Raw genomic sequence first — 72,089 nt, 5'->3', positions numbered from 1 at the left:
TAAATTGTAACGAATTCCCGTTCGAAGGATTAGAAGCTGGTCTAGAAACAATCTAAGTGGAGCCATCATGCTTTTTGTTTGCTAGAAATCAATAGGTTTGATTTGGTTGAGTCGGCCTTGATTTGTGTTTGCTTACCCTTCCAATTTATAAAATTCTATTGTATGCCTGAACGTAAAAGAGATGCACTAGTAGATTTGTTAAAGAGAAACCTAGTAGTTCGAAGCGTCTCGATTACCTTAATCTAGAAAGTACGATTTTGAAGAGTCTGTTTTTGAACGTCCTTCGACTGAGGAGAGAATCCATGTTGCTCCGATAGTGCCAGAAATGGCAACTTTGAAAGCTTTGTTGAATCCAACTAGGACTACCCGTCCTTCGTGTATTAAGTTAGCTGAAACGGAGGCACCCTATGAACTGAAACCTGGGACCTTACAGATGCTCCCAATATTTTTAGGGAAAGAAAATGAAAACCCTTATTACCATGTTAGGGATTTGAGGAAATTTGTAGTACTCTAAGAATTAGAGGCTTAGATGATGATGCTTTGAAACTTAGGTTATTCCCATTTTCCCTGAAAGATAAGGCCAAGTCGTGGCTGTATAGTTTGGACTCCGAGTCAATTGAGACATATGAACAACTTACATTTTTTCAATAAGTTTTTCCCTAGGCACAAAACATCGTCTATTAGGACGCAAATATGCACATTTTCACAACAAGAGGGAGAATCTTTATATAGGTATTTGGAAAGGTTCAATGATTTATTATCCCAGTGTCCTCATCATGGTTTAGAAAAGGTTAGGCTAGTTCAGATCCTTTATGAGGGTTTAGATTATTCCACAACGACCATGGTTGAGTCTCTATGCACTGGTGGATTTGAAAACCAAACTGTTGATGCGGCGATGGAATTTTTTAATGAAATCGCCGAAAAAACCCAGCAATGGGAAAATAGTAGGGCACCCCAGAAAACAATTCTTTTAAGTAGAGGAAACGTTAATAGGGTAGAAGGAGGCTATGAATCAGATGCCAAAATTGCTGCTATAGCAAAAAGGTTAGAAGCCTTAGAAGTGGGCCAGACTAGTGGTAGAGTGGAGCCTTTTTGGGAAGGCCAGAATATTGAAGAGCAGGCCAATGCTCTTTATAATAACACTAGATTTGATAACCGTCAAAAGATTGACCCATATTCAGAAACCTATAATCCTGGTTGGAGAAACCATCCGAACCTTTCGTGGTCTAAGGGCCAAAGTCAAGGTCAGTTTAGTAATTCTAATGCTCCCCCAGGTTTTGGCTATACTAAGAATCCTTCAGGACTAGCTCAGTTTCAGAATCAGTCAGATAAGAAAATCCTAAGTTTAGAGGAATCTCTCGCCTTGTTAACTCAGCAAACTGCAAAATTCCAGTTATCCGTAGAACAGAGTCTACAAGCTAGTAACAGGATAGGACAAGAAAATAGTCAGGCTATTTCCGAGTTAAAAACCCAGGTTGGTCTGATAAGTGATTCTTTGAGAGAAAAAGGTAAGTTTCCTAGTCAAACACAACCCAACCCTAGAGGAGTTCATGAATTAGGTGCAAAACCATCGAATCAATTGAATGTTGTTAGAACCCTTAGAAGTGGTAGAGTTGTAGACAATAAGGTAACCATGCCCGATAGTGAACATACTGTAGTTCACCCCTCAGGATCTCACCTCTCAGGACCAGTAGCTGAAGAGACTGATAAAGTTTCTGATGATGTGAATTCGGTTCCTGAAAGGTCTGATTTTAGGCCTAGAGCCCCATTTCCTCAGCTATTAGTACCAACAAAGAAGGAATCGAACTTTAATGACATAGTGGAGGTTTTTAAGCAAGTTACCATAAACCTTCCCTTATTAGATGCAATTAGGCAAATTCCTGCTTATGCCAAGTTCCTTAAGGATATGTGTACGAAAGCGAAAACTTAGCGTCCATAAGAAAGCCTTTTTAGCTAGTCACGTAAGTTCAATCATTCAGAACACCACAACTCCAAAGTACAAAGACCCAGGTTCTCCTACCATTGCTTGCACAATAGGTAACTTCCGGGTAGAAAAGCTTTACTTGACTTAGGAGCCAGTGTGAACTTACTGCCATTCCATGTATACTTACAGCTAGGACTTGGTGAAATGAAACCTACTCAGATGACACTGCAGTTAGCTGATAGGTCTGTTAAAATCCCTCGAGGTGTTATCGAGGATGTTCTTATTGAGGTCGACAAGTTTATTTATCCAGTGGATTTCGTGGTCCTAGATACCCAACCTGTCCCTGACCCAGAGAACCAGATACCTGTGATTTTAGGTCGCCCATTTTTAGCTACGTCTAATGCGATCATTAACTGTCGAAATGGTGTGATGAGTTTATCTTTTGGCAATATGACTATGGAGATGAACATTTTTAATGTCAGTAAGCAACCTCATGAGCTAGATGACACATGTGTTGAGGAGGTGAACATGATAGAAGCCTTAGTTCAGGAGTCATTACCAAACATCTTGTCTGAAGACCCATTAGAAAGTTGTCTATCCCATTTTGGTTTAGATTTTGACGACGATAGCACTATTGAACAGGTGAATGCTCTATTAGATTCTACCCCTGTGTTAGACACTGATAGATGGAAAGCTAGGTTCGAACCGTTACCAGTTTCTGAGACTACCCTAATTCCTTCTTTAGAAGAGCCCCCAAAGTTGGACCTTAAACCACTACCCGATACTCTAAAGTATGTGTTTTTAGGCCCATCTGAGACTTTACCTGTGATTGTAGCTTCCAATTTGGATAGTGATCAGGAAAGTAGGCTAGTAAATGTACTTCAAGACAATAAGGAAGCTTTAGGGTGGACTATAGCAGACATTAAGGGTATAAGTCCTACTGTGTGTATGCATCAGATTCATTTAGAGGAAGACTCCAAACCTTCTAGGGAGATGCAACGTCGACTGAACCCTAACATGAAAGAGGTAGTTCGAAAAGAGGTGCTTAAGTTGTTAGATGCGGGTATTATTTACCCAATTTCAGACAGTAAGTGGGTCAGCCCTGTTCAGGTTGTCCCCAAGAAATCAGGTATCACTGTAGTCCAGAATGATAATAATGAATTAATCCCAACCCGAGTGACCACGGGATGGCGTGTGTGTATTGACTATAGGAAATTGAACAAGGTCACAAGGAAGGATCACTTTCCCCTTCCTTTTATCGACCAAATGCTAGAGCGATTAGCTGGACATAGTCACTATTGCTTCTTAGATGGCTACTCCGGTTATAATCAGATCGTTATTGCCCCAGAAGACCAAGAGAAAACCACTTTTACCTGTCCCTTTGGTACCTTTGCGTATAGACGCATGCCTTTCGGGCTATGTAATGCCCCTGCAACTTTTCAGCGTTGTATGATGAGCATATTTTCTGATATGGTAGAACGGTTCTTAGAGGTCTTTATGGATGATTTTTCAGTGTTTGGTTCATCTTTCGATGAGTGCTTGCATCATTTGACATTAGTGTTGACTAGGTGTAAGGAAAAAAATTTAGTGCTTAATTGGGAAAAATGCCATTTCATGGTTAAATCAGGAATTGTATTAGGGCACATCGTCTCTTCGAAGGGTATAGAGGTAGACAAAGCCAAATTTGACCTTATTAAGACTTTACAGGTCCCAAAAACCGTAAAAGATATTAGGTCATTCCTAGGGCATGCAGGTTTTTACCGTCGATTCATTAAGGATTTTAGCTTGATTTCTAGACCTCTTTGCAATTTGCTTGCAAAAGATGTTAAGTTTTTCTTTGATGATGCTTGTTTAGAGGCTTTTGAGAAGCTTAAAATTTTACTCACTACTGCCCCGATAGTCCAGGCACCTAACTGGAACCTACCCTTTGAGATTATGTGTGATTCTTCAGATTATGCTATAGGCGTCGTTTTAGGACAACGAGAAAACAAATTACTTCATGTGATTTATTATGCTAGCAAAACTCTGAATGATGCCCAATTGCATTACACAACTACTGAGAAGGAACTTTTAGCCATCGTGTTTGCCTTGGATAAGTTTAGGTCCTACCTATTAGGTTCTAAGATCATAATCTATACAGATCATGCTGCTTTGAAATACCTTTTATCTACCAAACCTAGATTGATTAGATGGATCCTATTGTTACAGGAATTTTCCCCAGACATTAGAGACAAAAAGGGTGCAGAAAATGTAGTAGCAGATCACTTGTATAGGCTAGTTGTTAGTTCCCCTAGTGATTCCCTTCCTATAAGGGATAGCTTTCCTGATGACAATTGTTCTCTGTTTCCCAATCACCTTGGTATGCAAATATATTGAATTATCTTGTTACTGGTTGAACCCCTAAACATTGGGGTAAGCAAGATCGTTCTAGGTTTTTAACCGAGGTTAAGCATTTCTTTTGGGACGATCCTTATCTGTTTAAGTATTGTCCGGACCAGATTATTAAGAGATGTGTATCTGAGAGTGACCAGTCTAGTATTATCTCCTTTTTCCATGAACATGCATGTGGGGGTCATTTTAGTGCTAAGAAGACTGCTGCTAAGATTTTGCAGTGTGGATTTTACTGGCCTTCGTTGTTTAAAGATTCCCATATTCATTGTGTTTCTTGTGAGCGTTTCCAGAAGTTAGGAACCATTTCCCGTAGAAATATGATGCCTTTGAACCCTATTTTAGTGATTGAGGTCTTTGATGTGTGGGGCATTGATTTTATGGGTCCATTTCCTATTTCGTTTGGTTATCTTTACATACTTGTCGCTGTAGACTATGTGTCTAAGTGGGTTGAGGCGGTTCCGTGTAGAACGAATGACCACAGGGTCGTAGTCCAGTTTTTGAAAGAGAATATACTTACACGTTTTGGTACGCCGCGAGCTATAATTAGTGATGGAGGTTCACACTTTTGTAATAGACCGTTTCTCTTTTAATGAAACAATACGGTATTACCCATAAAGTAGCAACCCCATATCACCCTCAGACTAGTGGTCAGGTAGAGGTTTCCAATAGGGAAATTAAACGTATTCTAGAGAAAACAGTTAATCCAAATAGGAAAGACTGGTCGTCGAGGCTTACTGATGCCTTATGGGCTTACCGTACTGCGTTTAAGACACCCATTGGAATGTCACCTTATCGTTTAGTGTTTGGCAAGGCATGTCACCTGCCTGTTGAGTTAGAGCATCGAGCCTATTGGGCTATTAAGAACTTAAACTTTTCACTTGACAAGGCAGGAGCTCAAAGAAAGCTCCAGCTCAATGAGTTGGACGAGATTCGTAGAGATGCATACGATAGTGCTAAGGAGTATAAGAACAAAATGAAACTTGTGCATGATAGGAATATTTTACGAAAGTCATTTTCTCCAGGTCAAAAAGTTCTTCTGTATGACACTCGTTTGCATCTATTCCCCGGGAAGTTGCGCTCTCGGTGGACCGGTCCTTTTGTGGTCCGTACTGTTTTTCCTCATGCGCTGTTGAGATTGAGACACCAGATGGTAGTAGTTCTTCGAAGGTTAACGGTCAGCGATTGAAGCCCTTTTTAGAGCCTTTTCCTACAGGTGATGTTGAGGAGGTCCCTCTGGAGGACCCTGTTTACCTTGATTGACCATCGAGGCGATTTTGTATGTTGTATAATATTTTTGTAGGTTTTTGGTTACACTTCACCCAGGTACTATCTTTCCGACTTCTCTCTTTACTATTTCCTCATGTTACTTATATTTTTGGTACTGTTCTTTGATTAGAAACATTGAGGACAATGTTAGATTTAAGTTTGGGGGTGGGGTAGAACTTTTTGTTACCTTTTCGTTGCAATAAATAAACTCCAGAGCCTAGAAATTTATCCCTATTAAGGATGGCACTAACCAATCTAAGTGGATGGAAGCATTTTGGTTGTAGGAGTTGAGGAACCAATCTGACTAGATGGCAACATCTAAAGAGTCTATTCATAAAAGCACAGAGCTCAGGTGTTAGAAATAACATGATAGTTTCACCATATCTCGTTGAGTCCTTTTCACTTCTGTTTTTATTTTGTTTTGTTTTTAAACTATGTTTCTCTAAGTGATTAGGTGGGGCTCACGATTCAAGTTGTTACCAATGCTAGGGTGAATTAGAGTGATTGAGATACAAAAAAAAAAAAAAAAAAAAAAAAGACCAGACCATCAGACCAACTGGAATAAATTCAATAAAGTCGACCACTGGAACCCTTGTATATGCCAGTTGTGTTGACCTAGAGTTAGGATTATCACACTGGTTCCCTTGTATATGCCAGTGTGTTGATATTAGTCAGACTAGTATCTCAGTCCATTAGGATAGGTTCATTTTGGCGGAGGCCTTCAGACAGATATGAGAAACACCGTTCACCTAGTAAACATCAAAACCATCTATGTTTTTCTATATCCATCTTCTTGATCTATCCATGTGATTAGTTTTGACTCCGGATATTGATGTCCATAGTGCGACTATCTGAGTAGAGCTCTGTCACTTCATATGAATTTTAGTATGCTTGAGTGCAAACTCGTGTACAACAATTGGAATTTCGCATCAGGGTACTTCCTCCTGTAGTCAATAAGTATGCCAACCAAGGAGATTCTTTAGTGCCTTCCAAGGTTCTGTGTAGATAGCTAGGGTCTGGAGTAAAAGGTTTTGTGGGTATACCTCTGGTAAGCCCTCCGGAGACAACACTCCGCCACTAGGGACACCTAGGGGTTTAAAGGCTTATTGCATACGCTAAATGCAATCGACGATGCCTGCGACAGTGAGTTAGGATTTTATTTCTATTTTATTTTTGCTCGAGGACTAGCAAATAATAGGTTTGGGGGTATTTGATAGACACATTTTTGTGTCCGATTTGTCTCGATTCTATATATTTTAGGGCTCATTTTTGTACTTATTATGGTGTTTTATTTATTTGTAGGTATTTTTGGCTAATAAACATTTTTGGAAAAAATTGGCTCGAAAAGTTGTCGGAAAGCACCCGGAGGACATTTGCTATTCGGACTCTCACTTTGGATAAGGGGTAACCTAATTACTAAGGGGCATCCCATTTCCAGGCAGTTGCTAATCGCACCCCTACTCTGGATAAGGGGCAACCATCTTCAACATTCAAAAACAGGTTTTGGCGGGAAAAAAGTGCAGTTAAAGAATTTTGGCAATCGTGATTTGGAGGAGTTTGAGGTCGATTAAACCTCTGATTTTCATAGGATAGACTCCTTATGGGTCTAGGAATCTGATATGGGTGTTTAAATCGATTAGACTGGGCTCAATCGACGGATTTTTCTCACAACAGAAAATATGGAAAGTCACGTGTGTGACCTGTTTTAGGGAATTTTAGAGAGATTAAAACGCTGTAAACCTTCCCAAAGATTTGTATCTATCTAAGGAAGAGTTTAGAATAAAAAGGAAAGCTCAGAAACGCGTAGAAATCCTAAAACAAAAATTGTCGCAACTTGGCCGTGAAGAGAAGGAAAGAGATTTTGGGAGAGATTTAATCGGTATTTTTGATATAAATAGATGTCTTGGGTCATATAGAAGAGGTGTCGAGAGTTTGGGAACCTAAGGAGAGCCAGAGAAGAAGAAATCAGAGCTTTACCAAACTCTGTTTCTGCTGCTGCTGAAGAAGAAGAACGCGAAGAACATTGACGCTCGGTAACAGTCGCAGAACAGTGTCGTTGTTTAACAGCTGAAGAACATTAAGCTGTTCAGGGCAGTCTTATTAGGGTCTTAAAATCAGCGACAAAGCAACAGTTTTTTGTAACAGTTCCATTGTAACAGCTGTTTTGCAACACCAATACACTGTTGCAAACAGTCTGTTATTACTTTTCACTCTTTTAATCATCTTTTGAGCAACAAACACATATTTTGAGATCATGATTAATATGAGGAGCTAAACCCCATTGCTGAGGCGATAGAGGAAGCTATTTTTCCAAAAAAAGTGGTATATTCTTTTATCTTTTTATTTGCAATAATTATATGATTATTTGCCTTGAACTATTATTGAATATGATTTTTATTTGAGTGATTGTGATCTATTTTGATGGAGTATGCTTAGTTTTAATACTTTTGATGCTTCATACTTGGTATTTACAATTATTACTTTTGAAAATCTACTTGTTGCAATATTTTAGAATCAAATTAAACAAGAAAATTGCACAAATATAAGTATTGATTTAATCACTTTGAATTTGGAAAATAGTGGAATCTTAGCCTCGGTGTTTCTTTTAGTATTTATATCATCTTTGATTGAGTTTGCTATAATTTTTAGTGAGTTTTCTATTTTAGTATTAGAATTTAAGTCTAATTAATATCCTTCACAAGTCTGAGAATTCGAACCACTTTTACCACTATCTACAAATCACATCAACCAGCTAACTTCCACTTTTAATTAAAAGTATAGGTTGCGGTTTTGGAGCAATTTGATTGACCAGTGGGAAAGAGGGGACAGCAGATAACAACATTGGGTATGGCCGGACGGTGATTGGCGGCGCAAGCTAGGATAAACCGGCCGGCCAAGTGGCGTGGCTGTGCCTCTTTGGCTGCTGCCTTCACTTGTCGCAGTTTCCCATTTATTTATGGTTTTCCAACTTTTAGTAGGATTCTGCTACTACTAGTTCTATGATGGATCAATTTCCTAGTTTGCCTAGGTTTAGTCTCGACCAATAGGAATTGAGATATTGTGCGGACCGCAAAAAAACCTAATTTTATTAAATTGATAAAATTAGGTTAGAAAAAATTGAATTTTGCGAGCTGACACAAAATTAATCAATTTTTCGTGAATTTTGTCCGTTGATACAAAATCACTAACTTTTATCTCGGAGAGCAGCGCAGCTTGCGTGCCTCTGGTTGGGTACTTTCATGCACATCTTAATCCTGACACTTTGGGAAACTCATGCTGCTCAGCTGAGAACGAACATTAGTTGTCATATCATGTCAATATTAAGAGTTCGGTTGGGAACATAGCATAGTGAAAATACGCAGCAAACCATGCATTAGTAATAATGCAGATGGGAGATTAACAAAATTTATAGAATACTGGATTCTTGTAACCAACACTATTCTAAATAAATTTCATATATATAAGTATATTGAGTTGCTCAATACATATGTAAGTAAAGAGGCGTAAGCGCTCGTCAGATTTAAACACTTCTTATTTCTTTGCAGAACAAGAATACATAAATTTAAGGTTTTACGATTTTAACCCTGAAATAAAAACGACCATCAACATTAAATTCCTTGCTTAACACATAACAGTGACATTGTTGCGGGGTAAGCACTAGATGGTGACAGATAGAAAATAAAATTAATGAGTACAGATAATAGATGTTACCTGGGAGATTTTAGTTGACTTCAGAAGCAAGGCCGTTTAGCTAGCTACTAACATGTTTCCAACCGAGTGATAGGATACAAACATGGCAGTCGTGGGCCCGTTTATCTAGATAGCTCTCCCGTACACGGACCAAGGAGAGTTCCTTCTCCCACTCGGATTTGAAAAAATCTCGTCGTGTATAAAAGGGACGTTAGCCTTTTTTTTTTTCTTTTCTTTTTTTCTTTTTTTTTTCTTTTGCGATCGCTCCTCCTCCCTTCGTCCACAGCGTGCGTCCTTGGTCGCCAACAACTCCATCACCAAAAGCTTCGACCGTCGGCTTCGAGGTAAGTGTTTTTTTTTTTACGCCAGTTTGATGAGAGTGTTGACAACGAGCTTGATTGGCAGCTTGGGAGACTTCTTCCCATTGATACCCGTGGTGCTTCATCCAGCAGCATCAAGAGAGGCGTTAGCAGCAAGAGGAGTTCGAGGTAATCTTTGCTTCCCGTTTTCTTTTCTTGCGGGCGTAAACCCAAGTTGTAGGCGTAACTTCCATGCGCTTGAAAACTTATACCAATATGAATGATCTTCCCTCGTTGGTAGGATTAGGGTAAGCACTGGCAGCAACATTGGTGACAAACCAATCACTAGCAATTAGGATCAGCAGCAACACGAACAAGGAGAACTCGAGGTAGGAGTTTTTTTTTTTTTTTTTTTTTGTGAAACCTAGTTTTAGGTTTTGGCCGCGGGTGTCATACCCGTGGAAAAAATATATATATTTTTTTAAGAGCGGGTGTAAGCCCTTGCTCGACCCGGTTGTGGGTGTATACCCCGCAGCCGGATATATATATATATTTTTTTTGCGTGAATCTGTCTCCATTCACCGTTCTTGCCGGCATGTAAGCTCCATATTTCTTTATCCACGTAACTTCGACCATTAGTGACTATATTGAATTTTGATAAGAACTTGCATGCATGGATCCTCTCTTTTTAAAGTATGAAGTAGTGACTCTTTTCCTATCTTGTTCATGTAGTTTCCCAGGAGTAAATAGTAACGTAAGAAACTTTTGGTTGAATAAGATGTCACCTGGAGATATTTCCACTGCCAAGCCAAAAAGTATCAATGACTCTAAAGATATGCCGCACATAGATGATGAATTCTTCACAGTGCCTTATACAACTACCAGGACCCATCCCATCCATGTAATAACTCTCCTTACTGATTCAGAGAATGAAGAAGTTGTTCCGTCAATTTCTCCAGAACGTGTAATAAGGTTCTGTCTCCAGAAGAATGAGTATTCAACTTCTCCTATTGATTTTAAAATTTTCCATAATCCATTGAAATCTTATGATGGGTGGATGAGATATATGTTCGACAATGATCATGTTAGGGACAATCTGAACAAAGCACAAATCGCTGAAGCTGTCAAGGCGTCTGCAACTCTTCATATTAGAAAAGATGTGCCAGACTTGATTACTTTCATTTCTCGATGGTGCACCCCTACTCATACAACCATATGCAGATGAGGCGAAATAACTATTACTTTAGAGAGTGTTACTGTTCTGCTCAACCTCTCAGTTGTAGGAAATCTTGACTTCGGCTTATCCGACGAAGAAGAGATATTGTACGATGTTTTAATCAAAAATATAGGAGAATATGACCCGAAGGAAAATCTTGAAAAATGCTTCTACACCTGGTGGGAGTCTGAATGGTATCATATGGCACTGAAACCCGGTCAGGTATTGAACGACTCACTTAGTGTTGCTGCATTTTTGTGTTTGTGGCTGTCTAAAGATGTTTTCGATGACGGTTCTAGTACAAAGGTGTAGATGGTGGATTTTCAACAAAGGTCAAAACCGTAAAATCATGATACTGCATATTTCTGACACGGCTTCAGAGATCCATGTGACGATTCGTTTTTTACGAAGTATGATGCATATGTCGCTCGAAAGGACTCTCCAGAGCGTTCGACACCGGGCATTTCATCATAGCCTCTATGTAGAATAACGTAATTGGGCTGTTCTCCGTAAGATTGAGAGCTTAACGCCTTCAGGATACCGATGACACTCACTGTTCCCTGACTACATAGAGGAATTTTCCTCTACATAGAAGAACAATTGGGCGGTTCTCTGTAAGATTGAGAGCAATAACGTCTTCAGGATGGTGATACTCACTGTTCCTGACTATGTAGAGAGACCCGTGTATAGACTTAGGCGGTCCTCCATACATGAAATTTTGAGAGGGCAAAACGTCTTCGGGATATTAGCAACACTCACTGATTTACTGACTATACGCAAGAGATTAAATTCTAGGTCATATTGACCACTGAATTCCTAGAAGATAATCCATCTTATCTCATTACTCTTATTTCATGATCGAAATGATAATAGATAAATGTGTTACTCCGATTTCATGATCGAATCCACGGCTGATCTCATGAAATGGTAATAGATGTTACTCCGATTTCATGGTCGAATCCACGGCTGATCTCATGAAATGGTAATATCACCACTTATTTCATTACTCCGATTTTATGGTCAAATCTGCGATTCCATGAGATGGTGATGAAATTATAGTTTTATTATTTTGAATCCATAGTCCAATCCGCTGCTGATTTTATGGATTGATAATAAAATAACTACTCATCTTATTACTCAGTTTCATGAATTAATCTCCCATGAATTTCATAAATCAGTAATAAATACCCAACAACCGGGCATCTGGACCATCACTGAGTAAGCCCCACAAAAATGGTGCGAGTGTACTCGATAATGATGCACGACTGAGCACCTGGATGCACGAACGAGTGTCAAAAAAATATGAAATAATGAGGAATCCTTCGCAAAACAAGAGAAAACAATGAATATTAATAAAATAATAAGAGGCGCCCAAGGCCGGGCCCACCAGCCGGCCGGCCGGCCGTGCCCTAGCCATGGTCGGCCCGTGCCTCTCCCATTATTTTCCTTATTTTTTGTTATTTCGTGAACTCACGAAAACTCCTTGGTTTTAACAACTTTCCTTGTTTTTGCAAAACTCGTGAATTCTCCATAACTTGGTGGATTCACGAAATAATATTATTATAAAATAAGGAGAGGTGTGCGGGACCAGGCAACCTAACCGGCCGGCCATGCCTAAGCCGTGGCCGGTCCCAAACCTCACAATCCTTAGCCTTTTATAATTATTATTCCCTAATCTCACGAAACTCCTCCGTTTCAACAAAAACTCGTGGATTCTCCATAACTTCAAGGATTTTCCATAACTTCAAGGATTTATGAAAAATAATAAAATAGGGAAAGGTGTGCGGGACCGGGCAACCTAGCCGGCCGGCCGGCCATGCCCTAGTCATGGTCAGTCCCACACCTTGAAATCCCTAATCTTACATAATTATTATTTTCCTCAATTCATGAAACTCCTGGGTTTGAGCAAAGTTCATGATTTCTCCATATTTTCTCAAATATAGCTCAAATCACGAAAAACCAAAGCCAACATAGTCGCACGAATGGCTAGCCTCTCACAGCAATTTTAAATATTAAAACACTTTTATTTTAATATTTTCAAAATATTGATGAATTGAGCAAACATGCTCATTCCAACAAAATTCGAGAATTCTCAGTCAAGATGAAACTCTTCTGAAAACTCACTATGTTGCTCGAACGCGCATCAGAAAATACTGAAACTCTCAGTATGGAAACACGGACACCACGGAAACACGTGCATTCCTCCATGACCGACCAGAGTCATTCCTAGGGCTTGCACAAAGTCGGTCCCACATGTTTTCATAATTCTGACCTAATTTGTTCAATTGCTCATACTGGGCCCGAACTCTCTCCAACCAACTGGAGAACCCTTCAAATGACCAACAACTGGTCCGGTGACCACCAAGAGCCGATTCCATGCTCTCTTGGTCGGTCCTCATATCTCATACCTAGGTTTGTCACCTAACGCTGAATCCAACAATATTTCAATAGATGATGAAACCTGCATTTGATCATCGTTCTTTCACCAACTCTCAAACTGAGAACCCTGGTGCGTGCTCACTCGAGCACTGGGCATCACATGGACGCTCATCATCCCATGTGGTCGGTCCCTCTTCACTCATGACCAATTTTCAGCAATTCACCAATTGTTGAAGGATTGATCAAAAAATTAGGTTTTCGAACAGACGCTCCACGAATCACCATTCTGAGCAAATTCAAACACAAAATTATGTTGATTCAGCAATCAACATCCAAATTAATAAAATTCGGTAATTCACCAATATTTTTGATTAATATTTTATTGGGTCACGGCACCAGTAAATAATTCTTTGAATTGAGCAATACTTGCTCAGTTGCTCGAATATTGATCCAACCATCAATATTCGGTAATTCATCAGTAGTTTGTCGAATTGAGCAACACTTGCTCAATTGCACGTCAAATTATCAATATTCAGTGTTTTGGTGAATTGAGCAACACTTTCTCAGTTGCACACCAAAATTATCAAATTCGTCGAATTGAGCAATACTTGCTCAGTTGCTCGACAAACTCTCAATATTCGGCAATTTGTCGAGTTGAGCAATACTTATTCAGTCTCTAGTCAGTAATTCATTGACATCTTAGAGAACTACATGTTCAATCCATGAATCTCCGAGCATTCACCACTTATGCTCGATTCAATAAAATTATACTCACAGTCTAAATCAATCAACAACTGGCCAGCTAATACATGTCTGCCTTGCAGACTCCACAATTCGTGAAATCTCAATCACGTCACAAATGGGGGATATCACTCAGGGTTTTGGTCTGGCGGTCTACGGCACGTGGATTCATCCACAATGATAAATGTTCGTAAGTCGTGTAAACGATGGAAGGAGTTAGCAAAGTAGTGGGTGCACGATCAGTCAAGTCTCCGCACGACATGGAACTGACTTTACCACGATCTCCCACTTTCCCACTCTTTCACTCAAGAAACCGTCACACTTACATGGATCAGTGGTACATCATTCTTGCAATATAAATAAGTCTAAATCGAGGACATCAGAAAGGATCAATCGAATATCATCAATCATCGATTATCATCATTATCCGTCAACAACTCGATATAAACTTATTCACAGAACTCAACTTCAGCAGTTCAGCGATATTGCAGAAACCTTCAACACACCCACAATCTTTGATCATCACTGATCCTACACAACTCTCAGCTTCCCTCATACAGAGCAACCCATCTCCCCCTTTGCGACCAAATATGGCCATTGTCTTGGTTTAGGCCGGAGTCATACAAATTGATTTCCCGAATCTAAGCACCCGCTTTGCAGTGGTGCATCTGTGTGAGGATTAACATTTTGCCCGGCTGAGGAGTCTTGATAGACGCATTTATGTGTCTATTTTGTTCTCAATATTTTGTATTGTTATACTCGATTAAGTACTTATTGTGTTATTTTGTGTTCTTGTAGGAAATTTTAGAGAAATAAGCCCTTGCGGCGAAATGGGCTCAAAAAGTGGTGTTTTACACCCCCAAGATAAAGTATTAAAGGAACCCCAGAAATGCACTGGAAACGCCACAGAAATGTCCCGGAGGAACCAAGAAAAATTACTATTTCCACCCAAAAATTACTATTTCAGCCCCAATTGCTAAAGGGACACCAGAACTGGATTAGGGGGAGGCCAGTTTTCTTCCCAAATTCAAATTCCAAAATTGGCGGGAAAATTTGGTTATTTACTGGCATATTTGCCAATCGATTTTTGAAGGAGTTTCAGGCCGATTCAATGGCTGAAACTCATTGGGTATCTTCTGCTGGGCTATACAGGAAGGATATGGGTGTTGGATGCGATCAAATTTGGCTGGAAAATCCATCAGATGAAATCAGAGCAGACGCGTGCATGGAAAATATTTCACGGGGTTTTGATGAGTTGGAAGTGTGCTGCTCGTGTTTGGATGGGGCTTGGCTATATTCTGAAGTGTGTTTGAGATAAACAAAGAAAATCTACTCACCATTTACAGCTCCAGACGCGTATAGAGATAATTCAGGGAAGAAAATATTCCGAAATATTTTTCTTCAATGGCCGAGTAAATGAAGATTATTTGGAGTTAATGGAGGAGATTCAATGGTTCAATTACGTATAAGTATGTTCCTAATGTGCTACAGAGAGGTTGTCGAGAGTTTGGAGAAGAGAGGAGAGCCACATAAGCAGAAATCAAGAGTTGATCAAACTCTGTTTCTGCTGCTGATGAAGATGAAGAACACGAAGAATAGACTAGCAAGAACCGTCGTTTATGAACAGTCATAGTTACAACGTCTGTGGGTCTTAAAACGCGACTACAACACTCCAGTTTTATCGTTCTTTGTAACGGTGTTTGCAACAATTATAAACGTTGCAAACACCCGATTTTCATTATTTTTTCCATTTCATCATTTGTACACCTTTTTTGAGCCATAATTAAATACTTTGAGAGCATTTTTACTATGATGAGCTAAAACTCATCACTGGGACGACGGAGGAGGCCGAGCTTCATACATGGGTAATTTTGTTAATTCTTTTTAAGATTTGTATTAAAAATTAATTGAAATATGATTTAATTAAATTGTTTGTTATTTAATTAGATGGGTCATGCTTAGCTTAGGTGATTTGATGTTCCATGCTTAACATTTACAATCAATGTTTTGAGAATCTACTTTGGCAAAATAAGAGTCCATATAATTTATGTTTTGAGCGATTATTGTTGAGAATAAATCATTGAGCCCTATGTTATGAAGATTGGCCGAATCATTAGTCCCAGTACCTCTCTACCAATTTGTCAATATTTTTGTATATAATTTTTATAAATCTAAAAATCCTTCACCTTCACAAGTCTGAGAGTTTGAACCTCATTACTACAACCCCACGAAAAAGCTTTAATCATTTTGGCGCCGCCGACGCGGATTTGTGTTTAGGTAGAATTTTTAGGTTTTATTATTTTTTTTACTATTATTTGTTCCTTTTTACGTTTCTTTTTGTGTCTTTGATTTACAGGTTCGAAGTGGAATACTAAGGACTTTGGAACAAAAAGCTTAAAGCTAAAAGCTAAAAGAGAAGAAAAAAAAAGACATAATTTTTTTTTTAGGATTTGTAAATAGGCTTTATCTTTCATAATTTTTGTAATTTTTGGACTTTTTATTTGGACTTTATTCTGTACAATTGGACTTTATTCTTTTTTAACCCTACGGAAGGGTATTATTATTAAAAAAAATAAAAAATTATATAAACTGTGTGCAGGGAAGGAAGACGATTACTATATCGTCTCGGCCCCTCGGGTTCGTACACGGCATAGGAGTTGTGGCCCGAGTCGACGACAACGGTTTATCCCCCGTCTGGTACGGGAGGTAAGTCCAATCGAAACACTCGCGAATCCCTTGCAAGCGAGTTACTGTATGCCTTAAGGTGATAATTGTTTGAGGACGAACCAGACTGTCTTTATTTTCCTAGTAAAGGGCAAGGCCTGGCCTAAACAAGATAAGGGTTCGGATTTCATCACCGTTCCCTTCTTGCCCGTTTTAGGAAAACAAAACCTAACGCGAACCCAAGATTTAAAATCTGATTAGAAAGAGACCTATAAGATATCGAGCTTGTTAGGAAAATTTTTCGAAGGATATTGGTTACTTTTTAAGCAACTTCAAAGTTCATGGTGACTTCTGGGAGTTGAAACAAGCCGCCTTGTAACGCCGGTGAGGCCTTGGGTATCAAAGATCCATTGAGCTCCCCTCGCCTCAGTTTCATCTCACATTAGCTCGTATTGATCCAGAGGGGTTGCTTAAACTGTAACGAATTCCCCTTCGAGAGATAGAAGCTGGTCTAGAAACAATCTAAGTGGAGCCATCATGCTTTTTGTTTGCTAGAAATCTTTAGGTTTGCTTTGGTGGAGTCGAGTCGTCCTTGTTTGTGATTGTATAGAATCCCTCTGTAGTTTATATTTCTTCGGTGATGAATCCTTTTGAGGAGACGCCACCTGCGATGACGTTGCGAGAATATATGTCTATAAATTCTCGTTATCAAGAGACGTATTCGGAAATGACTCTTGGTGAATATATGTGTGGGCAGCGATATATGGATACTCCAACTTTTATTGAGGAATCACCTCTAACGATCTATGAGAAATATTATAAACATAGACCATGTAGTTGGGAACAAAGCTTGAAAATTCTTGAATATCAAAAATTACATTGTGATGATGATGAGGAGGAGGATGGTGATGATGATTATAATGATATTTCTAGTTCAAATCCAAATAATTTTAATAATTATTTACCTATTCAAAAGGACGAGGATTTGACTAGAAATACCCCCGTTTTAGACGATGATTACGAAACCGATGATGGTTTAGAGGAACCAGTTTATCTTGAGAGTACTGTTTTCGAGTAAAACAATTTAGAAAAAATAGTCTTAGAAGAACTCGTAGAGATTAGCGGGGATGAACCTGACTTAGAAAAATCAATCGCCCACTTTCAGGAATCTGATGACCTAGAAATTAGGGAGATTATGACCAGTCTACCTAGAGACGCCGAAAACTCTAAGTTTTGTGGTGATTATAATTCTCCATGTTCTTTAACTCTTAAAAATATCCCTCACTTGGGACTTGACATCAATGCCTCACCCATCTTACGAGACTATCTTCGTACTCGTTTTCCCGAACTTAATAATATTCAACACGAGTCTCAACTGTTAGAAACCCATCCTATGGTTGATGTGGTTAACCCAGGCAATAATACCAAGATTGACTTTGTTTTCCCACCAAAAACGTTTCTACCAATTGTGGGAAATTTTGATTTTAAGATGTGTCGGTTATTAAGTTTTGAGACTAAACCTAATCACTTTAGGATATTAGGGTCGACACGTTTTCTTAAGGAAGACCACCTCTTTCATTGTGGTCAGCTGTGTGAGTCAAATCTGATTGACTTAGAGGATCCCCATTTATTCAGGTTGTTGTTATGTGCTTATAAGTTCTTACTTGAGTTTTTCTAGACTTTAATACCTGAACCGGATCTTAGCTTTGAGGAAATCCAACCGATGAAAACCTTTTATTTAGACCCTTTTATAGAGCCTGAACCTGAACCACAACTAGATGTAGTTGTCTTAAGCAAGGGTATGTTCGGTATCTTCTTGGTCTGTTGCAGTTTCCTCTTCTTGTGGGTAACACTTTTTGATCCAGATGACCCACAGTTATTCCGGCTACTACTATATGATTCTACGTGGTGACTAATCCTTGCTTAGTCTGGCTGAAGACTTTAAACTTAGCACTTCTTGGGAGGTAACCCAATATTCATGCGACATGGTAATATCTTTCCTTATCTCTTTTGCTTCATTGGTAACAGTTTCTCCTTGTTCATGCTTTTAATTTTATCTTTAGAACATCGAGGACAATGTTAGATTTAAATTTGGGGGTATGGGAGAAACATTTTAGTCGCATTTTTGAAAATTCTAGCGTCACATAGTACCCGGTTAGCTAAGTTTACATACTGTTTCTCACCGAAAAGATAGAAATTGGAATGCTAGAGATAACAACCTATTGAGACATTAGAGAAAAAGACATTGAGATCCTTGAAATTCAGGAGAGAACTTGTTCCTTTTAGAGGGTAACCGTGATGGACCTAACCATCTATTTGATAAACAAATTTTTGTGTCTAATTTGTCCTCAATGTCCGTATTGTTGGAACTCTATTTTTGTACTAATATTGTGTTTTTATGTATTTTTAGGAAATAAACATTTTTGGAAAATTCGGCTCGAAAAGTTGATTTTGGCACCCGGAGGACAAGTGTTATTCGGACTCTCGCTTTTGGATAAGGGGTAACCTAATTACTAAGGGGACACCACTGTTTGCTAAGGGCACACCTTCTTCACGATTTGAAAAAATAAAATTGGCGGGAAAATTGGTTCATCAACTGGCAGAATTTCAATCGACAAAATGAAGGTGTTGTGGTGCGATTCAATGGCTCAAACTTGGTAGGAAGATGTGATATAGCTTAAGGAACACAGTATGGGTGTCAGAATCGATCAATTTAGGCTGGAATTCTCGGCTCGATTCACCAAACTCAAAACAGAGCAACACACACTGAACACGATATCAAGTGTGTTTGTGTTGTGCATAGAGTGATGTGGAGGTGCGGGAAAGCTTCTGAGGCATGAAGAAACTAATTTGGAGCGTTTTGGGAGCGAGTTAACGTGTGCAAATTCTATAAATGGTAAATATTCTCATTTTTGGGCAGCAAAGAATAATCGAATTAAAGAGAAAATATACGCAATCAATGGTCGGATTTCTTGCTCCAAAACACTATAAATACAAGTATCGGTCATTGGTAAGGGTGGTCGAGAGTTGGGAGAAGATAGGAGAGCGCAGGAAGCAGAAATCACGAGTTGAGTTTCTGCTGCTGCTGCCACTGATGAAGGCCAAGAACACGAAGAACGGACTTGCATAGACAGTCTTTCTCCAACAGTGTTTACGACGCACAGCAGTGGGTCGTAGTGTGGGTCTTTGGGTATTGCAACAGCATAACACTTGTATCGTTCTTCTTGTAACAGTTGAACAGCGCCTTTGCAACAGTATTTCTGTTGCAATTTTTCTGTTCAATTGTTTTACTCCCTTTAATCAACTTTTGAGCTTTATACATGTATTTTGAGATTATGATTAATATGAGGAGCTAAACCCCAACACTGGGGCGACGGAGGAAGCCTTAATTCATCCATGTGGTAATTTTATTTAATTCTTTATTTACTTTTTGCACCAATTTTAATTGAATTAAGATTTTAATTAATTATTTGTGATTTCATTTGATGGTTTATGCTTAGTCCTAGGGATTTTTGATATGCCATGCTTAAGAAATACAAGTAATATTTTATAAAATCTACTTTGGCAAAGAATAGAGTTAATATTCATTTTGTTTTGAATTATAATTGCCTAGAATTAATTTCTGAACCATTTAAGAAATGAATTTGGCCGAATCCTAAGCCCCAGTTTCTCGCACCAGTGTTAATATTTTTTGTATATATTTTTATTTTTAAATCTTTACAAGTCCGAGCAACGAACTTTTACTACCACTTTCAACATTATAACAAGTCTCAACAGCACGCTCGACTCTCCCCTTTCCCAAAAAACCGGCGGCTCGTTTTTCCCCATCTAAAAAGGGTAATGAGACCGAAGCTTGCTCCACTTGACATTAAGCTGGAACAGGATGTGGTACTTCCTATAGGTGGGTTGTTTCTTGGTTCCTTGTATTCCCATCTGGATTATCTAGCAGCAGACATGTATGCTTCCAATGGATATATGAAGATAGAATCACACATTCACATTGAATTTTTCCAAGCATGTTTATGGGAGCACTTTGAGAGTTAGGCTTCTAATCCTTCAGCTTCATTCTCTAGCATATATGGAGGTGCCAGAATACTTCGTTGGTTGAATAGGCGTCCAAAACCTGGCCTAAGACTTATTGATTTATTTGATAATGCGCATGCAATGAACTTTCATCCTTGGGCACCGGTTCACCCATCTATAGTTCAGCCGAATACATTTGCTTCCGTTTCGGGTATAACATTGCACTCGGATGGAGAAGACATGAGTATTGGAGAAACCGTATTCATGCGAAGCTGCATGCCTGGATATGTTCCGTCTTTCCTCATGGTATATTTTGATGTGACTCTTTATAACATCGATAGAGCCGCTCGTCAAATGGGTTTTTACTAGGGAGTTCCATTTTTCCATCCGTCAACACCCTCAGAAGACCTCTTGAAGTCTATTTTGGATTTGAGTGTTCATGTAACAAATAAAAGATGTCGTTCTTTCTTCCAGAAAGGAAACCAGTAGTAACTCCCAAATATAAGGAATTCTGGCAGAAAGAGCTTCTTGATCTTCATAAGTTTGTACATGAAATTGTGACAGTTCCGCGTGGCAAGCCTACTCCTGAGATCCTAGAAAAACACAAATTGCTGAAACTGCTCTCTTCGAGTAAACGGAAGCCCTCTGATGAATTGGTTCAGGTAAGAGCTCGTGTTTCTAAGCAAGGTGTGAGCAGTCCCCAGCAGAAATAAATTAGGTCGAAGAGGCTGGCAGGTAGCACCCGATCAACTCCGTCATCCCGGTGGTCTTTAATTCTTCGAACATGAAGGTATGTACACGTTTCCATTTGACCGGCTGAATTATCTAAACATCCCGTCGAATTTTTCCAAAATTTTAGTGCCTTGGGAAAATGAATGCCTTCACGAGACTTGATCATAGCCAAAACAAGGCATCTCCATAATAAAATGAGGGTTCCGGTAATATTGAGTCTCTTGATGACGAAGATGAAAGCCTAATATATTCTGGATCTGTCAGCAATGAAGGAAGCACTTTTGAGTGTAGTAGCGAGTCTAGATTCCCAAGTGAGCCGGCAGATGAGCTGGTAAATCTTCTATACGTTTTCTGACAATCATTTTCTTTTTAATATAAAATAGGTATTAACCAGTGATGTTGCAGGACGAGACTGTAACATGAGATAATCCCGAGATGGAGATGATTAATGATGTTGGGGATGCCACTGTACATTCCCAGGAGAATGAGGATGTTACTTCCATGGATGTAGACGCAAATGTATCTAAAGAACCTCCTGAAACCGAAATGGCGTTAGGTGTGCATTCCACTGCAGAAGCTTCCTTTGACCCTCTATTTGATACCCCTTTTACCGACCACGTGTTGATCGGAGGATTTAGTGTGCCAACTAAGTATGCGGAGTTGTATACCCAAATATGAAAGAAGCACGGACACATCGCCACGACCAAGAAACTTAAAAGTCGTGTTTCATTGGTTAAACGCGTGGAGGAAGCTCTACCTTCGATCCGTGATATGTGTAGCGTGGGTGGACACACCGTTTCTGAAGAAGTAGTCTCAAACTGGGAGTACCATCGGGATATGTATGTGAACTTTGAGTTTAACACCTCCTGGTTCTGTGAAAGGTTTTCCAAAATCCAAAAGATGCAAACTGAAATGAATGAATTTCCCTCCATGGATCTCATTAATCAACAGGAGGTAGAGATCTAGAGTTATCCCAGGAGTTGAAGTTGAAGCAGGCTGCTCTCCAGAACATGAAAGATGCTTTCTCTAAGAAAAATGAGATGTTGTTGGACGATTTTCCTTGAATGCTTTTATTTTCTGAACTTTCTCCTCTTAGGTTCTTTTTGAAAGGTAAGAGACGCCTCTTTTATGGTTTGATTTTCTGGTTTTGAGCTATTAGGTAATTGTTTTGTGAGGATTTTGAGTTTATTTGAGATTTTGTTTTGAAATGATTCAAGAGTACTTTTCTAAAAATAAATAAGGCTTCGATTAACTGATAAATTGAAATCCTAATTATGAATGCAAGCCAGTGCAATCATTTTGGAGGAATTACAAGTATTGCATGAAAAGGGAAATGCTAGAGGAAATTCTAGGGAAAAGACGACACGATATCTTAGGTATTGAAAGGTTTGAGCCAACTGGAGTGTATTACCACGCATGAGCGTCCCAAAATAAGGTCGTAGTCCAGACCCCCTTTGATAACTTGGAAACTCGTACAGGCAGTAGCGAGAAATCCCCAGCCGGGTTTCTCATTATTTTTGTTGACTGTAACATCTGGAATCGGCTCAGACAGAGTTGTTATTCTCTCAGTAAATAAGAAGCTCCCATTGGAGACGACATGATTGAGGGCCGTGAAAACATCTTTGTGTTGATCTGCGGAAAAGTGGAGAATCTTTGATTCCTAGATGCAATTCTCCCGAGTCGATCTTTTCCTTGACAATGCGTTTCAGACCATTGCATTCACTGGTAGGATTATGGATGAATCTGTGATAGTGACAATATCTTGAATCTAACATCTCTTGGTCAGTTGGCGGGCGCCATGCAAGAGGAAGTAGAACAACCTCGTCTCGTACCCAAACTTCCAACAACTCTTAGAACTTTCCTTATTGGGAGTGGAAAGCGCGGGTACCTCGAGTCTGGTTTATCTCATGTTATCAGTTGTTCTCGTGGAAACTCTTGTAGGCTTTGACATGAAGCTCGTTTCGAAGGTGGAGTAGAGACTTGAGAGGGCGTTGATGTAGGAGCGGATCGTTTATCTTGGCAATTCAGTTGAAGTGTAACTTTTCTTGAAGGACCTGCATCAGTGACAGCGATATGAGGTGGCTGAACCGAGTACTGTTCGTTGACGCAGTTCTCATCTTCATGAATGCCTTGGTAGATTTCTCCTTCTTCAGATGTTTCTCTTTTTAGCAAGGTTAGAGCGGTTGTAGCTTCGGGCCATTGGACAACTCTCTGAACTTTTGCGAGGGTCTGAAGATACAGGTTTTCCAACAAAGTTTCATAACACACCTGGAGTATCTCTTCCCTTAGCTTTGGAAAACTGTTCCAGATCCTTATCGTTGGCTAGATTCAGTTGGTCGTTCCCTTTCCATTCTTGTTCGATACAGCTACGTGTTTTTTCTGCATTGTCGTTGGCGGAGGCACAACTTCAGACAAGGATTCAATATTTTTTGTGTTATCCTTAAAGTTGGTGGCATTCCCCGAGCAAATGTTTGTTGGTTCTTGCCATAACTGGTTTGCAATACTCTTTAGGAAACAAATGATCTCATTTTGGAACTTGATGATATTAGCTTGATTTGCGACGATATCTTCTAGCATTTTTACTACGCCTTCCATGGTGGTTGGACTTCGAGAATTCGTGGATTTGGAAGAGTTTGACTGGCCGAGGTACATCTGGAGCAGTAAGCTGGGATCGGTGGTTAAAATGAATTCTGGTTAATGACTAAATTTAGACTTAAGATCCACCATTTTGGAATTGATAAAATTGAAATAAAAATTGGGAAATTGATTTTGCAATCGAGAGATTAATCTCCCACTGTAGTCGCCAATTTGTAGCAGGGTAAAAACTGAATCTGCTGAAAATGTTAAATTGGGTATGCAGCCGAGAAACGAATCTAAACCCAAAACAAATGTGCTGCACATGAGTACTTTAGATTCGAGAGATCAATCTGTACAATTCTTTCCTAAACCTAAAAATGGTTGTTCCAGTCTTGCTTCGGTCACAAAATGAAGGAGAGAGGGTTGATCTTAGGGAGGGAAGTAAAGAAGGTGTTGAGATCAGAATGATGAAGTATGAAAGTGTGGTTGTTTTATGACTTGTATCAGAATGTAGAACCCGCTTGCAGAATATAAGTTATAAGATTCTTGGTGTTTTCTGGGTAATTGTGTTAATCAACTCTTGTTTTCTAAAATAGATTGAAAATCTATTTATACAATATGGTTGTTTTATGATTTGTATCAGAATGTAGAACCCGCTTGCAGAATGCAAGTTATAAGGTCTTGGTGTTTTCTGGATAATTGTGTTAATGAACTTTTGTTTTTTGAAATAGATTGAAAATCTATTTATACAAGTCACAATCGAACACTCTGATATCATAGGAAGTGGAAGCAGTTAAGTAGTGGAGATCGTGCAAAATGGTGAAAACCACGTCCCTATTATGAAGGGAAGACTGGTCGATTTTACTCCCATTAGTTCTTACTACTAACTGTCCGCCTTTCCTGACACTTTCTCATAATGAGCGTGTTGCACGCCGCACGCTGTAAACCGCAATACCAATACCCTGATGAACATCCCCCAGTTTGTGACATGTTTGATGTCTCGAGTGTTTTGTAGAAAATATGTAGCAAGTTACAAGAGGAATGGAACAAATCCTACATGGTAGTTGCTGAGAGAGTCTTGTTTGCAAGACCTAAATATTTCGATCAATCACGCGCAGGCTAGGCGGCGGGGAGTCATATGTAACAAGTCAAGTCGTGAGACTTGCCGCAAAAAATAACATGCAATGCTCTTAAACAATTAAGTTATTTGTGAAATTCATATTCATAAAATATCGCTTGTATTCGATGCTCATAAAGCATCGCTTTTAAGCAAGCAACTCAAAATAATCGATGATAATGAAGCATCGTTTTTCAGAGCCTGTTTTGGTTCGTCGCGGAATTCACAGTCTTAAGAGGAGCGCGACCGACCATCTTTGAGCAGCTGCGGGGAGCCATTCGAGTAAGTTGAGGGAGATTCGATCAGTCCTCATGGAAGAATGGATGTCGGTGATCACAATGGCATCTTACTGGTCGCCCAAAACCAGATGTAGGCCAGTCAAATCAGCTATCCAAGTTGGATGGTTGGGATGATTTACGGCAATTATTGATTGCCGCTAAATTTATTTAAGACATTTGTAAGCTGCGTGACTAGCCTACTTTGTCCAATGATTTGTAGCGCAGTGGGGTAGGCTATAAGCGATGGGAATGGTCAAAGCTAAAGACGAGCCGCCAGTGAATATAACGACACCTCGTTGGTTGACCTAAATTAGATCTAAGACGATCAATTCGGATGGCCAAGTTGGATGGTCGTGACTGATTTAAGACTGCCATGAGTGGTCTTGACCTAATTAAGACCCTTTTCATGCCGCTCGACTAGCCTGCTTTGGCTAGAAATTATGGATGCTGGCTGCGGGCTAGGAGAGTTCTGATTGGTTGAAATAACAGACGGCCGGTTAGTGAGCATCACAGAGCTTGTTTGGACGTGTCAAGAGGAGGCCAAGCTTGCTAAATTGGACGGCTAAGTCGTGCGGCCGTGATTAGTTTGCGACTGATCTGGGTGGCCAAGATCTATTTCCTTAAGGAAATTAAGTGCGTCGACCAGCTAACTTCCACCTTTACTTAAAAGTATAGGCTTCGGATTTGGAGCAATTTTATTGGCCAGTGGGAAAGAGGGGCCGGAAGACAGCAACATGGGGTATGGACGGCCGGTGATAGGTGGCGCAAGCTAGGGCAAACCGGCCGGCCAAGTGGCACGGCTGCGCCCCTTTGGTTTCCGCCTTCACTTGTCGCAGTTTCCCCTTTATTTCTGGTTTTCTAACTTTTAGTAGGATTATGCTACTACTAGTTCCATGATGGATCAATTTCGTAATTTTCTTAGGTTTAGTCTCGACCAATAGGGATCGAGATATTGCGCGGACGAAAAAAACCTAATTTTTGTAACTAAATTGATAAAATTAGGTTAGAAACAATTAAATTTTAAGAGCTGACACAAAATTAATCAATTTTTCGTGAATTTTGTGCGTTGATACAAAAACACAAATTTTTATCTCGGAGAGCTGCTCAGCTTGCGTACCTCTGATTGGGTACTTTCATGCACATATTAATCTTGACACTTTGGGAAACTCATGCTGCTTAGTTGAGTATGAACATTAGTTGTCATATCGTGTCAATATTAAGAGTTCGGCTGGGAACATAGCATAGTGAAAATACTCATCAAGCCATGCATTAGTAATTACAAGACGAGGGTACCCAAATATACCTCAATCTAAAGCTTTTCCACCTATAAGTCCTTTCTCGGAAAGTGATTGTCTATGGACGGAGTCGAGACAATACAACTAATCAGTTCACACTTCGTGTGATCGTCTATGGATACGAGATCGAGAGAATACGACAACAAGATAAATTATGTGATTGACTATGGATACAAGACCGAGACAATACAACAAAGAAGTATGATTACTTGATAATAGGTTCGGACTTAACCAAACACAATAGCATTGCTATCAAGTAATTAGAAATTTAACGTTTATGTATTTTACTTCTAATTATAACAACAATAATTATAATTGCGGAAATAGAAAAGTAAAAGATACAACAAGATTTTGTCAACGAGAAAACCGCAAATGCAGAAAAACCCCGAGAGCTTGTCCAGAATTGAATACTCTCAGGATTAAGCCGCTATACAAAATCTAAACTAACTTCGTATAGTTGAGACCAAGAAACTAAACCTATAGTTCACCTAGTTCCGTCTGTATCCATACGCCTCCAACTTGTAATAGGTCACGCACTTGGAACAATTCCTTTGGTTTGTATTCCAAACAATAAAGGAACAACAAATCTGTTCGGTAACAACTCTTTTCAAACAAGTGATATGAGTTTGACAAAAGGCTCTTCCGTTTATCCCAATAAACTCCTTTGTCAGGTTCTTAGATCTATCTATTAATACAACTACCAAAGTAGTTGGGTATGGATTTTGCAATCAATACTCTTAGTCACAAAGACAATATATTGATGCCGATCTACTCAACTAATCAATCAAGATTATCACAAAGATAAACAGATTATAGTTGGATCCCCAGCCGATCAAGTTTTGTGCACACCAAAGATTATGAACTCAAACAAGCAATCTTCTTTGTCTTCTAATCTTCTTAGATCTTCAATAAACACCTGCACACAATCAACTTGAATCTCTTTGATCAATCACACATAGAACGGAGTCTATTAACAATGGATAATCACAAGACGTCTTTAGATCTACAAACAGTCTAAAGATCCTTGTCGAAACATTGATCTAGTTTGAGTGAACCTTATATCAGAAGAGAATATTCTCAAGCATAAACAAACTAGGTGCAATCAAAGTTCAACCACTGTTAGTCAATCAAATCAATCGCAAACTAATAATAAACGACAATTATATAGTTTCCCACCAACGGTACTCGTAGAGCTTCCCAATCCCAAAGAAGTCTTTAAAACGAGCGGCCTTAAGAGATTTCACCTAATTAGGGTACTTTCCTCCCCGAATAGACGGCTCCACCAGTAACAACACAACTAGGTACTTTTGTTTGCTCTGGGGATTAGTTTGCTTGAAATGCAAACTTAAATATTTATAGACCAAGGAATTTTGGATACCAAGGAATTTCCAAAACCGAAAATATTCTCAAGATATGCAATATATTTCCAAATTCCGTTTTCATAATTCCTGGAATTGCTCTGTCCAAATATTGACCGAAATCTTAGTAGAAAATCTCCAATTAGTAAATGCACATTACCAATTTTTATTTTCTAAAGATATGCATTTTAATTGGTGGAAATTAAAAGCATATAAAACTAAAAACCTTAATTAAAAGATTCTCAATTTATTTGGATCCGGGATTCTCCTTTAGTTATTAAGAAATATCTTTGAACAATAAAAAATAAGAGTTATTGGACATGTTCAAAGTATGTCGACATCTTTACTTTGTAAATACTTTTTCATATTTACAATCTTGGAACCGATTTTCCACACTTCCAAACGAGTTTATATTTGGTTCATCTGATTTCCAAGAACTATGTGAATGATCAAAAACATTCAATCACCATTCATGTGTTTAACAGTTCTACCAAAACAAGTTTCAGTTCTACCTCCAAGTGGCTACTAGGATCGGTCACATTAGTTTCCAAAATATTGTTAACTAAGTACAAGGATCGGCTACCACTTATTTACTGTACTTACTTGTGATCGGTTGCACAAGTTATAGGATCGGTCACACCAATTACTAAAACTTGTTAACCCACTATAAGGATCGATTACACATCTTGTGATTAGTCCCAACCTAGTTCTAGGATCGGTCAACCAATGACTAGGAATGGTCACACCAATTATGAATATCGATCATACCATCTCAGATGATTACTTAGGATCGGTTTCACTAATAAAAGTCATACCAATACAAAAGTCAGACATTGTGAATAGTTTTACCAAGATACATAAACAAGTTATGAGTGGTTATACTAAACACACATATTGGTAATCCAAAGATTTGCAAAGAATAACAATACCAATAAGCCTAGTGATTTCCCTTTCGATTCATAAAACAAGTTTATGAATTGTAATTCCATTAAATGAATGTAAAACATTGTTTCCTAGGATGAAATCTTCAACCATACCTATACACATAATCATCATAGCATTCATACGATTATGTCGATGTATTATATACGAAGTTCAAAGATAGACGTTATGCTTCATATTGTAATTCCTTAATACTATGTCTAACTAGAGTATAATCATTCACAGCTTCGCAGATATGTTTTCAATATACATGAATTGAAAGATACGTTAGGAATGAAACAATTCAAGTCAAATATTACTAACCTCAAGTGTAAGTATGATGTCGTCGTTGTAGCTCTTTACTTCTTCACATTCTTCAAGTCTTCACGTAATACAAGTAAGTCTCATATCCTAGTAACTTTCTAGCTAACCTATACGAAGTTTACTCTAGTAAATAATCAAGTGACTCTTTAAATGAGTTTTGATTCACTAAAATATGACAACAAACTTGAAATACCAACGCTTGGTGGGTTCAACCGAGCAATGCTCTAACAATCCCCCCTTTGTAAATTTTAGTGACAAAACTCTTACATCATATGGATAAACAAATTACAAGAATTCATTACACATACGCTTGATTCCAAGTTTCAACAACACAATAACCTATATACATTCAATCCATAAATGTCGTTGTTGACATTATAATAACAAAGCTAATACTCCCCCTAAAGGTAAGATAGGTATATTCTCAATCCGCACATCTTTGTTATTCCCTTAATATCAATATGATATGTTACTCCCCCTTAGTCTATGCTTTACTCTTTTGTTAGATATAACGTTTAAGCACTATTGTCCTTTCCTTAGTGATACCAAATCACTTGTTTACTCCATATATTTGTCCCCCTTTTTTTCACAAAATGACAAAGGTACGAGCAAATAATGGATAAACCGAAAGGATCTTACAAATATCAAAAGACTTGCAACCTATAAGAGTTAAGCACGAGGGTTCCACACACCATTTTAGACAACCAATATCAAAACCGAAACTACAAAGTAATTTTGTTTTGATATGTTACCAAGGAAACAATTGCCCGAAGCAATTTTCCCTAATAGTTTAGCAAATCAATAATTGACTAAGCACCTTAGTTCTTTTGCTAAACCGATTACACAAATACAATCGCTTGTTCGATAAGACCAAAATAATGATCAAAATTAGCTCTATTTTTTCATCAAGTTATAATTATTCAAATAATAACTTAGACCTTTCACTTTTAAACAAGACAAGTACTAGGTTAGTTAACTAGCATTTCTTGTTAAGGCATTCGATTAGACTTGAACAACCGAAACCTCCACTTTGATAAGTCTAACTAAGATCAGAAATAACTTAGTTTATCTTATCCGGAATCGAATTGACTAAACAATTCATCCCGAAAACCTTTTTGTTAAGTCATAAACAATCCATACAAACCAAATAAATCAACTTGCATAATTATTTACCTCAACCGGAAGCAATTGAAACAAACATAATAATTGCACTATAATTTTGTAAGCCTAAAAAATTGATACCAAACAATAAAGCAAGATAGAAATAGTTTTTCTTAACCGGAAACAATTGAATCACACAATGTAATAAACATCAATTGTACCGAAATTTTGTTAAGCAAAAGCAATAAATATATGCAATAAAATCAGGCTTTTCTTAAACAGGAAAACGATTAACTAACATATTCATTACCTCGAGTTCCGCATCCTTCTCTCCCCAAAAAGATATATCATTAATCGCAAGTTCACATAGTGCTCTCCCCCGTTATGTTGTCATCCTCTCGCCAAAACAAAAGAAAAACAACAAAGACCAACCTTTACCAGAGAAAGGTTGAAAACTGGTTTTAACTAATGCGATCCAAAAGTTGAAACCCCGAAACTCATATGCTTTTATGCTAAACCAAAAACGATTCAACATATTGTGACTGTTTCACATATTAGTTTCAATCGGAACCCCTTATGATCCTTTTATAAAGCCTACCAACATGGTATAGAACTTAATCCTGCTAAACCAAAAAGTCACCCAAACCATAAGGGTTCAGACAATATGAGATCGAATATCAAGGTTATGGAAACCGAAATCAAACATCCTATAAACATACATAGCAATAATATAAAGCATTCAAGCACAGGCTATGTAAACGAAAAACTATCACAAGAAAAATTATAAACTAATAATTTTATTCATAAATCATAATAGTTTTATTCATAATAGACCTTATACAATTATTGAAAGAAATCAAAAACTGATGTCTATCTTCTTTCTCAATTCTTATGAAGATTGCTTTCAAAAACTGAATTCAAATTCTTATGAGCACTTCCTTTCCCAGTAGATGATTTGTTCATTTCAAACAGTTGAGAATGAAGATCAGCTAGTACTTCTTTTGAATCCTTTATCATCAACTCATGATGTCTAATGCAACTTCGAACAGTAAGAATCTGTTTTCTTAGAGAATATTGAGGATTATCAAGCTGAGATACATCAAGAGTTTCAGTCAAAACTGATGCACGGAGTGCTAAATCATCAAGAGACGATCTTTCTTTTGCCGTATTCTCCATTAAAGTAATATAGTCTACTTTTGGACAAGAAGAAAATAAATATACAATGGGAAAAAATCAAGGAATAATTTGGTTTATGGAAACCGAATATATTTTTCCAAAAAGTAAGAGATATCGATTAAGAATATTTTTACTTAAGGAACAAATATGTACATCCTGCCCAGATTTATGCTTCCTCACAATCAGAATTTTGGGCAACAAGTGAGGATGCATTTTTTCAAACACAATCAGTGTGTGTTGAGATGAGAATTATTCTCACCATAGGTAACAAAGACATCCTTAGGATGACTTATAAACACAATAAACTGTGTTTCCTTATGTTCTTTCTTCCTCTTGTAATTGCAAGAGTTTGCAATTTCCTTTTGAGATCTAATAAACTTACCAACCTTCAAAATCTTTATCCCTTCGAGAAGAGCCTTGGTAAATTTATTTCCATGGAAGATTTCAGTGTGGTTATTTCCTCCACATGAAGAACTTGGTATATTATCAAAAAACTATTTTCTGACCCTTTTGGTTTTTCAACCAATTTTTTCTTACTCGGACTTCACCTTTCGGGTTTTATCTGACAGGAATTTCAAAAGGTTTTCAAGATCTAGGCTTAACCTTTTATTTCCGTTAATTCCTGGCTCAAGTTTTTTTAAACAGTCTTTTAGGAGTTGATTAGACTCATAGGATTCTTCACTGTCATATTTGGCAAGAAGTGCATTACAGTTAGATATTCCTTCATAGGGTTCTTCCCCCGGAATATCATCTAGATTAGAGACATAAGCCTTGTTGCACTTCTAAGCTCTTCTGCTGGAACAATGTTTAGCCACATGTCCGAAACTTCGGGACTTGAAACATTGGATTTCTTCACTATCCATTTTAAAACAAAAAGATAATGTATTAAGAACATATTTACCATTAGATAAGATTCCTTAATTCGTTATGCTAGAAGCACAATTATTGAGTCAAGCTCCGTTTCAACAAGTACCTTGTCTCCTTGACAACGTTTCTCAAATTGATTCTTCAGAAGAATTTCTCTATCAAAGATCTTTAACTTTCCTACAAGAGAGCTTCGAGAAAGTATAGAAAGATCATTCGCTTCTATTATGGCATGTTTCTTAGACTCGTATCTGGATGGTAACGATCTAGGAGTTTTGCATATTATTTCCTTTTCAGGTATAGCCTTTCCAAGTAAAAAAGAATCATTGATAATCTCAGAAAGTTTAGAGTTAAACTCCTCAAAGGTATCAGTATCATCCATTTTAAGATATTCCCATTCAGAAGAAAGGGACAGAACTCGTGCTTCTTTCTCGGAATCACTTCCTTCAAATACGGTCTCAAGAGTATCTCATGCCTCCGTAGAAGTTTTACATGACAGAATATGATGAAGAATATCATCACAAACTGCATGTTTGATGGAATTAAGACCATCAGAGTTCTGCTGTGCAAGAGGTCTTTCTTCATAACTGTAGAATGCTAAGCGTTTAAATTCTGCTTCTGGATATTCTACTCTTGGTCTTTGATATCCGTCTTCGATTAATAGCCAAGTATTAAAATCTCGGGATTGAAGAAAGGTTCCCATAGCATCTTTCCAAAATGGGTAATTCATCCCATTAAATCTTGGTGGTACGTTAACTAAATCATTCATAAGATTCATTTTCTTATAGGTTGGATCGCACCAAACACAAATTGTTAGATTTTTTCGTGTTTGCCTGCTCTGATACCAATTGAAAAAACGAGGGTACCTAAATATACCTCAATCTAAGACTTTTCCACCTATAAGTCCTTTCTCCGAAAGTGATTTTCTATTGACCGAGTCGAAACAATACAACTAACCGGTTCACACTTCGTGTGATCTTCTATGGATACGAGATCGAGACAATATGACAACAAGATAAATTGTGTGATTGACTATGGATACAAGATCAAGACAATACAACAACGAAATATGATTACTTGATAATAGGTTCGGACTTAACCAAACACAATAGGATTTCTATCAAGTAATTAGGAATTAACGTTTTGTGTATTTTACTTCTAATTATAATAAAAACAATTATAATTGCGGAAATAGAAAAGTAAAAGACACAACAAGATTTTGTTAACGAGGAAACCGCAAATGCAGAAAAACCCCGGGACCTTGTCCAGAATTGAATACTCTCGGGATTAAGCCGCTATACAAAATCTAAACCAACTTCATACAGTCGAGACCAAGCAACTAAACCTATAGTTCACCTAGTTTCATATGTATCCCTGCACCTCCAACTTGTAATAAGTCACGCACTTGGAACAATTCATTTGGTTTGTATTCCAAACAGTAAAGGAACAACAAATCTTTTCGGTAACAACTCATTTCAAACAAGTGATATGAGTTTGACAAAAGGCTCTTCCGTTTATCCCAATAAACTCCTTTATCGGGTTCTTTGATCTATCTATTACTACAACTACCAAAGTAGTTGGGTCTAGATTTTGCAATCAATACTCTTAATCATAAAGACAATATAGTGATGTCGATTTACTCAACTAATCAATCAAGATTATTACAAAGATAAACTGATTATAGTTGGATCCCCAACTGATCAAGTTTTGTGCACACCAATGATTATGAACTCAAAAAAGCAATCTTCTTTGTCTTCAAATCTTCTTATATCTTCAATAAACACCTGCACACAATCAACTTGAATCTCTTGTGATCAATCACACAAAACGGAGTCTGTTAATAATGGATTATCACAAGACGTCTTTATATCTACAAATAGTTTAAAGATCCCCGTTGAAACTTCGATCTAGTTTGAGTGAACCTTATATCAGAAGAGAAGATTCTCAAGCATAAACAAACTAGGTGCAATCAAAGTTCAACCACCGTTAGTCAATAAAATCAATCGAAAACTAATAATAAACTGCAATTATATAGTTTCCCACCAATGGTACTCGTCGAGCTTCCCAATCCCAAAGAAGTCTTTAAAACGAGCGGTCGTAAGAGATTTATCCTACTCCGAATAGACGGCTCCACCAGTAACAACACAACTAGGTAGTTTTGTTGACTCTGGGGATTAGTTTGCTTGAAATGCAAACTTCAATATTTATAGACCAAGGAAGTTTGGATACCAAGGAATTTCCAAAACCGCAAATATTCTCAAGATATGCAATATATTTCCAAATTCGGTTTTCATAATTCCTGGAAATGCTCTGTCCAAATATTGACCGAAATCTCAGTAGAAAATTTCCAATTAGTAAATCCAAATTACCAATTTTTATTTTCCAAAGATATGCATTATAATTGCTGGAAATTAAAAGCATATAAAACTAAAAACCTAAATTAAAAGATTCTCAATTTATTTCGATCCGAGATTCTCCTTTAGTTATTAAGGATTATCTTTGAACAATAAAAGATAAGAGTTGCTGCACATGCTCAAAGTATGTCGACATCTTTACCTTGTAAATCCTTTTTCATATTTAAAATCTTGGAACCGATTTGCCACACTTCCAAACGATTTTAGAATTGGTTCATCTGATTTTCAAGAACTATGTGATTGATCAAAAACATTCAATCAACATTCATGGGTTAACGGTTCCACCAAAACAAGTTTCGGTTTTACCTCCAAGTGGCTACTAGGATCGGTCACATTAGCTTCCAAAGTATTGTTAACTAAGTACCAGGATCGGTTACCACTAACTTATGGTACTTACTTGTGATCAGTTACACAAGTTATAGGATCAGTCACACCAATTACTAACTTGTTAACCTACTACAAGGATCGGTTACACATCTTGTGATTAGTCCCAACCAAGTTCTAAGATCGGTCACCCAATGACTAGGAATGGTCACACCAATTATAAATATCGATCATACCATCCAAGGTGATTACTTAGGATCGGTTTCACTAATAAAAGTTATACCAATACAAAAGTCAGGCATTGTGAATAGTTTTACCAAGATACATAAACAAGTTATGAGCGGTTATACTAAACACACATATTGGTAATCCAAATTTTTGCAATGAATAACAATACCAATAAGCCTAGCGATTTCCCTTTCGATTCATAAAACAAGTTTATGAATTGTACTTCCTTTAAACGAATGTAAAACATTGTTTCCTAGGACGAAATCTTCACCCATACCCATACCCATACCCATAATCACAATAGCATTCATACAATTATGTCGACGTCTTATATACGAAGTTCAAAAGATAGACGTTATACTTCGTATTGTAATTCCTTGATACTATGTCTAACTAGAGTATAATCACTCACAGCTTCGCGGTTATGTTTTCAATATGCACGACTTGAAAGATATGTTAGGAATGAGACAGTTCAAGTCAAATATTACTAACATCAAGTGGAATGATGATATCTTCGTTATAGCTCTTTACTTCTTCACATTCTTCAAGTCTTCACGTAATACTTATAAGTCTCATATCCTAGTACTTTCTAGATAACCTATACGAAGTTGACTCTAGTAAATAATCAAGCGACTCTTTAGATGAGTTTTGATTCACTAAAATATGACAACCAAACTTGACATACCAACGCTTGGTGGGTTCAACCGAGCAATGCTCTAACAAGTAATAATGCAGATGAGAGATTAATAAAATTTATAGAATACTGGATTTTTGCAACCAACACTATTCTAAATAAATTTCATATATACAAGTATACTAAGTTGCTCAATACATATGTAAGTAAAGAGGCGTAAGCACTCGTCAGCTTTAAACACTTCTTATTTCTTTGCAGAACAAGAGTACATAAATTTAGGGTTTTACGGTTTTAGCCCTGAAATAAAAACCACCATCAACAACGAGGAAAACGCAAATGCAGAAAAACCCCAGGACCTAGTCCAGATTTGAAAACCACACTGTATTAAGTCGCTACAGACACTAGCCTATTACAAGTTAACTTTGGACTGTTATGTAGTTGAGCCCTAACTAAGTCTCACACCGATTAAGGTACAGTCGTGTTCCTTACGCCTCTAGAACCACGCCGTATTATGCATACTTGATTCCCTTAGCTGATCTCACCCACAATTAAGAGCTGTTACGACCCAAAGTCGAAGACTTATAAACAAATCTGTCTCCCACAGGTATGTCTATCCTTTATTCTGTTTGTTCCGTCTTTTGATACAAAGATCAAGGTGAACAGGAACCAACTAATAATCCGATCTTATACTCCCGAAGAGCATAAGACCGGATTATCACCTGATTAACATAAGAATTTATTACGGAATCACAATGATTATTTTTTATATCTTACCTATCGGAGATAAATATCGAGTAAATCTTTGAGAAGATAAAACTCAATACGATAGAACAAGTAAGATCAGTATACGCAACTACAGAGAAAATAGTTGGATCCGGCTTCACGAATCCCAAATGAAGTCTTCAAGTCGTTAACCTAATAACAATTTTGTAAAACCCAGGTTAAAGGAGAATTGACTCTAGTTTGCAACTAGGACACAAGGAAGTGTCGGGATTAGGTTTTCCAGTTTCTAGAGTTCTCCCTTATATATCCTTTCAAATCAGGGTTACTTACAATCAAAGCTAAGATAACTTAGTAACAAAGCATTCAATATTCACTGTATAGATGAACTCATGATTTAAGATTCAAGCTAAGTCTTTTTAGAAACTAAGCAATTAATATCCACCATTTGATGGTCTTGGCTTGTTACGCACAAATGAAATATACTTATATTTAGATATGGGTAACCGTACCTAAACGTGTATATTGGGTTGAATCAATAACATTTAACCGAAGTTAGCCATGTGAACACTTTTGACTTAGCCATGTTCATCTAACACTTCTAGATCAAATATGATGATCAACCGATCATGATAGATAATCAAATGAATATTATTGTGCTTCAATAGATTTTTTCAATTGTTCATTATCTCATAGAAATATTCATGAACAAATTGAAACGAAATCGGTTGATTCGTAATCGTACAAAGTACTTATACAAGAATAAATTCATGAACATTAAGCCACGGTTTGCAAAGTTAATTTGTATTCCTTTAATCATTAATTTTTTATTTCACGAGTATGAGAATCATACATTACCTATTTTATAACTTAACCACTGTGTTCGCAAACTGGGTACACGAACAACAGCTCCGGACCTTGGCCTAGTCAAGCCGTTCGCAAACCCGGTTCGCGAACAACCGTTCTGGACCCAACTCAGGTAAACCTGTTCGCATACTAGGTACGCAAACAACAGTTCCGGACCTTCTCAGGTAAATCCGTTCGCATACTAGGTAAGCAAACAAGAGTTCCGAACCTGAATCATCACAATACATTTCGCATATTGGGTATGCATGCCGTGTTGTATCCATACATGGGTAATCGTTCTAAACTCTCAATTTAATCATTGAAACATCCTTATAAGACGACAATGGTAATCTAAAAAATACCATTAGATTCAAGTAATTTTCAAGTGATCGAATGATCAATACGAAACTTCCCGAGCTAACATCAAACGATTGTCTCACACAATTCATATAAGATGTTCAAGGTAATTTTTACATGGTAATCTTTTGACTTAATATTTAGTTTCCAACAAATAAACTGTTTCCAACTAAACTCGTCAAGAATACGATGAACATAGCTAAAACTAAAAGCTACAACACATATTTTGAGAAATAGATAAGTGAGAAAAACTCATCTCGAAATATGAAATGTATATAATGTAAAAGTCTATATATCTATACGACTTAGTCTCATTAGAAGATAGAATAGAATAGAGTTCTGAGTGATAGATAAGCTTTAGTCTCCACATACCTTTTGTTGATGAAGTTCCTCTAAGCTCCTCAGTAGATCTTCTTCTTCAATTGGAGAACGGCGTGAATTCTAAAACTCAACTACAAATTCTATCATAATATGAGACATAACTATAAGTAGACTAGAAATCAAGTATATAGTTTTGATCAACTAAACTTGACAAGCAAGCTTGAGATAACAACGCTTGAGATTTCGACCGAGCAATGCTCTAACATAAAATATATCATGTTATCAGTTACCGACAATATGCTTCCCTTGATTACCAATGGATTAATATCAGAATCTAAGTTGGAACTTACCAGAAGCTTAAAAAAATCTACTGAGATTATTGACTTTCAAACCTCTAAAATTAGAGATCTTGAGGAAAAGTTTTCTCGGTATCTTGATGAGCTTGATAAGTCCCTTGATAGGGAACGTGAACTTTCTGGTTATATTGAAACCTTTTCTAACGATATGAAAAAAATTTGCTCATGAAATAACTATTCTGGATGAAAAGATTAGTAAGCTTGAAGATACTGTTAGAGAAAGTTCGATAAGAGAAAAACATATACTCAAGTCTCACTCATTAGAATTGTACTGCCTTCATGTTGAAAAAGAGAAACTTGTTATGGATCTCCTATTAGCTCAGAAACAGTGTATCTCCTTGAAAGAAGAAAACTTTGTCTTAAAAATTAATTTTTCCTCCTTGACTGATGTTACTGTCCCTGTGACATTACCTAACATTGAGAAAGTTACTTCCGAAAATATGTCCGGTAAGAAAGGTTTATGTAGTATGCTAGCATCTAATGAAGCTACTAGTAGGGACAACGCAACGAAGGTTTCTATTCCACAAATCTGTTCACACTGTGAAAAGAAGAATCATATTGCTATGAATTGTTATTCTAGAAAGAAACAAATTTCTGTTCTTCAAAAATTGCTTAACTTTGCAATTAGAAAAGTAAAAAATCTGACTGCAATGGGTTCTATATCTGCATAAAACCAGGAAACCCATGGAAGGAATAATCAGGGTGATTCCTCAAGAAAGTTCCATAAGTACAATTACTTTCATAATAAAGTGTCTAATAACACTACAAATATCAGTTGTTCTACTCATAATAGAAGTAACCGTGGAAGATCTAAGTTCAGAAAATGGAATCCAAGTGATTATGACTTTCTGAAACGAATCTCAATGGGTCCTCTTCTTGCCTCTCGAGGAAACCATTCTTCAGAAAAACGTACGAGTAAAAAGGAATTTTTGAACTCCCTTGTTACAAAGTAAATTAGATCGATTCCTCACACAAAACATAATAGAAGAAATGAAATAAAACAAAGACAACATTACAAGAAAGCTAATCTTGATGTATCACCATCTGATACTAGTGATGAGACTATGTCTCATTTTATTGGTTAACCTCGACAGATAAGTCCTTGGAACTAACTTGAGAGTTACAAGGACTTTACATATATCAAAGATTTCTTTAATATCGAGATTACTCAAGTCAGACTCTTAATTGACTGTTTCTAGTTACATCTCTTCGGAAAAGGAGTCAAGTAATTGGCAGATTTTGTTCAATTAGTTTAATTTCTTTCACAACAATATCCATCTATGTGCTCTAATATGTGGTGTATATTTGATGCACTAAGTTTATAGAGCTGAGAATCTGTTGTTATGAGAAGAGGAAACTTGTCTTTGGTTGGCTATCAACCCAATATTTCGGACCATAATCGGTAAAATAGGGTTATGAATCGGTTCATGTATCCTAACTCGGAGGAGATAAAACCTTATTTCCTTATAAAATGAGGTAGATATTTTTTATGTTCATAAACCTTTGGTTGAAAGAATATTTAGTCGAGTTCTAGTTTTTCATCTCTGCGAAAGAATGAAAAGCTTAAAAAGACCTCATGAAACCATCGTTCTTAATGCAGATGACTCGAAGGAAGAAAGATCTTGCCATGAAAGAATGATAAAAAGGATTTATTTGAGAAAAGAACATAACTCCTGGATTGTTGATTCCTTTAGGTATCTAACTCATGCTCAAAATGACTCTAAGATCGAAATTGCTAACCTCCAATTGCAATTACATCAACTCATCGGTGGTCAGTTCAAGATGATCGCAAAGCAAAAAAGTCATGATTAGAGACCAGAAAAAGCTCATCTCAGAATATACGAAACTTGGACAGCATATGAATCGGAAGGTTTGCGTGCTATGTCAAGAACACAACAAATCAGCCATTCAACGGATGAAAGAATTTGTTGAGTCATTCTTTGATAGAGTTGCAGAAAGGTATAAAGAAATAGATGAAGTCTAAGATTTTGAAATACATGTTATTTTCTTTTATTTCTTTTATTTGTCTAGGAAACTTCTTGTGAGAATTTATTCTTATTTTGAGAAGGATAATTAGGGTTTGGTATAGTAAAAATTGTGATTACACAAGCTATTTCCAACAATTTTCATCTTGCATGTTTTTAGATTTATTTATTTAAATTCAAAAGTTGTTGGAACTTGCAGTATGTAATTATTATTGGTTAACTATTGCAAAAATCTTATGAAATATTTGTGCCTTTGCGTTTCCGTGAACCGAGGTAATATTTCATATATGCTCAGAAGTTAAATCTATTATATTTTTATAAACGGAAAATATAACAAACTCTTTGAGAATTTTCTCGCAGTATTGATCTAATCGTGATCACACTTTTGTGTTTTCTTGACACACTCCATAAGAATTTTCTTATGTTGAGTCATATCGATCAAAATTATTTTTTTGTCCGTAACTGGCGTAAAGATTATTTTAATTCGATTTTCGGATTTATTATTTTAATTCGATTTTCGGATACAAATCCATGTGATTTGTTAATATCCAAAAAAATCCTTCTTTTCATAAAGCAAGGCCACTCATGTTGTTCTCTTGGGAATGACATCAAATAGGGTAGAGTTCTTAAATGAACTTGTGCTTAATTGCTATATCTTTGTGGGGAGTGAGGATGTGGAATTTGAAAAGGGGATACTTGTATCTTAAATCTCCTAGATGAGCGCTAAGTAATTCTTACTATGTGATATCATTTAAAAAAGTTGATATGAGGAGTTGCATTTTCACTATGGTATAATGTGGAACCTCAAACTTCCTTAAAACTTGAAAAATCTTTTGATTGTATTCATTACGATCCCACGATTTTCATACGTTTGTTAATTTTATTGACAAAAAGGGGGAGAATTATTTAGTAATTTCGTACTACATACATATGGTTTACAGATCATTATGTAAGGGGGAGTGAATCAATAATCTATAGGTTTCACCTATTATGCAAAAGATGTAAGTATTGATTAAGGGGGGAAAATATATCACCGTAGTATTACTTTAGAGTTGGGATACAACTGAACTTTGGAGAAAAGAATAATACTATGTTTCTGTATAACGACGATTGAGAATCTTTATTTTCAAAAGTTATTATCACCATGGATACGGTTCTTCAACAACAACTATGCTGAGTTGAACGCGTTCAGAATCATTGCAGCTTGAAATTACGAAGAGTTCAAGGAGTTGAAAAAGCCAAGAAAATCAAGACATGATGAATTCGAGAAGTTTTCTAAGCTTTGTTTTTATCCATATGGATTGATAGTTTTGCCTCTAAAATTGACAAAGGGGGAGATTGTTAGGGCATTGCTCGGTCAAACTCACAAGTGTTGCTATCTCAAGCTTGTTGTTGTCAAAACTATATCTTGATTTCTAGTCTACGATTAGTTAAGCATCAGACTAGGATAAAAATGTAGTTGAGAAACAGAGGATCACGACAGTCATCATTGCGTTCTATCGTTTGAGGGCGAAGATCAACAAAAGATTTTGGAGAACTTCATCAACAAAAGGTAAGTGAAGACTGAACCACCTATTTCTCAAGTTATATTCACTTTTCTATCACTGAGACGATGTCGCATAACTAATTAGACTATTATGCATAGACAATAATTTTGAGTCAAGTTTATCATGATAATTAGTTCTGGAGATATAATGACTAATCTTAATGAACATTTGTTCATACTTGATGAATTTTCGTTAAGGACAAAAAAAAAATCGTAATCAAAATCATGATTCAAGTTTTATTGTTCGAAAATAGCCTAGAACAATGATACGTGTCATTAATGTTATTCAGGAATGTTTTGAATCGATTTGGAGAGAAACATATAACAACTATAGATTCAGATACAAGACAGTGTTATCAGTCTTACAAACTGCCAAAATTGTTATTGGTTTGAACATGTATTACATGTATTCGTACACGATGTGGAGTAGCTATATATCGACTTACAGATTTGTGGTACGCATATTTTAATATATATCATGTGAAAATCTGTTCAACTCGTGAACCAGATCGGTATGCATACTCACATGTAAACCATTTAGTAACTATGGTTATGGAACCTGGTTAGTTTACAAACCAATACACAAACCAAAATAGTTATGTGTTCCTCAACTCAGCATAAGTACCCAAACCGGTACGCCAACCAAAATAATTATGTGGACTCTAGAACTGGTCGTAGTCTTAAGGTTTCCAAACCAGGACACATACTTTAAAAGTTCTGTTGACTCCGAAACTTGGTTTGGTTAAATGTTTACAAACCGGTACACGTACTCCGACTTCCCTGAGTCACGAACGTCCATGTATTTGTACTTTGTGCACTTACTAACCATTTCGATTATCTTCAAGTGAGATTAAATTATTTCCACGAGATAATTAGTATTTGATTAATTTTCTAAAAAAACTAGACTTATTTGATCACATGATTGTGACTCAAGATTAATGTCGGCTAGCCACCTTGAACATGGTCTTTGTACATGTTTCGGTTACGGTTTCACCTAACCAAAGTGTATATCTTTCCTATGTAAATAAGATTCAAAGATTCATCTAACGGTGGATATTAGTTGCTTGGTTCCAAAGCTATCTTAGCTTAAACCTAAAGAAACCTATGCTTTGGATGTCTATAAATGGGAACTTCAAGAAAATGGGATCTTTGAATCCCGAAATTACTTTTTAGTGTGTCCTAGTTGTATCTAGAGTCGTCCTCTTCCTAACCCTTTTAGGGTTTAGCAACTACAAAGTCTTCATAGGGATTCGTGAAACCACGTCCAATTATCTTTCCTTGATAACTCGATCATCTTGATCTTGATCGTTTATTGTACTTGCTCCATCGATAAAGATAGATAGAAATCATCAAAGTTTTATTTGTCTCAAACTTTGTTGATTCCATAGGTTTTATACTTGTGAGGTGAATAATAATCTAGGCTGCACTCCGGGTTGCATAAGTCCGGATTTTGATGTAAGATAGACTTTGTCTATTGATATAGATTTCCATCACCTTTGATCAAACTATTTGATTGTATAAGGAAATCATATATAAGATTAATCTTTGGGAAGCAGATTGGTTCAAAGTCTTCAATTGAGTTGAAGCAACTCTTAATTGGTGTGACATCATCTAAGGGAATCAATTGCGCGGAGTCCTACTGGGATTCAAGATGCGTAAGGAGCGACTGTACCTTAATCGGTGGGATACCTTTTAGGGCTCAACTACATTACAATACGAAGTTAATTGGTAGTAGGCTAGTGTCTGTAGTGGCTTAATACAGTTTGGTGTTCATTTTGGATTAGGTCCCGAGGTTTTTCTGCATTTGCGGTTTCCTCGCTAAAAAAACTTCTGGCATCTGTGTTTTTTGTTTTTCTGAATTATATTGTTTATCCATATAATTGAAATATCATAGGTTGTACGTTGATCAATAATAGTAGATACATCCGACCTAGTTTGTTGGATACGACTTGATTGATTCTTAGACAATTGGTCTTTGGTACCGTCCAAGTAATCTCTTTGTGATTAGGTTCACAGAATTGTTTCTGTAAACGTTCTAATCGCAAGAGAGAAAGATATAACTATGGATACTATTCCTTTATTGAGTTTAACTCTCGGAGTTGTATTGAGTTTGTCCATACAGATTTCCAAAGTAAAAAGGTAGTGGTGTATTTTGGTACCCTCGCATTTTCATAGACCAAGGTTGATTGGACAACAAGGAAATTCCAAAACGAAAATATTCTCAAGATATTCATAAATTACCTAATTTCGGTTTTCCTATTTCCAATTAAATTCCAAAAAATATTTCTGAAATCTCACTTAGATTTTTTTTATTATTAGTTTAGCACATTGCCTAATAAACCATTTCCAACGGCTTTAATTGGTGGTAATTAAAATATAATATTTAAAAATCATAATTAAATACTTTTCAATATTTCGGTTTGGGATCATCTTGAGCATCAACTAATATATTTGAACAATAAATGATAAGAGTTACATATATGTTCAAATAATATCAATATTTAGAAGTTTTCCATCTTATCAAACCCTAATTTCTAATTCACACACAACGTGAAGAAATGTATGAACTTTGGAAACTCGGTTTTTCTCTTTGGACCGGTTATACCATGACTCACAATATAAGTTGTGATCGGTTATACCATGCTCCCCAAGATAGGTTGTGACCGATCACAGCATGCTTCCTAATGTAGCTTGATATCAGTTACACCTTACTTACCAAAGTAGGTTGTGATCAGTCACACCTTGCTTCCCAATGTAGCTTGTGACAGATTACACCTTACTTCCCAATGTAACTCGTGACTGATTACACCTTTCTTTCCAAGTTAGCCTGTGACCACTTACAACTTGCTACACACTATAGGCCATGACCGGTTATACCTTGATTCTCAACATAAGTCAAGATAGTTTCTACCTTGTCATCTCGTATTGGTCATCCAAATAATATTCAATAAAGAACCGTACCAACACACTCATAATTTGCCTTTCGATTATGAAACAAGTTCATACGTCTAATTGCTTAAACCAATGTAACAATACATAGTTTTCCAGGGAGAAAATTTAGCTCTCACAGTGCCAGATCAAAGTATGATATAATAACACCCGTTCCAACCATTTGGAAGTTTTTGACGTCACCAAACAATACATTAACCATAGTTTAAACCCCCCCCTAAACTACACTCACCTCTTTCGATTATAAGCTCACAAAAATGTCAAAACTCTATCATTTTGTGTTTCTTTTCTTTCACTGTCAATTCCTTTTCTTCCATGGATTTAAAGATAATTCTTGTAATTTATGTCCAAGACCAACACACTTTTGATACATCAATTCAAAATCACTACAGTGTCGCTTCATGGATTTTATGGACCATTCACAGTACTTTTGTTATGCCAAGGAAGTTAAAATAAAAAACCATCACTACACACAAATTCCTATTCATATTCAAATAAAACGGAAAACAAAATATGATGTTGGAATAACAGCAGAATCCATTTCTCGCAAACACTTTTCTTCTCAATCCAAACCCAACAATCCCGTGAAATGAAAAAAAAAAAGTTCAGGTTACCTAAAATCGCAACAACAAAAATATCCAAGTTCATGTATCAAGTATGAGTATCAATCAATGTCTGTAATTAACAATCATACATATTGGACTTTTGATCTGGTTAAATGATTAAAACTCCATGTTTTCTATTTTTCACTATTATGATATGGATGGTGATTTTCTGCTTTTCTTCTTTTTTTGAATATTTTTTGACAATGAAATTGATAAGAGAAAATCTTCGATTATGAGTTTTTGAGAAACCCATCTTCCATACCATATTATATGTGAGTGTTTATCCATGATGATCCTTATACAGTATTTTTCCGAGGAAGATAGTGTTACTTGGAGGGGGTAATCGGTGAGACTTGGAGGAGATAATCGGTGAGGTGAGTAAAGTTAGGTGGTTAAACTATGGTTTATGATGACATCATGAAATTCCAAATGGTTGGCGTGGTTGCTGCTAGATCAAAATTGATCTAGCAGTGCGAGAGCTAATCTTTTTTTTTCCGTTTTCTAGGTTGAAATGGCACATATATCCTACACATAATCAAGTAACTAAAGTCATAGATTATGTTGATTTCGTATTTACGAAGTTCAAAAGATAAGCGTAATACTTCGTAATATAATGTAATTCCTATACACTTTGATCATAATGGTATGACCAAGTCTAATCACAAGAGTATTATATATACAACTTCGCACGTTATGTTTTCAATATAATACGGCTTTAAAGATACGTTAGGAATGGAAACAATTCAAGTCAGTGTTACTAACCTCAAGAGGAAGAATGATGTCTTCGTTGCAGTTGTTACCTCTTCACATTCTACGGGTCTTCAGAGTAATACTTGCACGTCTCAACATTCCTAGACTTTCTAGTCTAACCTAAACGAAGTTGACTGTAGTAAATAATCAAGCGACTCTAGATGAGTTTTGATACTAAAATATGACAACCAAACTTGACATACCAACGCTTGATGGGTTCAACCGAGCTATGCTCTAACATAGGTGATGACGTCAAATATGGTCAGGCGGCACTCCAATCTGTAGGTTTAAAACTCATTCGACTACTACGACAATTACACATCAAATTGTTACCACAACTTTATCAACAACTTGTACATATTCCATCCCAGCTACAATTTCATGTGAATTGTTACGCTCAAAAAAAATTAGGCTTCTCTAGTGGAAATTCATTGAAGAAGAGATAAAGTCCTTGTTATTTGCCTTATACTACTCTCAAAGTAGAGTTCTCCACCACATCTCCAACAAGCAGCTGACAGTATAACCAAGAAAAAACCAGGCATATTGCATAAACATGCAGCCTTATATCACCAGTAGGCTAGAAAACTGCCAATCACTTTGTCCAACATGTATGTAAGGCTTATAAGCTAAGGATGGAAGAACCGATAAAAGACTCCCTAATCACATAACTGGTATCCCCTTTTTACGGCCTTCAAACTATTTCCTAAGAGATAAGAGTCTCTCGGTATCCCAAAAATGCGTAAGTTCGGTTTAAATGAATAAACACACTCATACTCCAACTTTTTTTCAACTTTTTTTTGCTCTTCCCTCTCTTCTCCCAACGGCTTTATTCCTTCATCCTTCTTCCAACAAAATTTTCTTCCTCTTCTTCTTCTATTCCTTTTGATTCAATGTTAGTTGAGTAATACCCCCATCTGATTTCGATCCCAAGCCAGATGGGGTTCTAAGAAAGGGGTAAATAGTATATGAATCTTCCAAGCCTCAATTTTTGATCAATTTCTTTAGATAGGGAATCCGGGACCTGTTGACTGCATCTTCCTCATTTGATTTCTCGAATAGCATTATCTGATAACATCTCTTAAACCCATTTATTCTATCATGCATCTCAATCATTATTTATTGTGCATTCCATTTAGAAAGCATCTCTTTGTTATCTCTTAATAATGAAAGATTTATATTTCTCATCAGATTTCTCGACGCTCTTAACTGATAAGATATCTTAAATCTACTCATTCTATCATGCATTTCAATCATAATCATTGTGCATTCCATTTAGAGAGTATCGTTTTGTTATCTCTAATTTAAGTTGGTTCCTTAGAATATCTTTCAATTGTTAGCTTGTAAGCTTGACCATAGTTTATAGTATTTATAGTTGTACTACCTTATTGTCTTAATCCTTGGTTTTAGATGATATTCCCACAGATATGTCATATATTATCATTAGATTACTACTGCGATTTCTTCCCTTTGTTCGTTTGTAATTTCAGTCTAGGGATGGTATTAGCTCCAATGGTGAAGATCTAAATTCATTAAAGTTTGAAAAGCAGTAACATCAAGGAGGACGGTAAACAAACTAAGGAAACAACAAAAAACTAGAAAAGCAAACAAAAACCCATAGGAACTGTTAGACTAAACCCATTAGAGGTGCAACAATAAAAGTGACTGACTCTCCTTTTTTGAGACTGCTTATTTACCACTCCTTCTTCACTCCTCTTCATCGGAATCTTCAACCATTATTATTCCTCCCCCTTGAACTTGTTGATAGATAGCTGACTTCTCGTGTGCATAGGCATAATCCATTCCCGGAGGGTAATCTGATAAGAAATAGTTGGCATTCACCGGAATTCCGTTAGCCAATCTTTCTTGAATCTGCTTGATAGTTTCTTTCCCCAACCTTTCTTTCTCATATTTTCTTAATTTGAACAAAGCTAAACGTTGGGCTTGTGCAGGATACATAAAAGTCTCTCGTTGGCAGGTCAAGCATCGATAATACTGCATCCGATGAAGCTGTCCTTCTTGACAGCGCACAACCTTAGTTAATGAAACCTGAACCCTTCTGGAATCCTAAAGTGATTGCAAGCCATTCTTTCCCAATATTTTCTGATGATTTTTTTAATTTTCTATTAGATGAAATGATTCTGGTATGAGGTCTTTATAGCTTCATTATCTTCTCGATTCTTCCTAAGCATTAATTCCCCTCTTTTCCTTCACGTTTCCTTTGTGTTATCAGACGTCTCATCTTCTTGTGTTCTTCGTCTTCCCTGCAGATTTTGATTAGTGGCTATCTGGCATTTATAAGATACATTTTAATTTTAACCATATTAATGGCTATTATGATACCCAGCAACTAGACTAATAGCTTTTTATTTATTTTTCTAACCCTAGTTTGCGTTTGAATCTAGTCAAAATGCTGTACATTTAATTTCTACTATGGTTTCTTGTTTATGCGGCTCCATGTCTCTGTTTGAGGAGACATTCTCTTGTCAAATCTCATACATTTATTGTGTCTGACACTTCTTTCTGATTGATCATTATTTGCTTTTGTTGTCGATTTTTGATTGGTCGAGGTTTACTCAAATTTGAATTTGATTTTTCACCTACCACAACCTTCCTTCTAGATTCTGCTCCCACTTCTTTCGATTTGGTTACAAGATTAACCAATGTGTTATCCTACAAAACAGACCTCTGGAGGACATTTATGATATCTCAATGCCATCTCCAGGTCCAATGGATGATATCTTTTATCTATATAATACTCCTATTCAGATCTGGAATCCTAAGGATAACAGTGATGCTCATGGCAAGATGGAACCAGTCGAACGCTACTTAGTTATACTAGGAAATAGGGAAACTTTGTATGAGATTTATAGACAAGAACACCCAGTGGTTGAGCAGCCTAGTATCATTCCTCATGTTGCTGAACGTCCTTATTAGGTGTTGGGACCGATGTATTACGATGCAGATATGACGTTAGCTTATAACTTCATTCTAGGAAAAAGAACGTTCCCTTTCAATCTGCCTGAATATTATATCCCTCTGCATGTTTCGTGTGATGATTCGTTCCGATCGGCCTACTCGGAGACTCACCGAGTATCAACTCCATGGAACCGATTGAAGATAACCCGGAACCAAGTAGAGAGCAAGTCCATATTCTAGTTTCTTTGAGTCATCTTAACCTAGCTCAAGAACCCAACTTGTTTAACCTAAGATTGTCTTTCTCTTCTTCTCCTTTCGAAGATGTGCAGGAGAATTTTTTCTCTCCAATTTCTTCTGAATCAATTTCTTCGTTCTTTCATGCATCTCATGATAGTATTAATCATCGTAGTCTGCATCCACTGCATGTTTCATCTGCATCACCCAAAACTCAGCCTAAATCTGCTTTTAAACTATCGGTCCAGGATTTTCCCTCTTCTTATTCATCCAAAGGTCTCTGTATCTTGGCTTCAGATATGGATGATCTGCTTTAGATTGATCAATACGGCTCTAATCTAAAGGAGCAATCTCAGGCAGCAGATAGCTATTTACCAGTCCCTTTCAATTTGGAATCCCCATTTGAGCAAAAGGTCGAAATTCAGGTAACCCTAAACTCTATCATTACTCTTGTGAATCTAATTATTGCTTAATTTAGATTAAATTGATCTGCTTGAATTGATTTGTTTGCATATTTCCTTGACTCCAGACTAAACTAGGATTCTATCTAACCTAATTTGCCTGATCAGACTAACCTGTGTCTTAGTAGAAACTATGAAAATTATTGCTTGGAATGTTCAGGGTTGTGGTAACCCTTTAACTCAAAACCATCTGAACCAATTGACTATCTCAGAAAAGACTAGTTAAAGACCTTCTCAAATTTTTTCCAAATACACATATTGTAGACCCTATAGGACTAGCAGGAGGCCTTGCAATAGCATGAGTTGATGGATTCTCCTTTGAAATTGTTCACTGGAGAATTAATATGATCAATATCCTTGTATAAACTAATTCTGAATCTCAGAAATGGTTGCTAACTTGTTTTTATGGAAGTCCTTATCCTGCTAATAAAAATATAGCTTGGGACTTCCTCACTGAAATATCCTAGCAAGTAGATAAACAATCAATGCCTTGGATTCTCTTAGGATATCTCAATATGATTTTCTGTCAGGAAGACAAAATAGGGGGGTTACCCTTTAAAAAATAAGATTGTGAATACTATCAAAATATACTTAGCAATGCAGGTCTTCTAGATTTAGGTTTTAAAGGATATGAATATACTTGGAATAATCATAGAGAGGATACTGCTAATATACAAGAGAGATTAGATAGAGCAGAAGCTAATGTAGAATGGAGCACCCAATTACCTAATGCTGAGCTCACACACTTAGTGGGTGCTGTCTCAGATCATTGCCCTATTGCCTTGAACTTAGATACTACTTTCATCAAATTAGAATATACTTTCAAATTCTATGACACTTGGTAAAAGGAAAGCTCCTATGTGCAGACCATTAAAGAATCCTGGAATCATGTTATTAGAGATAATCCTACCAACTCCCTCATTTTGAATCTTGAAAACCTTCAAACTAATCTAAATTTTTGGAAGAAGAATATCTTCGGTCTTCCCTCTAAACAAATAAAAAATACCTTAAGCCAAATAGATATCTTAAATAAATCCAGTCATGTATACAAAAAAGAAGATAAGATTAAGGAAAAACTGTACCAATTAGAAAAACTCTATGATGTCCAAGAAGCAATAGAAAAACAACAATCTATGGAAAATTTAGTGCATTTAGGTGAAAAAAATACTAAATTTTTCATACTAAAACTTTGAAAAGAAGAAAATGAAACAATATAAAATGTCTTAGACAGAGTAATAATGAATTAACTTTCAGAAAACATGAAATTCAAAAAACCGTTTCAGACTATTTCTTGAATCTTTTCTCTGCTCCTTCTCTTAATCCTCTCTTATTCAAAAATACCTCCCCTTGTCTCTCTCTGGAAGAAAATGTTGTCCTTAGCTCTATCCATACTGCTAGGAAATTTGGTTAGTTACTAAAAAACTAAAAACAAATAAATCGCCGGGACCGGATGGTTTCCCATCTAGTTTTTTCAAACTCAACCGGGAAACAACAGGAGAACAAGTGATCTCTGCCATCCAGCATTTCTTTGAATCAGGAGAGCTTCATCCTGAATTCAACAAAATATTTATTTTCCTTATTCCTAAAAGTAGGCACCCCAAAGACCCTAGTGAATTTAGACCCATAGGCCTTTGCAATACTATTTATAAAATAATATCTAAAATCCTAGCTAATAGGATGAAACCTCTTCTAAACACTATAATATTCCCTTTCCAGGAAGCCTTTCTTTCTAAAAGGCAAATCTCTGACAATGTTGTTATTGCTCAAGAGCTAATTCATTCCTTCAAGAAGAAGAAGGTGAAACATGCTGGAATGGGAATCAAAATTGATATGTCTAAGGCTTTTGACACAGTAGACTGGGATTTTCTGATCACTGCAATGAAGGCATTTGGTTTTGACAACAAGTTTTGTAACCTTATCCTTCAATGCATATCTACCCCATCCATTGCAGTCTCACTCAATGGATACCCTGGTAGTTATTTCAAACTTTCTAGGGGCCTTAGACAAGGGGACCCCCTTTCCCCTTACCTATTCATAATTTGTATGGAGATCTTTTCCAGATTACTTCTCTCTAGTGAAACAGAGAAGTTAATAAATGGAATTAAAATATCTCCTAAGAATAGCCCTATTTCACACTTTTTCTTTGCTGATGATTGTCTTATCTTTATTAGAGATGATCTTAAAGAATGTCATAACATTCTAGCTTTGATTGACTCCTTTAGTAAAGCCTCAGGAAAGTTAACAAATTTTGAAAAATGAGGGGTTTTCTTTAGCAAAAAAGTTCAACCCAAGCATCAAAGAATGGTTAGTAAGTTATTGAAAAAAAAATAGATCTTAAAGACTCTTACTTAGGAACTCCTCTTTTTATAAATAAAGCAAAGATAAAACTCTTTGAAGGAATTATTGAAAAAATGGAACACAAAGTTCAAGGTTGGATAGGTAAATTACTAGCTCAGGCTAGTAAAATGGTTCTTAATAAAGCAACTCTGGCTAGCATGGCTAGCTATCAAATGAGTTCCTTCATTTTACCAAAAAAAAAGCAAAAAAAATAGATGCTCAGCAAAGAGACTTCTGGTGGGGTAAGGAAACTAACTATAAAGGATACTACCCAAAATCTTATTATTTACTTTGTAAACCTATAAGAAAGGGGGGTTTAGGATTTAGAAATGCACATAAGTTCAACCTTGCAATGATAAAAAAATTAGCTTGGAGACTACTAACTGAGCCAGAAACCCTTTGGGTGACACAACTTAAGCCTAAATATTTCAGAAAATCTCCAACCTTCAAAGCAAAAAACTCCATCTACAAGTTCATGGATTTTGGAAGTGCATTAGTAAAGGTATTCATCTAGTTGAGCAAAACAGTATTTGGGAAATAGGAAATGGAAATAGTACCAATATATGGGAGGATAGATGGATACCCAACTTGGAAGTCAATATTAGTACCTTTAGAACTATTACTAACTCTCACTTAACACTTGTGAAGGATATCATTGACCCAATCACTAAGAAGTGGAACTCTCCTCTAATCTGTGAATTATTTCCAGAACATATTGCTAGGAACGTCAGCAACATTAGAATAGCCATAAACAAACCAGACACTCTCAGATGGCTTCTTACCAACTCAGGAAATTTTACTGTTAAGTCTATGTATAACAAGCTCAATGAAAAAACAGTGAACCACTACAATTTAGGTCAGCCTGACTCTTTCTGGAAAAATTTATGGAGCCTTAATGTGTCTCAAAGAATTAAAAATTTTGCTTGGAAGTTTTACAAGATGCTATCTACAAATCTGAAATTATCTAAACTTATGAAGGATATTAATCCTAACTGCTCCTTTGGTTGTCAAGAGCATGAATCTCTAGAACATCTGATGCTTTCTTGTCCCTTTGCCAAGACCGTTTGGGCTGCTGAGCCATACTCAGTTGAACTAAACTTTGACAATACTACTACCTTCTTAGATATTTGTAAGGAATGGCTAGGAAAAAAGGACTCAATTATACCCATAGAAATCATATTGACTAAAGCTTGGTTCATCTGGAAGGAACGTTGCAATAGAGCATTTGAAACAAAACAACAAACTAGTTCCCAATTAGCCTTAGAAATACAAAGATTTCTAGACTTTTGGTGTAAGGATAACCCTTCATTTAGAAAACTCTCAGCAAATAAAATTGTAACTCCAAAATGGTTACCTCCTAAGAGAACACAAAAGAAACTTAATATTGATGTTGCTTGGATTTCTAAAGATATGCCTGTAGGTTTCTCATTAATCCTAAGGAATGATGCAGGTAAGTTCGAACAAGGCAGAGCAGGTCCAGTCACAGCTTCTATCCCAGAAGAAGCGGAAGCTCTAGGACTGCTGCAAGGAGCTAAATGGGCGACAGAAAGAAGGTTAACAAACTTCAGTATAGAAGAAGATTGCAAAAATCTGTTTGATTATTTGAATGGGATACCTTCTCAAATCTCCTGGCATAATCAAGTTATTATGGATGAAGGAAAAAGAGATTTTTATTTTTGTCAAAACTTTTTCGGTTTTTTCGATATCCCCAGAACTGCTAATAATGTGGCAGATATTCTTGCAAAAGAGGCAAAATACTTCTCTAACTTTGTTGATTGGATTAGAAATCCACCTAAAAAGAACTTAGTGAAAAAACAAGTCATATTCTTCAAGGCTGCTAATGGGATGTACCAAGCCAAGACAAAAATTGTTTTATCCTATATAAAAATCTGTTTTGTCTTATTATAATTTTGGTACACCCCATTTAATTTGGTACACCTATTAACAACGTTGATATTCTTGAGCAACATAAAATAATAAAAGCTGTCTAAACAAAGACGTCCTCATACTGATGAAACTGATAAAATATCAGCACCCCAACTACAAAATATTCCTTTCCTCTTTGGGAGTTATTATCCAAAGCTTCCGATAGACAAGCATATTGCATCAAACAAAACATGCACAGACAAAAACATTACTGGATAAAGTTCTGATCCACTGAAATCAGTCAATCATTTGAGTGAACAAAAGAAATAATTCCTCTCAATTTATCCTCATTCAGTTCACTTATTCTTTCTGATGATGATGATGAGAACAAAAAATCTTAAATTACAATCTAATTGGGTTTCAATTTTCTCTCAGTAAAAAACACAGACACATCATGGGTGACAATCCTTCACCACTAGAACAACAGCAACAACTCCTGAAGAAGATTCAGGAACTTGAAGCAGGACATGCCCATCTCCAAGATGAAATTACCAAATTGACTCTCTCTGCAAGACCAGGTCACAGGAACAACAATCAGAGGTCTCACTCTGTATCACCACAAAGATCCAGATTTTCAAGAAGAGGTGGTGATGAAGAAAGGAATAGGGGGGACTCTGGTCAATGGAAAATGGGTTCTGCTTCATTTGGACATTCTCCTTTACAGAGAGTCAATAGTAGTAATAGTATCAGTAGAAGAAGACCTAGTGCTGAGTTTTCAAATCCTAATAAAGGAAGTGAAACTGCTGTTGTTAGTTTTAGTAATAAACAGTATCTTAATATCTTGCAGTCCATGGGTCAATCTGTTCATATCTTTGAGCCTAATGGTCGCGTAATTCACTGGTGAGCTCTTCGTAAAATATCAATTCCATTTCTTGTTAGTATGATTATTAATAGTAGTTAGTTAAGTAATGGCTGCACTGTCCATCTATGGACTATTCGTTTTTTTAGGAATCAAATGGCTGAGAGCCTCTATGGTTATTCTGCATCAGAAGCGCTTGGTCAGGATATTCGCACTCTTATTGTTGATTCCAGAGACTATGATGAAGCTAATCAAATAGTGGAGAGGAATTCCTTAGGGGAGAATTGGACTGGACAGTTCACTGTCAAGAATAAACAAGGGGAAAGGTTTCTTGTCCTTGCAACCAATACGCCATTCTATGATGATAATGGTAGTTTGGTTGGGATTATTAGTGTATCTGGAGATACTCCGCCCTTTCGAGAGGTTGTATTCCCATCTTCTGAAAGAAAAGTTCCAGAAGTGTCTACCAGGAGTAGTCCAACTAGTAATACTGGTGTTGACTCTCAGCAACCTCTGCAAGTTATGATTGCCTCAAAGATTTCGAATCTGGTAAGTTAAGATTTTTGAAATTTGATTATCTGCCTAAATGGAATTGAAATATTAAGAGAACTGAGGACTTTAACTGTCTTAATGATATTTTTTCCTGGTAAACATCTTGAATAATAGCACAATGAAACAGGCGTCCAGAATGACCAATAAAGTCCGATCGAAGATGAAGACGAGTGATAACACCTTAGAATATGAAACGCGTGATGCAAATTCAAATAGCCAACGTTTTGATCGTTGGGAGGATCCATGTTCCAGTGGAGCTAGCTCGCCTAGGGGAGACTTATCCTCAACTCCCTTTGGTGGTCATTCTCAGGGTTCTCTAAGATCCCAGGAACAGCCCACAGGACATTCTGGTGATGATGGTGATGGTGATGGGAAGATTGGGATCCACAGGAGAATAACCTCCAAGGCAGAGGCTTGGATTGGCAAGAAGGGGATATCCTGGCCATGGAGGGGAATTGAACAGGATGGCTCAGTAGCAAGGACTACACGTGATATTACGGTTTTGAATGATGATCAGCAGAAGAGTTCTGATACCATTGTAAAGCCGGAAATCCAGGTTGTAGGGAGTAATCAATTTGAAAATGAAGCCCCTGGTTCTTGGTCTTCTTCTCTGAATGCTACCAGCCTAAGCAGTGTAAGCACCAGTGGTAGTAACAGTAGCAGTGGTATTCATGAAGTTGATAGGGAAACATGTTCGTTGGATTATGATATTTTGTGGGAAGACTTAACGATTGGTGAACAAATAGGGCAAGGTATGCTATATTTTTCACCCTCGCTGATATTTCCTTGAACCTTACTAAAGCATGTAGCAGTTACGTATGGTGCTCTGATTGTGTTTCTTTCTCCAAAGCTTGAAAAGACTGCATAGTTCTTTCCTGTGAAGTTCCACTTTTTCTTACCCTCCTTTTCCCAATTTTTATCAACAACGAAACGTTTTCTGATGTTTAATTTTTGATTAATGGTCCCAGGTTCATGCGGAACTGTGTATCATGGTCTTTGGTGTGGTTCGGTATGTTTACTTTTCCTTCGAGAACTTCATTTGCACGGATCAGGAAACCATTATATATTAGCCTAATTTGTTGGCCTGAAGTGCCACATCTTGCTCATGTAAATGAATTGTTACCTGTAAAAGTATATCAGCAATTATGATACTGATGCTGGTATTTTATTTTTGTTTTTCATAGTGAGCATTAAATAAAATAGGTTCTCCCTGAAGAGAGTGCCAGCAATTTTTGTGGTGTTAACTAGCAATTTCGTGCAGGATGTTGCAGTAAAGGTTTTTTCAAAGATCGAGTACTCGGGTGATTTGCTGCGTGCCTTTAGACAAGAGGTAATATCTCAGCCAGGCTAATCTTTCTTTTCTAATATTCAAAGGTAAAATTAAATTGTACTGTATTCACTTCAGGCCCTAGGAACAAACAAAAAACCTGACATTTATTCTCTTGAAAAAGTTATGAAGTTTCTAGCAAATTGCAGCAGCAGCTAGGACAAACTATCCAAGGCATATTTGTTATCATTCATGTTTTGAGGAATATAGCGGGCTTAAGTTTTTGTATATTTGAGCGGCACTTCATTTTGTATCTTCTCTTTTGCACCTCATAGATGTGTGCATTGGCCTAATATGTATCTTTTACATAGGTATTACTTATGAAGAGGCTGCGACATCCAAATGTGCTACTTTTTATGGGGGCAGTAGCATCACCTCAGCATATGTGCATTGTCACCGAGTTCCTGCCACGGTACACTCTCCATTTTTCTTCTGAAAACTTCCAAATTTGATCAAGGGTACTTGGTTCACGTTGAATGTGCTTATGTGTATAGCATTATCTGCTATGCTAAAGATTTTTTGTTAATAAGGTGATTGACCTTCAATTTATTTTCCTTACCGAGCTTACAACCTATTTAATGCAGTGGAAGTTTATTTCAGTTCCTTCAAAGGAGCACCCAGAAATTAGATTGGAGGCGACGTGTTCTCATGGCCTTGGACATTGTGAGTACTCATCTTGGATGGAGTTTCTAGGATATAGTTGTTTCATTGGGCATTAGGATGTATTTCAATTCAAATCTTCTATTGATCTCTTCTCCGTTAAGTGAAAAATATATGATTAATGCCGTTGACTACACTGATCTGCTTTCTCTTTGGTAATAACTCGTCTCTCGAGTCTATGTTGTGGGCAATGGGTTTGAAAGAGTTTCTTGAACTACTTTACTAGTTAAAATAGTCTCCCCTATTGTTTGAATTTATTATTCACATTTCCTACATCATATATATTAAGCTATATTTCTTTGTACCTGTTTAATGGTACAAATATATGATACTTCTATTCGCTCTTTGGTCTTAGACTGATCTGGAACAGTAGATTCTCTTAAAGAATATTGATTTTTGTGAAACCCTTTTACAGGCACGGGGCATGAATTATCTTCATTGCTGCAACCCACCAATTGTCCACCGAGACTTGAAGTCGTCAAATCTATTGGTTGATAAAAACTGGAACGTTAAGGTTTGTTTTTGTTCTATTTCATAACATAATTTAAAAAATGCACCTAACGAAGCATCATATGTTTGTCATCTTTTAATTTCCATCAGGTCGGAGACTTTGGTCTCTCAAAACTCAAACATCAAACATTTCTCTCAACACTGACTGGAAAAGGAACGGTACATATCATATCCTTAAAGGCATGCTCTTTCCATTTTCTATTTACCAAGTTGCTCAACTCAATTGATTTTTTTTTATTTTTTTTATTTGCTTTAATCATCCAGCCGCAGTGGATGGCTCCAGAGGTTCTCCGGAACGAGCGCTCAGATGAGAAGTAAGTTCAACACTTATTTTTCTTTGAGTCTTTGGCAATGAGATTTGGATGTTCTGACTTGTCTCATTTTTGGAGCTCACCAGCTAAATTACTTCACTTTTATATATTTAAAACCTCTAGGTCTGACGTATATAGCTATGGAGTAGTATTGTGGGAAATTGCCACGCAAAAGATTCCTTGGGATAACTTCAACTCAATGCAGGTAATCTTTGTTTACTACTTTGTTCTAATCTTTTAGTGGGGTAATTATGGGGAATATTCATCTAATTTCCTCTCAGCACCTGTAACTAAATGCTAATGGGTCTGCCTTGTTGATGCTTTCCAACCTCTATCAAAAACTTGGCGCACTAATGTTATATGGAGGTTTTGCCTGATATCCATGTCTTAGTTAATTTTCTTAGCCTTACATAAAGTAGGCAGTTTACAAACGATTCCTAAAGTGAGCAGTGTATATCTTTTTAGATACGATTTGATAGTAATTATGCAGGTAATTGGAGCTGTAGGCTTCATGGACCAACGACCTGACATCCCAAAAGAAATGGATCCACCATGGGTATCCATAATTGAGAGCTGTTGGCACAGGTGCTAATCTTTCAGCTTGTTTGTTTGTTCAGTGACAATTTCTCACCTGACCCAAATAATAGAAACCAAACCAAACTTTATGGTTACCATGGCCCAAAATCCTAATCCTTTCATATTGTTTTTTTCTTCTTCTTCTGTTCTTTTCTGGAACTTGATGAATGCAGTGACCCAAAATGCCGACCCACATTCCAGGAACTCCTAGAGATGTTAAAAGATCTGCAGAGACAGTATTCCGTTAAAGCCCAAGCATCCCGCGTTGCACAAGGTCATAGTACTACACTGGCACCAGATATTTGAATTCCCAAGCATCCCGCGGAGCACAATGTCATAGTACTACACTGGCACCAGATATTTAAATTCCTATTTTATCTATATATGAGTTGTATCAGTCAGCACCAAAAAGTTCAGCTGTACCAATGATTCATCTTTGTCATTTAGGTTGTCCCTTGCAACCTCATAAGCTCTAATTGGAGCATTAAATATGAAAATCTCATCATACATGTATGCTTGTGCTAGCATCAAATATTTTTGTTCTAAAAAAACAAAAATAATAAATTATATGTCTCCACGCTACCTGGTGAAATCGCTTGAAAATGATCTCAATTTGTGTGTTCTCCTTGCACTCAAGTTCATTTTTCTCAGTACAACTAAATTTTAGATTAGACCTTTGAAACCAATGGATATTTTTTTTTTGTCGGTTATCCAAAACAGAAGTTTTGTTTTTTGTTTATTGTTGTTTTTTTTTGTTGTTTTTATCAAAAGAAAAAAATGTCTACTGAGTGATTTTACTGAATCTGTCTTTATGCCATTTTTCTGACGATGAAGAGAGAAAAAATAGTAGGACTAGAATCTATCGAACAGTCCTAGAATTAGAATATCCCATTGTCTCATATTTTTGGGAATTTATTAGTATTTTAACTTAGAACTGCGAAGGTTTAGGTCTGAGAGTAGGAATAATTTGCTAGATATTCTAAATGGAAAAAATCCTGATATTTTGTTCCTTTCTAACACCAAACAACAAAATAAAGCTATGCATAACATAATGAGGAGTTTGGATGTCTATAATTATTGGTTAGTTCCTCCTACGGGCACCTAGCTCATCTGGTCATCTCCGTTTCATAAAGATTCATGCGTTTTAGGAGGTCCCAGGTTCGAGATCCCAATGATGTAATGTTGCAGGGATTAACATGGAAGGCAGAGTTAGCTTGCTCCCATTGTGCCCTCCCTTGGCCAGGTTATTTATGAGGCTCGCAGGTACGCTAGCACGACAACCTGTTCAATTAATGTAATAATACGTTGTTGGAGCTTAGCTTGTTAGGCTTCCAACTAGTTAATGTAATACTCTATATAAAAATAAATTTCATTTATATAAAAATATTTCTGACTATGCCCATAACTACATAAATTTTGTTGTGCTCCCAAATAATAATAATGTTGAATGGATACTCACTTGTTTTTATGGGAGCCCTTACTCTCCGTTAAAACTAGAATCATGGAATATTACTAAACGTCTAGCTAGTAATATGAACAAACCTTGGGTAATCATAGGTGACCTAAATGTAGTTTTGCATGCTGAAGAGAAAAATAGTAGATTCTCTTTTAATGGCAGTGAAGATGATGTTTTCAATGATCTTATTAATTCCTGTGGACTCTTGGACCTAGATTTCCCAGGCTACACTTTTACTTGGAATAACCATAAAAAAGATAATTATATTATAAAACAGAAACTGGACATGGCATAATGTAATCCCCTAAAGATTACTAGTTTCCCCGATTCCAGTATCATACATTTTGGGCTTCTTGCTTCTGACCATGTCTCTATAGTTCTTAACACCCTTAACACTTGGAATGATGGGGCTACCCCATTCAGTACTTAGGTGATTGGATGAAACATGATGAATGTAAGCCTTTAATACATGCTTGGTGAGAAAATGAAATTAGGGGTTCCCATGCCCATGGATAAGAAACTCACTTGTGTAACACATATACTTAGAGACTGGAAGAAATACACTTTTGGAAACATACGAACAAACATAGAAAAAACGAAGGCTGAACTAAAGAAGGGATCAAAATTTTCACTGCTTGGTACACTACACAAGAAATTTTTTGGAAGGTTAAAACTAGAGATCAAAATATTCTGCTAGGCGATAGAAACACTAGATATTTTCACACTAGGGCAAAACAGAGGTTCAAAAGAAACATGATTGAAACTTTAAAAGACAAGAATGATGTATGGATAAACAGTAGACCTGAAATTGTTTCTTGTATCACTAACCATTTTCATGAAATAACAACTACTGTAAATCCTTGTTTGGACCAAAACATGGTTGATATGATTCCTGTTAGCATCTATTCAGTTGATAATCATATGCTTTGCACGATCCCCTCCTTAGCTGAAATAAAACAAACTTTTTTCTCAATGGAACCGGACAAAAGTCCGGGGCCGGATGGGTTCTCACAAATTTTCTTTCAACAAAATTGGAAAATTATGGGCCCTGATTTAACTGAAATGATCCATGCTTTTTTTGAAACATGCTTTATATCTAAAGAGATGAATGCCTCATTCATTTCTCTTATCCCTAAAACTTTAAACCCAATCACCCCAGCTGAGTTTAGACCTATAGCCTTAGAAAACACAACTTATAAAATCATCTCTAAACTTATGGCAAATAGAATGAAAGGCCTCTTTAGCAAAATCATATCCCCTTTTCAGTTTGCTTTCATTCCTAGAAGGCAAATTTCTGAAAATATCACTTTAGCCCATGAAATAATTCATAAAATCAGAAACAATAAAAGTAGAAAAGGCCTTATGGGCCTAAAAATAGACATGTCGGAAGCTTTCGACTGAGTGGAATGGAATTTCCCAATCCGTATCATGCAGAGAATGGGTTTTAATGAAAAATGGTGTAATCTTGTTTACCAATGTATCTCTACCACTACTCTAGCAATTCTCATTAATGGATTCCCAGCTGAATTTTTTAAACCCACTAGGGGATTGAGACAGGGAGATCCTATATCTCCATGCTTATTTTTGTCTTGGATGGAGCCCCTTTCAAGAACCCTAACTCATGTTCAAGACCTTGGCTCAATAAAAGGAATAAAAATCCCCAACAATGCCCTTTCTATTAGTCAGTTAATGTTTGCAGATGATTGTATTATATTTTGTGAAGCCGATAATCTCTCTTGAAACAGTCTTGTTAAATTTTTTAATGATTATGGGGAAACATCAGGTCAATTGATTAATCTAACCAAATCAGGGGTCTTTTTTAGCTCTAAAACTGATCCTACTCTTAGGAATAGTGTGAAGCAAATTCTAGGAGTAAATGAAATACCTATAAATGACAAATACCTAGGTTCATCGGCACTTCAAAAATAAAATATTTCGAACCCCTGGTAGAAAAATGAAAAATAGATTGATAGGATGGAAAGTGAGCTCCTAAACCCTGAAGGAATAGCTGTAATGATTAGAAATATTTCTTCATCAATTTGTGTTTACCAAATGAATTGTTTTAGAATAGCTGTTAAGATTTGTAATCATATAACTAAACTGCAAAGAAACTTTTGGTGAGGGAGAGATGAAAAAGGCTTGAATGAGAAAGATAAAAAAGATATTTGTCTTATGGCTTGGGATAACATGTGTAAATCTTTGGAGGAAGGAGGTTTAGGATTTCAAAACATGTAAGTTTTTAATATAGCTATGTTGGCTAAAACGAGATGGATACTGTACAAAAATCCTCATTCTTTAATGGATAAAAGTCTTAAAGCTAAGTACTATCCTATGTGTGGTATACTTCATATAAGCATTGTTCCAAACCAAAGTGATAGTTGGATTGGAAAGGTATACTACTAGGAATGGCTTACTTAAAGAAATATTGCTTTTGGGAGTTGGGATATAGAGAAAACATAGATATATGGGACGATTACTGGATTCCAGATGTTAAACCAACTGAAAACATTACTAGGTTAGGAAGTGTAGGTATCACTAAACTATGTCATTTTATTACAATTAATAAAACATAGGATTTAACAAACTAGCAAGTTGCTTCAACAAAATTACTGTAGACAAGATAAGAATGATACAAATTCCTAGTAATGGTTTAACAGATGTTCCTCACTATACTTTAAACAACACAGGTAACTTTACTGTTAAATATTTATATAAAAACATTAATTATAATGAAGGAACTAACATGCAGTGGAACAAAATATGGGAAATGAAAATAACCCCTTCAATCAAGAACTTTATCTGGAAGGCAGCACACTCTATACTTCCAAATAGTGTGAGAGTTGCTGACATAATACCAGAAATAGATGTATGCTGCAGGCTCTGTAATGTGGAGGAGGAATCTCTTACTCACTTATTTATGACATGTAATTTCACGAAACAGGTATGATGCATCTTAATTTTGATATTTATAATGTTATACAAAATGCTAACACTTTTCATGATTGGTTAAATGGTTGGTTTACTCAAATAGATAGAGAAAATAATGCAATGGAATGAAAGGTTTTCTGTAGTATTGTAACATGGCATGTTTGGAAGGCAAGTTGTAATAGCGTGTTCAACAGGAAATTCAAAATAGTGTTCTAACAGCAAGAAGATTGTAAAATTCATAAATAGTTTCATGTCGGCGAACAGGGAAAATTACAATATCATGCAAACCTTATACTACAACCCTCTAAATTATGACTCATTAATTATCACTAGAAGTCAACCTCAGGATACTTCGAGATACATAGCAATAACGATAAATATAGCCTTATCTATGCATGATCCTATAACTAGTTCAGGGGTTGGTGTAACTATGATAGATTTTGCAGGAAGAGCCATTGAAGCTAGAGGTAGCTGGAGAAACTGTACTACCAGAGAACAATTAGAAGTAGCAGGAGCTGAGGCGGCTTTTCAATGGGCGGTTGAAATGAGTGGCTACCATATCATTTTTCAAAGTGATTCACAACCCACTCTCAAGTTGTTAATAAGAGTGTATGCTAAAGCTAGAGAAAGAAGATTCAAATGAAGCTCGGACGTTGGAAATAATTCACACTTTGATATAAATTTTAAAGCTATGGATTTTGTTATAACAAGTAGATACAATATCATTTGGGAAGCAAACCTGTCAGTCTCTTATAACAGATAATCACTATCCAAAATAACTGGAATAGTAAAAGTCTTTTAGCCACTATGAACTATCTAGATATCCAAAATTGGAATGTACAAGTCACGAACACAAACGACTTCTTCAGAAGACGTTTGTTATCTCTTTAATTTTGAGGTTTTCTCCTCTTTTATGAAAGAAATTTTATTTTCCTAGAATTAGAATAAGGAGAAAAAAAAAGTAAAAACTATTAGGTAGTCTTAGAATTAGAGAATAAGTGTATGTTTTGGTCTTGTTGGGTTAGTCCAACTGATTTGGGATCCTTTTTTAAAAGGGAAAATTATGCTCAGGCCCCAATGGATAACCCATAATATGAGGACCTTAATTAAAAGAAGTTTAAATCTAGGCCCGAAATTATTAAAAGACCTTGATACCCTTATGCATATTGTCAAGCCCATAATTAAATAAAATTTCAATTTAGGTCCAAAATGATTAAATTCTAGGCCCAAAATTATTAAAGCATAGTGTGAATGTGTAAACAGAAGTTACACATGCAAATGGCATGTGTATCCAGAAGTTACACATCCTTATGATATGTGTAATGCACAGTTACACTTGTATGGCATGTGTAACTTTTTATTACACATGATATATGTATGTGTATCTACAAGTTATTCATCATAAAATACATGGATTACTCTAATTTTCATTTACAATAATTTGTCCGCTCATCAATTACTACAATTATTGTAATTTGTTGTTTGAACAAAATAAATGAATTAAAACACGAGATATGGAAAGCGAAATCCTAAAAATAATCCACTATATCCGATAATATAAATCCTCGTGAAGCACCAAAAATCTTCCAATTTGGTCCAGTCAAGGAAATCTGCAAATTCCAGGAAAAAATATAGTCAAATACCCAACTAGTAATGCCTGTAGGCTAGTAAAAGAAGAGTCAAATACATAAAAAGTATGAGGTTGGAAGCTGGTAGACATCATAAACAGATAAATTCTTTAGCAAGGTAAACAGTATAGGATGAAAGAAAAAAAAATCAGGAGTATACCATTTAAGCCAACTTAAAGTAATTAGAAAAAAGAAACTACGAAGAGGGATGTGTAATCAGAAATTACACATGCATGTGGAATCTGTAACTGAAACTTACACATTCAATTAGCATGTGTAACTAGTAGCTACACATGAATTTAGCTTGTGTACCTAGAAGTTGCATATATACTTATCATGTGTAATTAGCAGTTACACATCCATACTCTAAACAATCCTAAAAAAAAGCATGTATAATAAGCTGGTGCACATACAAAATGCATATGTAATTTTGAGTTACACATGCCATATGCATGTGTAATCAACAGTTACATATTTCGTATCAAGGTACTTTGTATTCATTCTCATACTAACCTTCAATCTTACATATATAATTTTGAGTTACACATGCCATATTTCGTATGCATGTGTAACTCAACAATTACATATTTCGTATCAAGGTACTTTGTAAGCTATAGCCATAATTTTTCCGGGTTATTCATATTAATGCACTCAATACAATGACTATAAAACTATTCAATGCAATAAGAGATGTTCAAATCCATGCCACACTTATTTTCCTATGATTTAGATCAGTAATGGCAATAAGATACTGTAGATACTCATTTAGATTGCTAAAACAATTAGATAAAATTACGCAAATAGATGTGTGACCAACAGTTACATATGCATATGACTTGTGTAACCAGAAGTTACACATAGATATGGCATGTGTATTCGAAAGTTACACAACCAATTCGACTGTGTAACTAGAAGTTACACATTAAATTAGTATATCTACCGACATAATTGAGGATCATCACCACCACCAGCAACAACATATGGCATGATCCAGTCTAACAAAAAGAATAGCATCTTGCTTCACTAATGCTAAATAAACCAGTGATACTCGAAAAACAGATCATGTAAAATTCAAAATTCACACATCTCAAAACATTAACTCCTATATAAAACCACATCTCAAAACTTTAACTACAAGGTTTATTCATTGAATCATATCATATGACAACAATAGCTCACCGAAATCAATCTCAAGATTAAAATTTAAATTATAATTTCATCATGTCTTAGCAATTGAAATTCAGAAAGTTTCAGTCGAAAATAGGCATTATAAGATAATATTATAATGATAAATTATATATGTGCATATTATGGATCAAAAGTTGTTCTTAGCTGCATACTCTTGGTGTGCTTTCAGGTATCAGCTTAGAAGATGTTGGGTGCAATAATCAAAAATAAGGAAAAAATCAAATAAGCAAAAGTTATTGATACTTATCTCCTTTATAATGGACGTGATTGATTTTATGAATCGGATGAGCTCCCCAAATCTCCGAAACAGCAACAAAGCAAAACTTTGGAAAAACAGAGTGAGTCATGTGTTCAACACATTGCCTTTAAGACATTAGCGCCCGGCTACACTCAAGAGTGATGCTATAGCCCTCACAGGACGGATATCTCCAGGATAAAACACCCTAATACATATACTACTAGCATATGTAGTAGATGCTCAACTTGATCTTGGCAACTCCGAAAAAACCGTTACGGAAAATCGCGAACGCTTAAGAAACGCTATAAAATATTTTTCCTTAGGAGTCCCTCTAAAATATAGAATAGCCCCTTTCCCGTAGATTTTACAAAAGTAGTTAATTTGTTTCTATAATTGACAAATACAACTTAAGAAGAGGAACTCCCCGATGTGCGGCTAAAAATCTTATATAGTCTCTTAAAACAACTAAAAAGTGGAAACTCCCCGATGTGGGGCTAAAAATCTTATGAACAGCAAATAGGTTTTTTCAATTTATATTTTCTGTTTGTATCAAATACATTTGATTCAATAGTTTTCTGATCGATTTTTTGATTTCGATCTTCTACTGATTTCCGTTTTTTTTATATATTTTGTTGAGTATGAGAAGAGGTAGAAGACAGGTTAGAATAGAGGAAGCTCAAATATAGGTACGAATCTGTTGTTGTTTGAGCTTATTGATTTCGATTTTATGATTTTGGTTTTTTTTTTTTTTTTTTTTTTTTTTCAGATTTGGAATTTTTTGATACGAAGAAGAGGAAGAAGAAACCAGATTATTTCAGAAGAACAATAACAAAACTAGGTACAAATTCTTGTTGTTGTTTGATTTCGAATTTGTTTTTAATTTTTCAATTTTGTTTTTGGATTATTGCATTTCTTATTGATTTGAGAAGAGATCTTGTATTTGTTGATTATAAGAAGAAGGGATCTAGTATTTGATGAATTAAGTTTATAATTCTTGTTAGTATTTGTTGATTATAAGAAGAAGAAGAAACAACATTGTATCTGAAGAAGAACAACAAATCTAGGTATAGATATATTTTTATAAAATGTGTAACTTCAAGTTACATATATTGTCATGTAGCATGTGTAAGTGCTATTTGTTATTGCATGTGTTATCTGAGAATAAATGTACTAGATGGAATTTCTTTTATTATTGTTGTTAATATTTGTTGGTATAAGAACACAACAACAAATCTGGGAAGACATGCTGTTTTGTAAAATGTGTAACTTGAAGTTACACATATTGCTCTGTAGCATGTTTAATTTTTGCTTGTGTATCTTTAAAACAATTTTTTTCTTGTTTTCATTTGTTGAGTATGTTGATTGCTCCTTTGATTTTTATCTTGCTTCATAGGATATACTTCTCACGAGGGGGAAACGCCTCCGAGTGAATTGCGTTCGTTGTTTTTTTTTTGCATATTATTATTGAATTGCTTTCGTTTTTTTTCAGGTTGTCATGGCTATTGCTAGTTCCATTGTTGTTGTTCGCTACTTTTCCGATTTCATCACCATTCGTGTTAGTATTGAAACCACACTTGATGAGTTTAAAGACGAAGTTTGCAGGCAATGAAAGCATTTTAATCCACTTGGTATTTGTTTCTTCTTCCAAGAAGGTGGGAAAGATCTCCCGGTCGACTGTGATTATTCGCGTCAAGCTCTTGCTTCCCTCACAAATAATAAGAACAAGACCAGTTTTGGTATATTCTTGCAAAATGTTACTCATGTAGCCTCCTCATCTATCTCTAGGGCAGTTTCTTATGTTTCTGATGGTTTTAGTACGCCTTCGAGAAACAATAGCTCAGTTGGAATGTATCTGGAAGATATGAGAAAGCCTGCAAAACCATTGTTGTTGGATGGTTGACCTAAGGTCCTTGGTGAAATTGGTCATGTTTTTGTTGAAGGGGTTAAGGAAGTCAGGATTGCTTACACCAAGTACCGTCTTCGCACTGGTTTCAATATGGTTGTAACACACAATGAGCGTTCTAGGTTCACGGCTAAGTGTGCAGTAAAAGAATGCGGCTGGAAATTTCATGCAACTTCCATTGATAAAAGAAACGAAATGTTTCAGGTAGTTTTCTTTTGTTCTGTTATATTTTTAGCATATGATGTTTTGTTACAGTATGTGTAACTTTGGGTTACACATGATGTTTTTTGCACCAAATTGGTGTTTTTTCTTCTTCTAGTTTTGTTACAGTATGTGTAACTTGGTTTTACACATGATGTTTTTTTGCACCAGATTGGTGTTTTCCAGCTTCTATTGTAGTTTTTGTTACAATATGTGTAACTTTGGTTTACACATGATGTTTTTTTGCACCAGATTGGTGTTTGGTTGATTTGTTTATATTTTGTATCAACTTTCTCAGGTTAGAGCATATAACCCTGAGCACACTTGTGGTGATGGTGGGCGCAATTTGAATCAAAAATACTCAACCAGCTTCACGTCTAGTTTGATCGAGGAAGAAGTTCGCAAAATCCTCACAAGAAGCCAAGGAAAATTGCGGATGATTTCCATACCAACTATGGAATTACAATGGAGTATTATCAGGCCTATAATGGTAGGTAAAAGGTTTATGAGACTATTTATGGTGACGATGTGAAGTCATACTCGCACTTGGTATGGTATATTAATGCTATAAGGGAAACTAACCCAGGTGGTGTGATAGACTTTCAATTTAACCCTGCAAAAAAAGAGTTCAAACGGATTTTCATCTCGTTTGATGCATGCATCAAAAGGTACCGGTTATGTCGTTCAATGGTCTATTTGGATGCTACTTTCCTTACTGGTAGATTCAGAGGCTGCTTGATGGCAGCTACTGGGATCAATGGTGATAAAGGTATGTTTTTTAAGTTTTCTGAACAACTGCAACTGAGAGTTATACATGTGTAACTGAGAGTTACACATTGGGGAATAACATCTGTAACTTTAAGTTACATATTATACTACTAGCATCTGTAACTTGAAATTACACATTGTTTTCTGTTTTTATGTAACTTGTTTTAACTTCATTTCTGCACAATTTGTAGGATTTTTTCGCCTTTCTATGGCACTAGTGGATTATGAAAATAACGACAACTGGGAGTGGTTTTTAAGAAATCTGACTCAAGTTGTTGGTGACGGGAGACCAATCACCTTCCATTCTGATCGCCATAAAGGACTCTTGCGTGGTGTTCCACTTGTCTATCCAGACTCATTCCATAGCTTCTGTTACTATCATTTGAAGACTAATCTCCCGATCAATGGATCAGATCCTAGGTACTCTCTCGTTCTTGACCACTTCCAAGAAGCGACATACGCACTCTCACCTGAAAACCGTGCTAAGGCCTAAGGTTGCACAAGAACCGAGCCGGACCGATGGACCGTCCCGGAATCGGTGGAACCGTACCCCTTTTCGTACCAAACCTAGGAAGGGGGTACAGGTACCGGTCCAAAAAATAGGAACCGGGGCTAAGGAGGTACAAGTACACGGTTTTATATAGGTCCCGTACCGTCCCAGACCGAGTGTACCGATTAATTATAGCCTTTAGATCTAGGGGTAGTGAACTAATAATAGCCATTGGACTTAGGGGTGGTATATATAGAACATAAGTCTAGGGTTTCTCATTTTCTTCTTCTTTTTTTTTCCGTCTTCTCTTCTCTCTGAGAAGGAGAAGAACTCCATTAGATTTAAACAAGCTGAAAGATTAAAACAAGCTGAAGACTAATTTAAAAGATCGATCTTCTGCTATTGAAATTGGTGATAACTTGATGGATTAAAGGATGTGTATGAATCAATCAATACCGATCTGCTGCTGTTGAAATTGGTGATAACTGGATGGATTAAAGGGTGTGTATGAATCAATCAAGGTTCATGAGAGTTGGGTTTGTTATAAATTTGAAGGAATAAATTGAAATTGATAATATATTGATCTACTTTTGCTATCGTTTGCGTTGAACAATAGAGAACAAAGGCTTCAGAAATGTACATAAAATCCATCACAGCCAGCACAACTAACATCTATCACCGCTACCCCGCAAATCAATAAAGTAATTCCATCTCCATAAACAAATTACAGATCAAATTATCATAAAGCTATAGAATGTCACCAAATATTTACTGAACAGAAAATCAAACAAAAGCCCAATTGTTAAATCTTTCACCTTTCGATTTTTTTTGTCTGGAACCGAGGCTAGTACCGGAACCGTACCTGGTACCGCACGTACACCGAATGGTACCGGAACCGAGGTACAGGGTACAGGTACCGGTCCAAAATTTTAGAATCGAGGTTAGGGAGGTACAGGTACTCGGCCTCGGCAAGAACCGAGCCGAATCGTACCATGTGCACCCTTACTAAGGCCATACAGAAAATAAGAGATCTGAATTGCGATTGGGTGGCTGATTACATAGAAACCATCCCACCTGAATCATATGTGAATGCGTTTTTCCAAGGTTGTCGGTATGGACGTACATCTAGTACTCTAGCAGAATTATTCAATAGCTGGATTAAGGTTCACAAGAAGATGCCTGCATTTGATCTTCTTGATCAGGTTAGTAGAGTGTTTTTTCTGTTTTTTTTTGTCTTTGTTTCTTGTTTTGTCACTTTGTAGATTCATAAGTTTTATTTTTCTTTTTCTTTTCAGATTAGGATGAAAGTTATGAAAAAATGGCAAAGCATCGTGTTGTTGGTGATAGTATGATGACTCCATTAACTCCAGAGTATGAGAAGAGGCTTGAGTCTCTACAAGATGAAGGTTTGGCTTGGAAAGTGTTGGTTGTTAGTCCTACCGTTGTTTGAAGGTTTAAGCGAAAGAACACACAGAGTGGATCTAGAACACTGGACCTGCACCTGTCAAAGGTTTTCTTTCTTATGTTTTTTTCTCTTTGTATGTTAATTTTTTGAAAGTTTACAGGGTGTGTAACTTCTAGTTACACTAGGTATAAGAATATGTAACTACCAGTTACACATTCTGTATATGCATGTGTAACTGAAAGATAGACATCCTGCATATGCAATGCTGTTTTTTTGAATGTTTATATTCTTTGTTTTTGTTTTTTTTTCTTTGAATGTGGTGTTTATACGGTTTCCTTTGTGCTCATGCTCTTGCAACCATACGAAAGATTAAACGTGAAGCTATTGATTTCATTTCACCGTACTTTACGAGCGACTATTTTAGGAAGACTTATTTGCATGCTATCCAGCCAATTCCCAACTACAACAGGCCTGTTGATATTGATAAAGACAACACCATCAACCCTCCTATCGTAAAGAGACAACCAGGTAGACCCCAAGGGAAAAGGATTATAAGTGTTTGAGGATGAGAACAGTTTCTGCTGATTTTGGTAATTTCGAATGTGTGGATGAGAAACGAGTCTAAAACCCTAAACAATGTACTGCAAGGGAGTACTTTGATTCAAGAGATCAATCTGTACAAATCCGGCCTAAACCAAGAAATGGCTGTTCCATACTTGCTTCGGTCACAAAGTGAAGGAGAAGGGTTGGTCTAGGGAGGGAAGCGAAGAGAGTGTTGAGACTAGAATAGTTGATTCGGGAAGAGTAGTTGTTTGACGACTTATATCAGAAAGTGGAAAGCTAACAGTTGGGATAGCTAACAAGTGATTTCTGAGTGTTGTATTTTCCTGACCCCAAAACCTCC

General features: G+C 36.5%; 1 protein-coding gene and 1 pseudogene across 3 annotated transcripts; one reads left to right on the top strand and one right to left on the bottom strand.

Moving 5' to 3' along the window:
* Positions 1 to 683: 683 nt before the first annotated feature.
* Positions 684 to 783, bottom strand: LOC113335073 (annotated as a pseudogene).
* Positions 784 to 54,319: 53,536 nt separating this feature from the next.
* LOC113334759 (raf homolog serine/threonine-protein kinase Raf-like) lies at positions 54,320 to 59,592 on the top strand. 3 transcript variants are annotated; one of them, XM_026580964.1, is made up of 13 exons: positions 54,321 to 55,085; positions 55,194 to 55,593; positions 55,724 to 56,348; positions 56,565 to 56,605; positions 56,858 to 56,926; positions 57,235 to 57,335; positions 57,508 to 57,586; positions 57,999 to 58,097; positions 58,184 to 58,252; positions 58,358 to 58,407; positions 58,528 to 58,609; positions 58,911 to 58,989; positions 59,154 to 59,592. In XM_026580964.1, exons 1-12 carry the CDS (start codon positions 54,640 to 54,642, stop codon positions 58,968 to 58,970), a joined length of 2,121 nt encoding a protein of 706 aa, XP_026436749.1. In that variant the 5' UTR covers positions 54,321 to 54,639; the 3' UTR covers positions 58,971 to 58,989; positions 59,154 to 59,592. The 3 variants fall into 3 exon arrangements, with proteins under 3 accessions (XP_026436747.1, XP_026436749.1, XP_026436748.1); XM_026580963.1 differs by having other exon boundaries at positions 54,322 to 55,085; positions 58,895 to 58,989; positions 59,154 to 59,588; XM_026580962.1 differs by having other exon boundaries at positions 54,320 to 55,085; positions 58,184 to 58,407; positions 58,895 to 58,989.
* The last annotated feature ends 12,497 nt before the right edge of the window (positions 59,593 to 72,089 follow it).

The sequence above is a fragment of the Papaver somniferum genome, unplaced genomic scaffold (genome assembly GCF_003573695.1).
Source record: "Papaver somniferum cultivar HN1 unplaced genomic scaffold, ASM357369v1 unplaced-scaffold_137, whole genome shotgun sequence".
In the NCBI taxonomy this organism is placed as follows: Eukaryota; Viridiplantae; Streptophyta; class Magnoliopsida; order Ranunculales; family Papaveraceae; genus Papaver; species Papaver somniferum.
Note: the sequence above shows the minus strand (reverse complement) of the source record. Positions and strands in the feature narration are given on the sequence as shown.

Bases quoted from the DNA above. Each gene is read 5' to 3' on its own strand.
- LOC113334759 (XM_026580962.1), top strand. From the start codon at position 54,640: ATGGGTGACAATCCTTCACCACTAGAACAACAGCAACAACTCCTGAAG. The intron at 56,349-56,564 runs GTATGCTATATT...TAATGGTCCCAG, and splicing joins TGGTGAACAAATAGGGCAAG to GTTCATGCGGAACTGTGTAT. The intron at 56,927-57,234 runs GTAATATCTCAG...TCTTTTACATAG, and splicing joins TGCGTGCCTTTAGACAAGAG to GTATTACTTATGAAGAGGCT.